Genomic DNA, 72,089 nt, shown 5'->3' with positions numbered 1-72,089 from the left:
GGTTAAGAGCATTGTGCCAGTAACCGAAAGGTTGCTGGTTCTAATCCCCGAGCCGACTAGGTGAAAAATCTGTCGATGTGCCCTTGAGCAAGGCACTTAACCCTAATTGCTCCTGTAAGTCGCTCTGGATAAGAACGTCGGCTAAATGACTAAAATGTAATGTGTTGTTTGTGTGTTGAGGGGGTTGAGGAGGGGATGGAATGCAGAGGGGGGGATAGGGGTCACATGGGTTACACCACACAGGAAGTTCATCTCTGTGTCGCGCTGAGTAAAGTCCCCAGTTCTATAGCTAGAAAAGAGAGCAGCGCTAAACCAACCTGTAACCTCTTCTCGTAAGTCAGATGGGGACATCTTTCGATATGAATTATGCTTGATCAAACAACTTGCATTGTTACAAAACAACTTGTTACTGAACCAAACTCAAGGGTTTAATCATTCGATATGTCCCCATTAGTCTGCACAGAGCAGAGTTTTGCATGTTTCAGTTCGACTAAGGAACCCACAGCCAGACAGACACAAAGCCCCCCCCCCCCTGTGGCTTTGTGTCTGTCTGGCTGTGGGTTCCTTAGTCGAACTGAAACATGCAAAACTCTGCTCTGTGCAGACTAATGGGGACATATCGAATGATTAAACCCTTGAGTTTGGTTCAGTAACAAGTTGTTTTGTAACAATGCAAGTTGTTTGATCAGGCATAATTCATGCCCTTACATTACTGTGTAGTACAGTAGAAATAATAATGTTAGGGTTTCACTAACAAGTTGTAAAGTGTTTATGACAGGGATATTCCAAATTATATTTTCAAAGATGTAATGAACCACTTGCTTTGTTCACTGTGACATAATCAATCGTCTTTCTTGGAGAGATCAACTCTTCACAAAGTGTGGGAGATAGATAGATACTCAGTAAGGAGATAGATACCCAGTAAGGAGATAGATACCCAGTAAGGAGATCGATACCCAGTAAGGAGATAGATAGATAGATAGATAGATAGATAGATAGATAGATAGATAGATAGATAGATAGATAGATAGATAGATAGATACAGTGAGGGAAAAAAGTATTTCCCACTGATTATGTACGTTTGCCCACTGACAAAGACATGATCAGTCTATAATTTTAATGGTAGATTTATTTGAACAGTGAGAGACAGAATAACAACAAAAAAATCCTGAAAAACGCATGTCAAAAATGTTATCAATTGATTTGCATTTTAATGAGGGAAATAAGTATTTGACCCCTCTGCAAAACATGACTTAGTACTTGGTGGCAAAACCCTTGTTGGCAATCACAGAGGTCAGGCGTTTCTTGTAGTTGGCCACCAGGTTTGCAGACATCTCAGGAGGGATTTTGTCCCACTACTCTTTGCAGATCTTCTCCAAGTCATTAAGGTTTCGAGGCTGATGTTTGGCAACTCGAACCTTCAGCTCCCTCCACAGATTTTCTATGGGATTAAGGTCTGGAGACTGGCTAGGCCACTCCAGGACCTTAATGTGCTTCTTCTTGAGCCACTCCTTTGTTGCCTTGGCCGTGAGTTTTGGGTCATTGTCATGCTAGAATACCCATCCACGACCCATTTTCAATGCCCTGGCTGAGGGAAGGAGGTTCTCACCCAAGATTTGACGGTACATGGCCCCGTCCATCATCCCTTTGATGCGGTGAAGTTGTCCTGTCCCCTTAGCAGAAAAACACCCCCAAAGCATAATGTTTCCACCTACATATTTGACGGTGGGGATGGTGTTCTTGGGGTCATAGGCAGCATTCCTCCTCCTCCAAACACGGCGAGTTGAGTTGATACCAAAGAGCTCGATTTTGGTCTCATCTGACCACAACACTTTCACCCAGTTCTCCCCTGAATCATTCAGATGTTCATTGGCAAACTTCAGACGGGCCTGTATATGTGCTTTCTTGAGCAGGGGGACCTTGCGGGCGCTGCAGGATTTCAGTCCTTGACGGCGTAGTGTGTTACCAATTGTTTTCTTGGTGACTATGGTCCCAGCTGCCTTGAGATCATTGACAAGATCCTCCCGTGTAGTTCTGGGCTGATTCCTCACCGTTCTCATGATCATTGCAACTCCACGTGGTGAGATCTTGCATGGACAGTTATTTTGTATTTTGTGTTTGTTATAACTGTTGTCACCTTCTCACCAAGCTGCTTGGCGATGGTCTTGTAGCCCATTCCAGCCTTGTGTGGGTCTACAATCTTGTCCCTGACATCCTTGGAGAGCTCTTTGGTCTTGGCCATGGTGGAGAGTTTGGAATCTGATTGATTGATTGCTTCTGTGGACAGGTGTCTTTTATACAGGTAACAAGCTGAGATTAGGAGCACTCCCTTTAAGAGTGTGCTCCTAATCTCAGCTCGTTACCTGTATAAAAGACACCTGGGAGCCAGAAATCTTTCTGATTGAGAGGGGGGGTCTAATACTTAATTCCCTCATTAAAATGCAAATCAATTTATAACATTTTTGACATGCGTTTTTCTGGATTTTTTTGTTGTTATTCTGTCTCTCACTGTTCAGATAAACCTACCATTAAAATTATAGACAGATCATTTCTTTGTCAGTGGGCAAACGTACAAAATCAGCAGGGGATCAAATACTTTTTTCCCTCACTGTAGGTAGGCAGCCAGCCAGCCAGCCTGCCTGCCTGCCTGTTAGGAGATAGATAGATAGCATGTTTGGAGATAAACTCAGCAAAAAAAGAAACGTCCTCTCACTGTCAACTGCATTTATTTTCAGCAAACTTAACATGTGTAAATATTCGTATGAACATAACAAGATTCAACAACTGAGGCATAAACTGAACAAGTTCCACAGACATGTGACTAACAGAAATTGACTACTGTGTTCCTGAACAAAGGGGGGGTCAAAATCAAAAGTAACAGTCAGTATCTGTGCAGTGCATCTCCTCGTCATGGACTGCACCAGATTTGCCAGTTCTTGCTGTGAGATGTTACCTCACTCTTCCACCAAGGTACCTGCAAGTTCCCGGACATTTGTGGGGGGAATGGCCCTAGCCCTCACCCTCCGATCCAACAGGTCCCAGACGTGCTCAATGGGATTGAGATCCGGGCTCTTCACTGGCCATGGCAGAACACTGACATTCCTGTCTTGGAGGAAATCACGCACAGAATGAGCAGTATGGCTGGTGGCATTGTCATGCTGGAGGGTAATGTCAGGATGAGCCTGCAGGAAGGGTACCACATGAGGGAGGAGGATGTCTTCCCTGTAACACACAGCGTTGAGATTGCCTGCAATGACAACAAGCTCAGTCCGATGATGCTGTCACACACCGCCCCAGACCATGACGGACCCTCCACCTCCAAATCGATCCCGCTCCAGAGTACAGGCCTCGGTGTAACTCTCATTCCTTCGACGATAAACGCGAATCCGATCATCACCCCTGGTGAGACAAAACCGCGACTCGTCAGTGAAGAGCACTTTTTGCCAGTCCTGTCTGGTCCAGCGACGGTGGGTTTGTGCCCATAGGTGACGTTGTTGCCGGTGATGTCTGGTGAGGACCTGCCTTACAACAGGCCTACAAGCCCTCAGTCCAGCCTCTCTCAGCCTATTGCGGACAGTCTGAGCACTGATGGAGGGATTGTGCGTTCCTGGTGTAACTCGGGCAGTTGTTGTTGCCATTCTGTACCTGTCCCGCAGGTGTGATGTTCGGATGTACCGATCCTGTGCAGGTGTTGTTACACATGGTCTGCCACTGCGAGGACGATCAGCTGTCCGTCCTGTCTCCCTGTAGCGCTGTCTTAGGCGTCTCACAGTACGGACATTGCAATTTATTGCCCTGGCCACATCTGCGGTCCTCATGCCTCCTTGCAGCATGCCTAAGGCACGTTTACGCAGATGAGCAGGGACCCTGGGCATCTTTCTTTTGGTGTTTTTCAGCATCAGTAGAAAGGCCTCTTTAGTGTCCTAAGTTTTCATAACTTTGACCTTAATTGCCTACCGTCTGTAAGCTGTTAGTGTCTTAACGACCGTTCCACAGGTGCGTGTTCATTAATTGTTTATGGTTAATTGAACAAGCATGGGAAACAGTGTTTAAACCCTTTACAATGAAGATCTGTGAAGTTATTTGGAATTTTACGAATTATCTTTGAAAGACAGGGTCCTGAAAAAGTAACGTTTCTTTTTTTGCTGAGTTTTAGATAGCATTTTAGGAGATAGATATCATTTTAGGAGATAGATAGCCTGTTAGGAGATGGATGGATGGATGGATGGATAGATAGCATGTTGGTGGCGCCGACGAAGATAGTGGCCTTGCTCTTAGGAAACTTTGCAGTATTTTGTTTTTTTTATGTATTATCTTTTACATTATTAGCTCAGAAAGTGTTTTGTATCATTACATAAACCCGGGAAAAACTATTGGATATCAGAGCGGCGGTAACTACGACCAGTAATACGACTCGAAGCAGATCCTTTGTTTGCTCTCCCCTGGGCAATTGAGCTGATTCCAGCGGCTGACCCAAAACATCGCCGGCGGAGGAGAGGCACTCGGAGCGGCCTGCTGGTTCGACTTAGTAGGTGCGCACACCACCCACCGCTTCCAAGTATACTACTCGCTAATATTCAGTCTCTGGTTAACAAGGTCGATGAGCTCCGGGCAAGGATTTCTTTCCAGAGAGACATCAAGGCCTGTAACATACTTTGTTTCACGGAAACATGGCTCTCTGGGGATATTCTGTTGAAATCGGTCCAGCCAGATGGGTTCTCAGTTCATCGCGCAGACAGGAATAAATATAATATAGAGACAAAGTGGAGTCGCAATTCAACGGCTCAGACACGAGACGTATGTAACAGGGTCTACAGACAATCACGGACTACAAAAGCATGCGCAGACCAGCTGGCTGGTGTGTTTACATTTAAATTTTTTACATTTTAGTCATTTAGCAGACGCTCTTATCCAGTGCGACTTACAGTTAGTGAGTGCATACATTTTCATACTGGCCCCCCGTGGGAATCGAACCCACAACCCTGGCGTTGCAAGCGCCATACTCTACCAACTGAGCTACACGGACATATTCAATCTCTCCCTTTCCCAGTCTACTGTTTCCACATGCTTCAAGATGGCCACCATTGTTCCTGTACCAAAGAAAGCAAAGGTAACTGAACTAAATGACTATCGCCCCATAGCACTCACCTCTGTCATCATGAAGTGCTTTGAGAGACTAGTCAAGGATCATATCACCTCTACCTTACCTGTCACCCTAGACCCACTTCAATTTGCTTACCGCCCCAATAGATCCACAGACGATGCAATCGCCATCACAGTGCACACTGCCCTATCCCATCTGGACGAGGAATACCTATGTAAGAATGCTGTTCATTGACTATAGCTCAGTATTCAACACCATAGTACCCTCCAAGCTTATCATTAAGCTTGAGGCCCTGGGTCTGAATCCCACCCTGTGCAACTGGGTCCTGGACTTCCTGACGGGCCGCCCCCAGGTGGTGAAGGTAGGAAACAACATCTCCACTTCGCTGATCCTCAACACAGGGGCCTCACAAGGGTGCGTGCTCAGCCCCCTCCTTTACTCCCTGTTCACCCATGACTGCGTGGCCAAGCTCGCCTCCAACTCAATCATCAAGTTTGCAGACGACACAACAGTAGTAGGCTTGATTACCAACAATGACGAGACCGCCTACAGGGAGGAGGTGAGGGCTCTGGGAGTGTGGTGCCAGGAAAATAACCTCTCACTCAACGTCAACAAAACAAAGGAGATGATTGTGGACTTCAGGAAACAGCAGAGGGTGCACCCCCCTATCCACATCGACGGGACCGCAGTGGAGAAGGTGGAAAGCTTCAAGTTCCTTGGCATACACATCACTGACAAACTGAAATGGAACACCCACGCAGACAGTGTGGCGAAGAAGGCGCAACAGAGCCTCTTCAACCTCAGGAGGCTGAAGAAATTTGGCTTGGCACCTAAAACCCTCACAAACTTTTGCAGATGCACAATTGAGAGCATCCTGTCAGGCTGTATCACCGCCTGGTACGGCAACTGCACCGCCCGCAACCGCAGGGCTCTCCAGAGGGTGGTGCGGTCTGCCGAACGCATTACCGGGGGCAAACTACCCGCCCTCCAAGACACCTACATCACCAGATGTCAAAGGAAGGCCAAAAAGATCATCAAGGACATCAACCACCGAGCCACTGCCTGTTCACCCCACTATCATCCAGAAGGCGAGGTCAGTACAGGTGCATCAAAGCTGAGACCAAGAAAATGAAAAACAGCTTCTATCTCAAGGCCATCAGACTGTTAAATAGCCATCACTAGCACATTAGAGGCTGCTGCTGCCTATTGAAATCACTGGCCACTTTAAGAAAAGGAACACTAGTCACTTTAATAATGTTTACATATCTTGCACTACTCATCTCATATGTACAGTTGAAGTCGGACGTTTACATACACCTTAGCCAAATACATTTAAACTCAGTTTTTCACAATTCCTGACATTTAATCAGAGTACAAATTCCCTGTCTTAGTCGGTTAGGATCACCACTTTATTTTAAGAATGTGAAATGCCAGAATAATAGTAGAGAGAATGATTTCTTTCAGCTTTTATTTATTTCATCACATTCCCAGTGGGTCAGAAGTTTACATACACTAAATTAGTATTTTGTAGCATTGCCTTTAAATTGTTTAACTTGGGTCAAACGTTTCGGGTAGCCTTCCACAAGCTTCCCACAATAAGTTGGGTGAATTTTGGCCCATTCCTCCTGACAGAGCTGGTGTAACTGAGTCAGGTTTGTAGGCCTCCTTGCTCGCACACGCCTTTTCAGTTCTGCCCACAAATCTTCTATAGGATTGAGGTCAGGGCTTTGTGATGGCCACTCCAATACCTTGACTTTGTTGTCCTTAAGCCATTTTGCCACAACTTTGGAAGTATGCTTGGGGTCATTGTCCATTTGGAAGACCCATTTGCGACCAAGCTTTAACTTCCTGACTGATGTCTTGAGATGTTGCTTCAATATATCCACATAATTTTCCTTCCTCATGATGCCATCTATTTTGTGAAGTGCACCAGTCCCTCCTGCAGCAAAGCACCCCCACAGCATGATGCTGCCACCCCCGTGCTTCACAGTTGGGATGGTGTTCTTCGGCTTGCAAGCAACCCCCTTTTTCCTCCAAACATAACGATGGTCAATATGGCCATACAGTTCTATTTTTGTTTCATCAGACCAGAGGACATTTCTACAAAAAGTATGATCTTTGTCCCCATGTGCAGTTGCAAACCGTAGTCTGGCTTTTTTATGGCGGTTTTGGAGCAGTGGCATCTTCCTTGCTGAGCGGCTGTTCAGGTTATGTCGATATAGGACTCGTTTTACTGTGGATATAGATACTGTTGTACCTGTTTCCTCCAGCATCTTCACAAGGTCCTTTGCTGTTGTTCTGGGATTGATTTGCCAAAGTACATTCATCTCTAGGAGACAGAACACGTCTCCTTCCTGAGCGGTATGATGGCTGCGTGGTCCCATGGTGTTTATACTTGTGTATTATTGTTTGTACAGATGAACACTGTACCTTCAGGCCTTTGGAAATTGCTCCCAAGGATGAACCCAGAAAAAATTCTGAGGTCTTGGCTGATTTCTTTTGATTTTCCAATGATGTCAAGCAAAGAGGCACTGAGTTTGAAGGTAGGCCTTGGAATAAATCCACAGGTACACCTCCAATTGACTCAAATTATGTCAATTAGCCTATCAGAAGCTTCTAAACCCATGACACCATTTTCTGGAATTTTCCAAGCTGTTTAAAGGCACAGTCAACTTAGTGTATGTAAACTTCTGACCCACTGGAATTGTGATACAGTGAATTATAAGTGAAATAATCTGTCTGTAAACAATTGTTGGAAAAATTACTTGTGTCATGCACAAAGTATAGTTTGTTAACAAAACATTTGTGGAGTGGTTGAAAAACGAGTTTTAATGACTCCAACCTAAGTTTATGTAAACTTCCAACTTCAACTGTATATGCTGTATTCTATTCTATAATATTCTACTGTATCTTAGTCCATGCCGCTCTGTCATTGCTTGTTCATGAATGTATATATTCTTATAAAATTATAAATTCCATTCCTTACTAGATTTGTGTGTATTTGGGTATATGTTGTGAAATTGTTAGATATTACTGCACTGTCGGAGCTAGAAGCACAAGCATTTCGCTACACCCGCAATAACATCTGCTAAACACGTGTATGTGACAAATAAAATGTGATGATTATTAAGATAGATAGCATGTTAGGAGATAGATAGATAGCCTGTTAGGAGATAGCTAGATGGATGGATGGATGGATAGCATGGATGGATGGATGGATGGATGGATGGATGGATGGATGGATGGATGGATGGATGGATGGATGGATGGATAGCATGTTAGGAGATAGATAGATAGCATGTTAGGAGATATATAGATAGATAGCCTGTTGATAGATAGATAGATAGCCTGTAGATAGATAGATAGATAGATAGATAGATAGATAGATAGAGAGAGAGAGAGAGAGAGAGAGAGAGAGAGGAGAGAGAGAGAGAGAGAGAGAGAGAGAGAGAGAGAGAGAGAGAGAGAGAGAGAGAGAGAGAGAGAGAGAGAGAGAGAGAGAGAGAGAGAGAGAGAGAGAGAGAGAGAGAGAGAGAGAGAGAGAGAGAGAGAGAGAGAGAGAGAGAGAGAGAGAGAGAGAGAGAGAGAGAGAGAGAGAGATAGATAGATAGATAGATGGAGAGATGGATAGATAGATAGAGAGAGAGAGAGATCCAAGCCCTGTAAACACACCTCTCTAGCCTGTGGCTCTGTGCTCCTTGAGAAGCTGGCTCTGGCTAGCTGAGAGAGAGAAAGCCCTGACCTGGCTCTGGCTGGCTGAGAGAGAGAGAGAAAGCCCTGACCTGGCTCTGGCTGGCTGAGAGAGAGAGAGAAAGCCCTGACCTGGCTCAGGCTGCTTACAATAACAAGGCCTTGAGGCACTGTGACATCACACCACCACTCTAGCTGTACAGTCAGTTGCCATGCAGGGAAAAGCTCAAAATTCAATGTTGAAATACTCCCTCAACCCAGTCACCAGAACTACTGCTGATGGCTGCACAGTGCACACACACCAGGCAATGTACCCCTTTTTGCTTAGTCTGAGGAGTTTGGAGTGGGCTGGGTGACCACTTGCCCTAGTTTGACAGGAGATGCCTTTCTCCGGCTAGAGACGGAGATTAGCTGCTGTTATTACTGCATCTGTATGTTGTCTTTAAAGAGAACCTTCAGCTGCTCTCAGACAGTCTCATCCTTCACACTGTTTGACACAGTGTGAGTTTCTGAGTGATAGTCTGAAACAGCGCCCTGGCCATTACGTCACCAGTCAGCCTCTCTTCCTGAGTCATCATTTGTTTAATTTGGCTACGGTCCCGGGCGGCATCATGGGGCCGGGACAGGGAGAGGGAGAGGGACAGGGGTCCAGTCTAGCCTCACCTCCCTCTCTCTCCTGCCCCCTTCATCTGTCTAGAACTCCATCCCCTGCTAATCCCAGGCTAATGCCTACTAATGCTACTGTGCACCGCAACACTCTCTCTCTCTGTCTCTGTCTCTCTCTCTCTCTGTCTCTCGCTCTCTCTGTCTCGCTCTCTCTCTCTCTGCCCAGCACCGTGCCCCAACACATTGCCACCATGGTGACACACACACACTGATGTAACACACACAAAGCACAGAGTTAGCTGTGAAAATGATACTTTCCGATAACTGAGAACTTAATTATCACTGTAGTTCTCACGCATTGCAATCAACTCCGCCCAATGGAACACAGACACACACGCATTGCACACACATGAGCAAGCACACACACACCCATACCACACAAAAAGGTGAACATTTCATGTCCATTGTCCTGAGAATGCAGCTCTAAAAGCCTCTCCTCTCTTCCCCCTCTCCTCTCCGCCCCCTCTCCTCTCCTCTCCTCTGATCTCCTCTCCTTCTCCTCTACTCCCCCTCTCCTCTCCTCTGCTCTCCTCTCCTCCCCTCTCCTCTCCGCCCCCTCTGATCTCCTCTCCTTCTCCTCTACTCCCCCTCTCCTCTCCTCTGCTCTCCTCTTCTTCCCCTCTCCTCCCCTCTCCTCTGCTCTCTTCTCCTCCCCCTCTCCTCCCCCTCTCCCCTCCTCTCCTACCCCTCTCCTCTGTTCTCCTCTCCTACCCCTCTCCTCTGTTCTTCTCTCCCACCCCTCTCCTCTCCTCTGCTCTCCTCTCCTCCCCCTCTCCTCTCCGCCACCTCTCCTCTCCTCTGATCTCCTCTCCTCTCCTCCTCCCCCTCTCCTCTCCTCCCCATCGTCTCTCCTCTCCCTCTCCTCCCCTCTCCTATCCTCTCCTTCTCCTCTCCTCCCCCTCTCTTCTCCCTCTCCTCTCCTCTGCTCTCCTCTCCCTCTCCTCTCCTCCCCCTCTCCCCGCCCTCTCCTCTCCTACCCCTCTCCTCTGCTCTCCTCCCCCTCTCCTCTCCCTCTCCTCTCCTCTGCTCTCCTCTCCCTCTCCTCCCCCTCTCCCCGCCCTCTCCTCTCCTCTCCCTCTCCTACCCCTCTCCTCTGCTCTCCTCCCCCTCTCCTCTCCTCTGCTCTCGTCCTCCTCTCCTTGGTGATTGCGCTGGGTGAAACACAGCGGAGGGAGTGGTGTGTGTTGTGACAGAAAGTAATCTCCTGATGAGCGTGAATTACCAGTCGGGCTTGCATCTGCTCGCACCGGCAAAACCTAATCAGGGAAAACAAACGATTAACGGTGTGCTTTTTCAATCAACTTTGTTGAGTTTGATAGAGAGAGAGAGAGACAGAGTGAGGGATGGATGGGGGCAGGGAAGATAATTAGAGTGTAAAAATAACTTGCTCATTGTTCTTCTGGGCCCACCTCCTTGTAGAGATGAGCACACGGCTATCATTTGAAGGATCCCTTTGGCGGCAGCGTGGAAGACGTATGGAAGTGAAGGAGAGATTTGTAAAATCATTGGCTGTGGCTGGCTTTGATGCCACAGATAAGATCTAGGACTCAATTCAATTGAATCCACATTGCAATATTTTTCCCGTTGTCACATAAAATCACATCATGTTTTTGGGTGCTGTACAAAAACTGTACTACCATCTACACTCCCTTCACAGGTAGATGCTTCTTCTGAATGTCAAAAATGTAATGTTGAATGTACAGTTCATGATATCATCATCCAAGGTGTTTTCAAGGTGTAATAAAAACAAGGCCAGCATTGAAAAAGCTTTATTTGGTTAAGTTGACTGTGCGTGTGACTATTTGACAGACTGTATGTCATTTCCTGTCTCTGCAGCCATCCCTTCCTGTCCTGTACACCCTGTCCAGCCAGGCCACCCACGAAGCTGTCCACCTCCTGTGCAGGATGCTTGTGTTCGATCCGGTGAGTTGTGTGTGTGTGTGTGTGTGTGTGTGTGTGTGTGTGTGTGTGTGTGTGTGCGTGTGCGCCTGACTGCCTGTTGGGAAACAGATCATTATACTCCACAGTAATAGGATGCAATTTCTGCCTAACCAAAGAAAATAAACAAAAATAATCTCCTCATTACAAGTAATGGTTCAATGGCTAAATGGCCTGCAGATTGGACACCATATGCAGAGATGTAAAATAATACTCTACTCAAGAGTTTTGGCTCCTACTTACAGACTGAAGAAGCTTTTTGGCTTTCTGTCTGAATAACATATCTTATTTTCCTAAAACGTATGAGTATACCTTATGGTACAGAGACAGTTTTAGCATCACTTCTGTACAGTACATTCAACTACAATACACATTGGCAGGATATGAATTCAACATCCTAGGGTGTCGATTCTGAACAAAGGGAACATGGGGAAGGTGGTGGTAACCCTAGACACTATTGTCACTGACTGTAATCAACAATCCAGCTTTGGATTGAATGACGTTGGCTTCAATGGCAGGCTTTCACCTCTGGCCAGTGGCCAATCCAGGGTGATGGACAGCCGTGGTGTAAGACTGTTCCCCCAGTGCATATGTCTCTAAGTCCAACCCCTAAAGGGCACTGCCTTGACCCTACTGCCCTGCAACAACATCCTCCTTTCATGAGTTAGGTTGACACGTTGACGCTTATTCACTGTCTTATGCAACAAAGGGAGGTTGATTAACTTTGCCGTCTTCTCTCCCCCGACCCTCACCTTTACTTATTCATGCACTTAGGAGATGATTAAAACCAAACAATATTGCAGGCTTGTTCTACATCCATGGGCCTGTGTGTGTGACTGTGTGTGTGTGTGTGTGTGTGTGTGTGAGACTGTGTGTGTGTGAGACTGTGTGTGTGACTGCACGTGTGTTCGTGTGCAGAAACCCTACTAGCAGCTAGCGTTGACAGAACACACACAGTGGTGTTTATTGTCATCTCCTGACTGCCTGGGGAAATAAGATGAACGTTGTAATGATTCTGAAGCTCTGTCACTAACGGATTAGTAGGAATCTGACACATGGTAATGATGGGGGCCACAAACATTGAGTTATCGAGGCCTACTGAATACAGGGTTGTCTCATTGAGATCTGTAATGTGGAAATAAGTAGACCTTTCTTTTCGGTGGTCTTTATCCAGACTAGAGGGCTTCTCCCCCTTCGTTTCAGAGGCTGGCTCCTGTCAGTGGGATATTGATGACTAGTCAGTTGGTTATTCAGTTGAGGCTGATTTGATTTGATTCCAAGGTCTAGTTTTAATGTGGGGTGTCCTCAAAAGAGAGAATGTGTAGTAGACTGCTGTTAATGAGAGACAGCAAACGCTTTATCAAACAGACCATTTGATTTGGAGGGATTTCATAGTCCTGTATGTATTCCATCAGTGTGTGTAGTCTGTGTACATCAGTGTGTGTAAATCAGTGTGTGTTTGGCCCTCCCCAAGTCGAAGCGGATCTCAGCGAAGGATGCCCTGGCCCACCCCTACCTGGACGAGGGCCGACTGAGGTACCACACCTGCATGTGTAAGTGCTGCTACACCACCTCCTCTGGCCGCGTCTACACCAGCGACTTCGAGCCCGTCACCACCCCCAAGTTCGACGACGGCTTTGAGAAGAATCTGACCTCTGTTAGACAGGTCAAAGGTGGGTCTGTCCACCAACCAGCAGAGGGCAGATTTTTGCTGTGGGAATTAGCCCTTTCAAGTTTTTTTATTTGATCCTCTGTCTTAGGCCTATCTATCTCATCCATTTTTATCCCCTTCATGCTACCGGGTTATGTTTTTCCACTGGATTTGCAAAGAGAGCCTGCTTTTGCTAACGCTAATGGGTTCAATGGGTGATACATAGACATTCATCCATTGCTTACATGGTGAAAGTCTTATCCCAACTTAACCTCATACCACAATTATTGTGAAACAGGCAGCTTTACAGACGCCTGAGGTCCTAATTGAATCCAATCAGCCCTGAGACCATGTGCAGATCATGCCTCTGTGTGTTAAGGCGTTCAGAAGAGTTTGTGCATATATTATGACAACATTTTGTGAAGTTTTTCTTCGTTTTGGACTTCGGTATGTTTTTTTCCCGGCTGTTCGGACACACAAAATTTTTTCTCGAGGCAAGCCGAAGTGTGTAGCCGAAGTCTACACCCCTTTGTCGGTGATTGGTCAACAGTAGGGATTCTTCAATAAAGTCTTTGTTGTCATACAATGAGAGACGACTTGTTTTGATGCACGTTTTTTCATTGAGAAATACTGCACCAAACATCTTAGTTAGATGTAAAATTGCGCGACTAAACTCTCCTCTGCAAAAACGTCAAAATTAATGAAAGATTTCTTGAGTTATCTTAGATTAATTCTGACTATTTTGTGGAAGTGTATACTGGCTACAGCGTCTCAAAATAGACAAACAGTACTATTGCCTATTTCTTCTCGTTTTTCAAGCGAAGGTCTTTTAAGGGAGTATGCGAGCACACTCGTTCGGTTCGCTTGGCCGAGTTCGGCTAGGCGCCAATCAAACTGAAGCTTGCTGACGCCTTTAGTCACATCCCTAGAAGCACTTCCTCTCGTTTAGACATTTGTTCTCTCTCTCTCCCTCCCTCCCTCCTCTCTCTCTCTGCGGGGAGACCCAGATCAGTGGTGGCCTGTTCTGTCAGCAGGTATTAGTGAGGATGTCTTCTAAAAGCAGGCTTACTCTGGTGGAGGGTCAAAATAAACCTGGCCTTCCTCCCTCCTCCTTCTCTCTCCCTTTCCTCTTCGGTACTTATTTCAACTATCTACCTGGTCCTAAGTGGTAGCTACACAACAAAGCTTGTTTTAATGAATCCCAATGAAGCATAATAAATCAGTAGATCATTGTAATGCAACCACCATTTTACCACGGGATTTCTAAATACATACCAGATTGTTCTAAGTGAAGATCCACACTTCGAAATAGATCTTTACCTAATTTCAAACAAGCAGTACATACTGTACTGTATAACACAATAAGTCAACACCGGTTAAAAAGCTTACTGTGAAACTCGGTTTAACTCTAAAGAGTGTGTTAGGTTTGTCTCCCTGAGTCTGACTCTGTCTTCCACAGAGATCATTCACCAGTTCATCCTGGAGCAGCAGAAGGGGAACAGAGTGCCGCTCTGCATCAACCCCCAGTCAGCCGCTTTCAAAAGCTTTATCAGGTAAGACTAGAGGCCTCTGCCGGGGGATACCACCGGATTCTTCATTGTTTGGATTTTTGGAATTGAGCTAGTTTGAAAGGTAACCACTTCTTAGAAGCTTGATAGCTTGTTAGATGACATTGACCCTACTTGACCTGGTCCTGTGAGCATGTCAGCTTACCTTTCCTCAGCTTACCTTCCCTTACCTAATCTACCTGCCACACCTTGATACCTGTGTTCTTCTGTGTCACAACGAGAACAGTAACAGTCCATTCCATTGGCCAGCTTTCCTCATTGGCAGCCAATAAAAGTATATTTTTCCTTGCAGTTTGTTATTACCCGGCCTAAAACATCTGATTAGTGAGTTTCGCTCCTGCCTCCAGCCAGCCAGCCAGCCAGCCAGCCAGCCAGCCAACATTCTGAAAGTTATTGTGAAGCATTAGTTAATTGCTTTTTCTGCATGTCCTCTGCAATAGATGCATGCTGCTAACTAAACAGAAAGTGGTGGTGCGGCAGTGCAAGTGAATGACCATATCTTTCCATCTCTCCCTGTCCCGTCATCTATCTGTGTCTATTGTTCTTTCTTTCACTCGTCTCCCTCGCTCTCTCTCTCCCGTCTCTCCCTGACAGTTCCACTGTGGCCCAGCCCTCTGAGATGCCCCCGTCCCCCCTGGTGTGGGAATAGCTGCTGTCTGGGCCACGCCCCCCGCCCATGGCCCGCGCTGGACTACTGAGGACAAGAAGAAAAAAAAAACAACCTGCGTAGCATTTCACTGGAGTCTAGGACTAGCAATGTCCACTGTATGTGTACTGTAATACTAACTATGAAGTTTTAAAATGAACCCAACCAACCACTGCTGACTGGGTTATGGAGGGACTTTTAGAGTGTGCTATGTATGCAAGTGTATACCCACACTGCTCTGTAGATGCAAACCCACTAATGGATGCACACACGCATGTGCATACAAACATTGTGCAGAGGTGATATAAGGGCCACCCTCGTGGGCTTGAAAATGTGTGTAAAGCCAGGGATGAGACAGAGGCATTAGGCTACAGAGAGTCCTCGTAGTCTCTGCCTGCAGTCCCAGAGGGCAACGCACAGCTCCCGTCCACTTCCATACATGCATAGTCATCACTTATTTATTAATGGAGGGAGACGAGGTCCGGAAAGGGTGTTATTTTTATGTATAGCACAAGATTTAAGACAGTACCTACTCACGCTAGCTAACCCCCTCCCCACCGCCTCCCTGATAAATCATAGCGTTCAATTAGAGATAATGCTTTTTATTTATTTGTGGTGTACTGTTAAACAGTATAGTCAGAGGGTTTCATCGTTCTTTTGTTGTTAAATTTGTTTTCCTGCTCTATTGCTGTTTGTTTTATGCCTGCTGTCCCCCGGGTTAGAAGTCAGTATTTGTGAAGAGATGTGTGCTCTGCATGCCACTTGGTTGCGATACGTATGGCGAGAACCCCTCACACCCCACACGGCACACACACTCGCACACCTAACCCAAATATGGGCATGTGGAAGTATGGCACTGTGTCAGTATTAACTGGGTAAAATGAGTTAACCCTGGAATGTGGTTGCTTCAAATAATCGACTATTAGTGGGAAAGAAGCGCCACTGAGAGCTGAAGTACAGTAGCATGCCAGGGGACAGAGAGACAGTAGTTTAGGCTACATATTGATATTGTGGTATTCAGCACAGGTTTTGTGCTACAGTAACAAGAAGGCCATGTTGGGGTGCTACTTGGTCGTTGCATTTTCTCTCTGGAGACTGAATTCAAGTAATCTGCTGTTAAACGTACTGTACCATATGAACAGGCATGTTAAGAGTATAAGGGATACAGACATTCACTGGTTCCCCTACCATGTCTGCTGAATCTATAGTCCTACCGTACACTGTATGTCCATGTTCTGTCAATACATACCTAGTTACAATCAGCCAAACCAAAATAATAAAATTATTCTAAAGCGAAACCAAGATTTACAACAAAAAAAAGATGTTTGATGATACGAGGGGATGTTGCCATTCCTTGAAGACATTAATTTATTCTGTAGGGTTCCAACGAGGGGTGTGTGCGTGTTGCTTATACGTGTGTCCTGTCACGTGCGAATGAGTATGTTTAACTAACTACAGTGAGTTGCTTTGGTGAGGGGGTGTCACCTTATCAAAGGAATGGTGTCAAACAGATACATTAGGTCTACTTTAAGCCTCAATCCCCATAGCGATGTTTCATGTCACCCACACCTGCACCTACGCCAATAAAATAAACTCTCAGAAGAAAACAATTTAATATATTTTTTGATTATTCTTTTTTATTTCTTTCAGTCAACATTCTATGGCATGCTTTCTCATGATCCACAGAATATGATATGTAAATACGTGAAAAAAACAAAGATTTAAAACAAAATCTACAATGGAGGAAAAGACAGAAATGAAAACTCAGAACAATACTGCTGTATAGAAGGTGTATGAGCCTGCAGATTTTTAGGGATGTGCATTTTATTTTATTTTTGAGACTTGCTTATAAATGTATATATTTTCTTTTGTCTTTTTTATGTTTTCCCCTGTACTAGAGTGTGTAGAAGACAAAAATTATCCAAAACAAATGATTCAGAAAACAAATGAAAAAACACATAACCAATTATGTTAATTGTGTCTTGTGTGTACTGCAGAGCTGTGGATATATTGAAGTAGAAGGCTTTTTTCTTACTATTATTATACTATTATTATTATATTATTATTATAATAAATTATTTTACCTTAGAGAAACACTTTACTATTGTGTGTATATGTATATAAAGGAATCACAATGTTGGTCTCTACCTCTTGAGCTCAATTACTTGGTTTGTCTACCTCCACAAGTTTAGCACTTCATGTGGAGAAATAAAAATAAAACTTGAATGTCCCTTCCAGCTTTTATATTGAAATAAAAAACCTGCAAGTTTAATTCTTCACTCATTTGAAAAACGATTTCAAATTTGCCAGAGGTGGGATCCATCCTATCATGTCATTGTATTAAAAGACCCTATCAATAGCCAAGCAATTACAGACTGTTAGTTGACGTTGAGTCATATATTTGATAGGCTATGACCCCCCTCTCCTCCCCCCCTTGTCTCCATGTGTAATATGTGTGTGAAGATGGTAGTATCTTTTCTTCAAGAGATTTTGTGTTGAAATGAAGTACAAAAACCCACTGATGCTAATTTTAAATGTCTACAAAAAATAATGTTAGACAAAAATATGGTGTTTGCTGTGAGAGAGACTAACTTGAACTCTGCAACTGATATTGGGCTAAATTTGGATAGGTACTACTTGTGCTGTCACACATTTTTATAAGACATTTGAAGTTTATACTCAGAGGTAATGTAATTTGAATACAATTTACAATAAATATATCTATAAAGCTCTGCTTACAAGGACCTTAAAGCCAATGTGAAGTTGAGACCGGAATTGACTCCTTGGATGTGCTCACGTGTGTGTTGGGAAAAATGTCCGGTTTCTAACAGTATAGATTTGAGGTACAGTGGTGAAACTCATTAAATGTGACATTTAAAGAACGTCAGTGCTGTGGCTTTTATTCTTCTTCCTGCTTCAGTATAGACCTAGACTGTTGCATACAGTATGTAGATCATGTATTATACATTGTGTCTGATTTCATCCTGGTTGATTGTGTGATCCTGTGTGGCTCAGTTGGTAGAGCGTGGCGCTTGCAACGCCAGGGTTGTGGGTTCGACTTACTACTTACTGTAAGTTGCTCTGGATAAGAGCATCTGCTAAATGACTAAAATGTAAAATTGTGTGATTATTTCATGACTTTTACTGCCACCCACTGGAGGACATTAGCTTTAACAGTCTAAGCATTTCCAAAACTTGTGAGCAGGTGATATACAATCAAATCACATTGCTTTCACATTGGATGTTCCACTGAGGGCACGTGTATATCAATATAGACAGAATCTCAATTATTGTCCTTATAAAAGGTGCTCTATGCAACAAGTCCAACTACAACAGCCCTTAATGTCTATGATATGTCTGTATCAGTAAATGAATACAATTCCTTGAGTTAAATAAAGAATGTTGAACATTGTTTGAAGCTATAGTTGCTTATTCATTGAGTAGGTCTGGAGGACACAAGACCATTATATAATTTCTATATCTCAAATGTTGAACCCTCCCTAAAGGGGCAAATAAATCCACAGGTAGGAGATTTTTAAATTCTAGGCTATGATATGGTCAAACCAGCTTCAGTTGGTCAAATTGGTTTTTCCAACAGGGTTGGAGAGAGAAAGGTAATGGAATGTAAGACTTGATGAGTGAGTGTTAGGAAAGTATTCAGACCCCTTCACTTTTTCCACATTATTCTAAAATTGATTAAAAATAAAAACATGTCTGATCAGTCTACACACAATACCCCATAATGACAAAGCGAAAACAGGTTTTTAGAATTTTTGCGAATGTATTAAAAACAAAAACAGAAATACGTTATTTACATAAGTATTCAGACCCTTTTCTATGAGACTCGAAATTGAGCACAGGTGCATCCTGTTTCCATTGATCATCCTTGAGATGTTTATACAACTTGATTGGAGTCACCTGTGGTAAATTCAATTGATTGGACATGATTTGGAAAGGCTATATAAGGACCCTCAGTTGACAGTGCATGTCAGAGCAAAAGCCATGAGTTCGAAGGAATTGTCCGTAGAGCTCCGAGACAGGATTGTGTCGAGGCACAGATCTGGGGAAGGGTACCAAACCATTTCTGCAGCATTGAAGGTCCCCAAGAACTGAGTGGCTTCATCATTCTTAAATGGAAGAAGTTTGAAACCACCAAGACTCTTCCTAGAGCTGGCCGCTCGGCCAAACTGAGCAATCGGGGGAGAAGGGCCTTGGTCAGGGAGGTGACCAAGAACCCGATGGTCACTCTGACAGAGCTCCAGAGTTCCTCTGTGGAGATGGGAGAACCTTCCAGAAGGACAACCATCTCTGCAGCACACCACCAATCAGACCTTTATGGTAGAGTGGCCAGACGGAAGACACTCCTCAGTATAAGGCACATGACAGCCCGCTTGGAGTTTGCCAAAAGGCACCTAAAGACTCTCAGACCAGGAGAAACAAGATTCTCTGGTCTGATGAAACCAAGATTAAACTCTTTGGCCTGAATGCCAAGCGTCACGACTGGAGGAAACCAGGCACCTCTCATTACCTGGCCAATACCATCCATGGTGGTGGCAGCATCATGCTGTAGGGATGTTTTTCAGCGGCAGAGACTAGTCAGGATCGAGGGGAAATGAACGGAGCAAAGTACAGAGATATCCTTGATGAAAACCTGCTCCAGAGAGCTCAGGACCTCAGACTGGGGCGAAGGTTCACCTTCCAACAGAACAACGACCCTAATCACACAGCCAAGACAACGCAGGAGTGGCTTCGGGACAAGTCTCTGAATGTCCTTGAGTGGCCCAGCCAGAGCCCAGACTTGAACCCTATCGAACATCTCTGGAGCGACCTGAAAATAGCTGTGCAGCGACGCTCCCCATCCAACCTGACAGAGCTTGAGAGGATCTGCAGAGAAGAATGGAAGAAACTCCCCAAATACAGGTGTGCCAAGCTTGTAGCGTCACACCCAAGAAGACTCGAGGCTGTAATCGCTGCCAAAGGTGCTTCAACAAAGTACTGAGTAAAGGGTCTGAATACTTATTTAAATGTGATTTTAAAATATATATATATATTTGAAAAATGTCTACAAACCTGTTTTTGCTTTGTCATTATGGGGTATTGTGTGTTGATTGATGAGGGAGAAAAAACTAACAATTTAATCCACTTTAGAATAAGGCTGTAACAGAATGTGGAAAAAGTGAAGGGGTCTGAATACTTTATTTATTATAAAGGTGACATTTTATGGTGAAAATTATCTTCCCCAAACTCGAAACTCACACGCCGCCAATGTATGCCAGTTAGGCGTGACACCAGAAGGGGACTGGCCACCCCTCAGAGCCTGGTTCCTCTCTAGGTTTCTTCCTAGGTTTCTGCCTTTCGTGCTTCTACATCTGCATTGCTTGCTGTTTGGGGTTTTAGGCTGGGTTTCTGTATAGCACTTTGTGACATCTGATGATGTAAAAAGGGCTTTATAAATACATTTGATTGATTGATTGATACACCGGTTGTAAAGCAGATTAATGTGCTTAATTTTAAGAAGTCATTTGGCCACTTTAGTTGTGATACAAACCTTATCAAAACATATAGGCCTATGGGCTAGGCTACATGAGGTGTGTGACTATGATTTGAAGTCGCAAAAAAAAGTCATGAGCTGTTTCTTGCCTTACTGCACATGCAGGTCATCATTCACAAGTGAGGATACATAATTCACAAGTAATAATATTGTCACCCATCTGACTATTCTTGATGTAATCTTGTCTTTACATATACTAAATAATAAATGTGTGAAATTAGTTTTGATTTAGAATGGACCATTATTGTGCACCTGTCTTGAAACAGGGGCAGGGGAAAAAGATACGTCATCTATGCACTTAAATAGCGAATGGAAGACGCTTTTCACGTGGTTCATTTTCATGCCGGCCAGGTAGGCTATACTCCTGTTGTAAAGAGAAGCAATGAGCTTACTATTAGGAAAGTTGAGAAATAAATATAGTAGGCCTAGCCTATAGAAAGCTGATGGGATCCTCTTTTTTAATAGAGGCCATCAAAACTCTGTTTTCTCATGCAATTGCATAGCCTATATAAATGTTGGGTAACATGAGCTCATGGGCTCTCATTAAGTGTTTTGATTAGATTTTCGATTACATTTGCATTGATGTCCGAGTGATTAGAGGGACAATAGAGTGCTGAGTACCAGGCAGTTAACAAGTTTGGTAGGCTACTAATGACCATCATCAGCATCAGAGCACAGTTTTGGAGAAGACTAGTTACCGTGACTAACGGTCGTGTGGAATTTGACTGCGGTCATGACTCCTAACCACTTTGCGCTCTGAGCTAGCCTAATAGGGGCCAGTATCCAAATGTCAATTCGGGCACACGCCTATTGGCTGAACCCAGGCTGTGATATACAGCTGAGAAGGGGAGAAATCACCCTAATGGGACTGTGGGGAAAGTCACGTGCACAGGCATGGCCTTTCTGACAGCCCTCCCTGGATTTCTTATGGAAATCCACACATCGGAAAATACCTCAATGGGGGGGCTCAGTCCATAAGCGCTAAATCCTATCCGGTAGGAGAGGAAGGGCAAAGGGCCAGAGCAGTGAAGGGACCAGACCGGGTTAAATCCAGTCCTTGTGTGTATCTGGCCGAACTAGAGGGGCAGCTGATAGTCAGTGTCATTTTAGAGATCCATGGGGGCCAGGAGGGTGCCTGCTCTGGTGCAAGTAAGGGGTTCACCCGTGAGGAGAGTGCACAAGGACACAGAAGCAGTCTTGGGCTGCCCCATGGAACACCACAGGTGTGGTGAAGGACCCTCTGACTCAGCTGGTGCAGGGCTGCTGGGGCACCGTCCATTGGTGCTGAGTACGACACCAAAGGCTGGCCACTGCTGGAGGTGGTGGCTCGCCTACTGCGGCAGAGGATGGTGGCATGACAGCCACAACTTTTATTGGCAGCACACTGGCTGCTTCGGCTGAAGTTGATGACTCCGTCACCATTGCTGAAAGCGATGACTCCCATGGTGGAGCAGGTGGGAGTCAGAGAAGGGCAGACTGTATGATTCAAAATAAAGGTTAGGGACGTAGCCAATGGGTGGGGTACATGTCAATAAGCAATTTGGGATTATAAAATCCCATTATATTCGTGTTCGGCCCCCACGGCGGATTGTTCCTAGACTCAAGTGTTTAAACACACTTGGGGACGGGGATATGAGACCGGGCGGGACTGAACATCCAGATGGGGGGTAAAGAGAAACAAAGACATCACCAATTATCAATTGGAGATAGTAGTAATGTGATTGACTTAAGTTCAGAAGCACAGGAGAGAATTCTGAACCTTACAGCCCCTGTAACCGATGGGTGGTGGGCGTTTATTTTTTTATTTTTTTATTTTACCTTTATTTAACCAGGTAAGCCAGTTGAGAACAAGTTCTCATTTACAACTGCGACCTGGCCAAGATAAAGCAAAGCAGTGCGATAAAAACAACAACACAGAGTTACATATGGGGTAAAAAAAAAAACATAAAGTCAAAATATACAACAGAAAATATATATACAGTGTGTGCAAATGTAGCAAGTTATGGAGGTAAGGCAATAAATAGGCTATAGTGCAAAATAATTACAATTAGTATTAACACTGGAATGATAGATGTGCAAGAGATTATGTGCAAATAGAGATACTGGGGTGCAAATGAGCAAAATAAATAACATGGGGATGAGGTAGTTGGGTGGGCTAATTTCAGATGGCCTGTGTACAGGTGCAGTGATCGGTAAGATGCTCTGACAACTGATGCTTAAAGTTAGTGAGGGAGATAAGAGCCTCCAGCTTCAGAGATTTTTGCAATTCGTTCCAGTCATTGGCAGCAGAGAACTGGAAGGAATGGCGGCCAAAGGAGGTGTTGGCTTTGGGGATGACCTGGTGGGCGTGTGCCAGTAAAGGCAGTATAAGGCAGAGAATACCAAAAGGGTGGCCAGATACGTGCGCCCTGGTTCTACTGATTCAGCTAGTTAGAATTAGTCACCAGGAACCAAGGAAAGGGTTAAACAGACGTAGGAGGAGTTTTAACAAGAAGGAGAATAGCCCTATTTAGATGGATGCGATTGGGATACCAAGGGGGGGTATCGGATGGATACCAAGCTATGAAAGAATTAGGGGAAGTATTTACTACCACGTTCTTTTGGTGGGTGACAATAAACAAAATTGTGGATTGGATTAATTATATCTATTACGACCAACAACGATTTATTGGCCAGACTAGGGATGCAGTAAAAGGGATCTCTGAACAATTATCCGCCATCTCACTCATGACTTAGGAAAAGAGGTTGGCTCTAGATCAGGCAGAAAGGGCCAGTGTCTATAGAATGATGAGCCATTGTTGCACATTTTATCCCTAACACCACCACACCGGATGGGACGGTCACCTGTCACGATCGCTGAAGGAGGACCAAGGCGCAGCGTGGAAGGTGAACATACTTATTTATTAAATGATACACGAACAAAACAACAAATCGATACGTGACGTCCAAAGGTGCAAAACACAAACCTACACAGGAACAAGATCCCACACAAAACAATGCCAAACGGCTACCTAAGTATGGCTCCCAATCAGAGACAACGAGCTACAGCCGTCTCCGATTGGGAGCCACCCTGGCCAACATAGAAATACAAAAACTAGAACATACAAAGAAAACTCACACTCTGGCTCAACATACAAGTGTCCCCAGAGCCAGGGCGTGACATCACCAGAGCTCTTGCAGAATTAACTGCTCTAAGTGAAGAATGGGCTGAAAACTCAGGAGTTAGTACATCTTGGACAGGGTGGTTTGATACCATGTTTGGTAAATGGAAAACCATAGCAGCCACCATGTTAGGGGCAGTCAGCGTTTGTATGGGTATTCTTGTATTATGTGGTTGTTGTTTTGTTCCCTGTGTCCGAGGATTGGTGAGTAAGGCGTTGGTGAATGCAGTATCTCACCAAATGATGAGAGATGGACCGACTCCGGACTCTGACCAGGAGAGTGGGAAATACGATCCTCCAGGCTTGGGGGATAACGAGGACTTTGACCCTGAAAGACCGCAATTGGATGAAATGTTTATTGGTTCTGACGTATGAAGGTCATAGGGAAAATCTTAAAAAGAAGATCTATGATTGGAAGTAGATAAATATAACTAATCTCTGAGATTAATCATGTTTGTAAATACATTTATCCTGAATGTGAAAACATTTAGTCAAAGGGGTGGATTGATAGATTAATTTGTATTTTAAGGATTTCACCCCAAATACAGTATAAATGTGTGAACGGTGTTAGAGTTATAATGTAGTGTCAACCCACTAACAGGGGGGGGGGGGGGGGTTAGAAACTGCTGAGAAAACATTCCAGGGTGAATGGGACTGAGAAACTGTTTAAAAGCCTCCTAAAGATGGGCGGAGCAAAGTGCCTTTGTGTGTCAAGGGGTATAAAAGCTGTATATGTATTTTTTGGCGGCAGAGCTCTCCATGATTAAACATACAGATCATTCTTGCTGGTTGTGGACCTTCGTTTAATTCATGATTAAACCAGAGCCTTACACCCTCTGGGAATTATTCAAAGCATTAAGTTTGATTAATTAGAGATAGAAATTCTCGTGACAACATCACTCCGCTTTTTTAAACCACTCGTCCTTGATGGTCAGTATGTCGGGTCGCTTCTCTTCTCTTTTACTTCTTAACAATGTTAAGGGCATAGCGTAATTGGTGGTGGATCTTGACATATCAAGACCATTGCCGAGACTATGATGCAGCTCAAGTCACCCCTATTCCCAAAAACCGCCAACCCTCTCCTGTCCTCAGTCTTTCTGCTTGGTATTACCCCATACTCACACCCTGAGAACACACTACAGTGATGATAGGTCGGGGTAGGAGATCTTCGTTAACAGAGGTGATCCCCAGACCCTATTGGTACAGTTCTTCTCTCTAACTCTGCATGTGTTCAGTGGTGCTTGTATGTGTTCTTACCTTTTTGCAGTGGGTAACATGGACCCAGGTTGCTCTTTCTGCTATTCTAATGGCAAAGGCAGTGACCAATATAACCTGATAGGGCCCTTCCCAACAGGCCTGCTTCCAGTCTTTCTTCTTTAGGGACTGGATGCTCACCAGTCACCTGGTTAGATAGAGTGGGTCACCTTCTCCTTTAGTTCACCTGTGGGGCACAAATCCTCTGACATACCGGTGTGGTTAATAACTACCTTCTCACGTTTTCTGCTAGGGTGCTCTTCATTTCTATTTCTGCCTGCTCCGGTCCTCCTAACTCGGGCATTCTATATGGTCTACCAAATCCCTTCTCCAATGGCAATAACCCTTCTTCATCTGGAGTTCTCCTGATCGTCATTAATACTATCGGTAGACCTTGTACCCCATTTCTTCCTGCTCTCCTGTGTGTTTTCCTTAACCCCTCTCTAATCATACCGTTCACATAAGTATTCTCTTTCTAGACCATATCTAAAAAAAAAAAAATTTTAAGTATTTTGTCCTCTCCTTCGTATATTTCTTATTTAATCCTACCACTACCCTCTTCCCCCCTCTTGACACTTGGTTCTGCTCATGTGTCAATATTACCACCTACCTAAACAATCACTTAGGTAATATTGGTAATTTATCATCCAATTGCCATCCCTTATTTATTTTTGAGACTGTCCCTTGCTTCTTTATTGCTCATCCCATATGGCGGCTAAATTCGACTTTCATTTAGTTCAGAATCAATAGTAATCCAATCAATCCCTTATCTTGTAAAAACACTCATGTTTAGTTCAAACTCTGTTCTACCCCGGCTCTCGACCTGAAGACTGATGGTTGGACATGACAGGTCCATACTTAAATCTTTCAAACCTAACACAAACCCCCCTTCATGCTGTAATCAATCAAGAAGATAGCAAAGGAGAGACAAAGGTTTTAGCCTGAACTCTGCTCAACCCTGGCAGCTTTTTCCTCTTTGTTTGAGGAGAGAAGCAAAAGGCTCCCTTCTGCTTTCATTCACTGATAACGTAGGACAGCCATAGGACGTAAGTAAGAGAGCAATTCGACCCTAGGTCACCTTTCACTTCACCCACATACTGAAATAACCGAACTAAGCCTTCCGCCTAGCAACAAAGAATTAAAAAAGTCTATGTTCGTGATTAACCCAGTTATATCTAATAGTCCACTAAAAAAACTCCCTCATCACCATGTTTCTTCTAAATATTTCTGGACAGCTAGTCCCTATCCTAAATTCTCCTATCCAGCTTCCTATTATTACTAAGTAATAGCTGTTTCGCATTAGATTGTGCCTTCCTCTGATTACTGCAGCTCATTGCATTAATTTAGTTTCAAATACCAACTTGTTGTTTATTAAAGCATAATAAAATTTAAAATGAAATGACAACATTTGATAATATCTAAACTTACTTCTATCCCGTAAAAGTAATCCAAGATTAGTACAATTGACTAGCAACAGGTATCCCTCATTCAGGGAAAGCTCTCTCCCTCTTCTGTTATTTTATGGTTCAAATCCTATTATTACCTAATTAGAATCTTCTTCACACTTTTCACAGCACTATAAATTACCCTCAACTTGATAAAATAAACCATCCCAAAGTCCTCCTCTCATGCCCCCAGAACCACCAGTGTGGATGACCAATCAACACCAGAAAGTCAAAACAGAGCCCAGAGGCCATTGAAATCACCCAACAAACCGTTCCATCCCACAGCATAGTAAACACCAAGTCCTCATGACATCCACTCCCACAAGAAATCATGCACACTCCAAACTCAGTCAAAAACTGAAAAACTCCATTAAATTCACTGTGTGTGCTCCTTTAAGACCCATCACCTATGAACTGTTGAAAACCCCCTAAATTCAACATAACAACCCCCTTTATAAACATCATACTAGGTGTGATGTTTTTTATTTGAAACACCCAATTGAAAAACAAGAACCAAAAATAGCCAGGCCCCACTTAATTTGGTAGCTCACTTTTACGACCTAAATACTGCCTAACTTCACTACTGCTCCCCCTAGCCCTGGGCAACATTCCAATGAGATAAGCTAATCTCTTTCTCCTGGTTATACATTTTGTTGACCTTCAATTACCATCAGTAATCTAAAGATGGTAAGTGCACACAAAACATGATACAGATATCCCCAGTCCTAACTCATCAATAATCGTTTGTATCAATCTAATTCCTCATAACTAATCCATAAAACCACTCAAAATTCCTCGAGTATACAATGATTTAATTGATTACCCTAAATCTGCTACATGTGATCTCATCTCAAATGATCCATTATCAATTATTTGATCAACCCCCTAGGAAAATCTGTCTCCCCTTCTATTGTTCCTGTCGCCCCTGTAAATGTCATATTTCATTCATTAGCCAATACAATCACATACTCCATGTAAGTAAGACATTATATTTTATCCCAGGCATCCCCTTAACATAATGCTATAGGAGACTTCCATCAATCCTGGAAGACACTATATAATACCACGTTTCATTAAGTTCACTACACCTTCTAATATAAACCTATAACTCCTTTCTATTAATTTAATCATCGCAACCTGTGGCATTGATGTTTTTAAAATATAAACCTATTGTTTAATAACTTCATACTTTTAACCAATGTTTATTCAATCCATCATCCTAATAGTCACAACTATATCCCATTGTTCAGCGTACCATAAACAGATTATCGTTTTAGAAATCACCAATTATTTTCATACACCACTGGTGTTACCCAACCTATACAATAAAGTAATAACCATTAGACTTTGTCAAAGAAATGCTTTTCATTCAACTATTAAAACTTCTGCTCGATCTAGTCAAGCAAGTACAACTCTTTTACCCGGGAACTAGAACCATAAATTATTTTCCTTTGTCCTCAACTTAAATTATTTTCACAGCTCTATCGCAATTTCAGTTCGCTATTCAATTTCTTTAACTGTTCTCTCTGATTAGGCCCAAATTAATAAAACAAATACTTGCTATCGTTGATAAGCATACATTTAATTATATTCCTATCATTTGAACTATGTACTGTCTCTCACCCCTTCCCCCCCTTGCTCCTTCCTACACAAAGGGGGAGGCGCGGGGACCTGCCCTAATCATCTTCCTTCTTAGGAAATAATGTCATTCGTACTTGTAACATATTTTCATAGACCTTTCTAGAATACTTCTAAAGCTATCTAATTCAACTTTTCACATTTCTCAATCCACGTAGTAATCTAGGTCCATAGCCCCAATGCGAAAGCTTTACCCACTGTCACTACCTGGGTTAGAACCAGGGACCCTCTACAAACATTGCCAGTCACTCTACAAAATCTGCGATTCCTTCAAAGCAACTACTTCCAGTTCATAGAGCAAGTGACGTCACCAAATGAAAACCGCACTAGCTCTCACCTCATTCAGCAACACAAAAACTCTCTCTCCCTGCACCTATTCCCGTTGAATAAGTGAGTCTTTCTATTTAACCCAAACCACTCTATAAATCTTCCATTCAACATCACCAAACCAAATACTCAGTAGTATCCGGTTACCACCCATACCAGCCATTGAATTCACTCATACATACAGATTTCACCTTATGCCATTGAAATGCCCAATAAACCATAATAGTTCAATGTAACCCTCTATTGGCTCTCTACTATATTATACATTACTTGTATAACCACATTAGTTATGGTCCGATTACCCATTAAACCTTATCACATGATCAAACAACGGCACAACCTTAAACTCATATGGGGCAGCAGGTAGCTTAGTGACCAAGAGCGCCGTGCCAGCAACCGAGAGGTTGCCGGTTCCAATCCCCGAGCCGACCCGGTGAAAAATCTGTCGATGTGCCCCCGAGCAAGGCACCCAACCCCAATTGCTCCTGCAAGTCGCTCTGGACAAGAGCGTCCGCTAAATGACTGCAAATGTAAATATTCTCTACTTTCTCACCCATGACGTACGTCTACGTTTGGGTGAGAAAGTTCATACGTATATATCGTTAGAAATGTATAGGTACCTCTCAAATAATTGCTTCGTGGTGTTTTTAGCCAATTCTTAATCGACACAAATCACTTCTTCAAACATTTTACCCGTGGAACCAAAAAATAGACTGTAATTTCCCGGACACTGCCCTTTCCTTTATCTCTGCAGTCACGATGGTTATGACCTGTTTTGTTACAGTATTTACACGGCGCCTCACACTCTCTGGCAAAATTCTCTAGTCTTTCCTGACTCTCCAAAAGCCATACTCTCGCTGTGTCTAGCCCCTCCCCTCGCTGTTTCTTCAAATCCGTCTCGCAATTTACATGCATCTCCCTAATCATAGCCTCTAATATCTCTACATCGAGATGCCCAATAAATCCATACCTCTTCTCCCAAATGGATCCATAAAACATATTTCTTTCATCCCCCGTTAATTCTCGGACCTCTTTAGATTATTTATTTCCCATGGTAGAAAAATAAGAAATCCCCCCGTTTAGTAATAATTCAATCAATAATTATTTTATTTGGGACTTATTATTTGGTGCGACTTTTGAGCAAATGTTAAGGATCTGCTTTTGTAATCAACCATTTAAATTATTCAACCCGTAACCCAGAGTTTTTTAAGATTCCAGTTTCATGAAACGGATGGGACAACCATTTTTTTTCTCACGCGACCTATTTTAGTCCCTTCCTTGAAACAATTATCACGTATTTCGATGGATCATTAGGTCTCACACTATACAACCTTATACGATTTTTTGCTAACACTATCCGTAACCCAGAGGTCATAAATGGTCTAGTTTGATGAAATAGACAGAGTTAGAGCAAATCCCCAGTTGTTTATGACTCTTGACTTGTTTAATGTATCTATCTCACACGATGATAATTATCTCCCTTCCTGTTTATATTGTAAACACTGTACCCCGTACAATCTCAATATTAACTAGTTTATTTTGGTAATGGCCATTTACCTTGAGTCATTTCAGACCCCCTTCCTTCCTTTTAATTCTCTCATGAGATTTTGGTAACTATTCTCTGCCCTTCACAATAATTACTATTCTTATACAAGTTCAAATAATATCACCAAAATCCATGAATAAAAATTACTGACCTTCTCCTTGCAGTTGGGATTTAAATGCTTTTTCAGATCTCGTCAACGTCTTTATTGTTCATAAGGTTCATCACCGGCCTGTTTATAACCTTAACGTCAAAGGCCAGGTCTATTCTATACGGATGCTATCATCCGCCCGTGCACGTTTTTTTTGGTGTCCTCAGAACGATAAAGACGTATTTTGAGATCCAGCTCGAAGGACCATTTGTCAGGAGAATTTCTCTCTAATTAATCAAACTTAATGCTTTGAATAATTCCCAGAGGGTGTAAGGCTCTGGTTTAATCATTAATTAAACGAAGGTCCACAACCAGCAAGAATGATCTGTATGTTTAATCATGGAGAGCTCTGCCGCCAAAAAATACATATACAGCTTTTATACCCCTTGACACACAAAGGCACTTTGCTCCGCCCATCTTTAGGAGGCTTTTAAACAGTTTCTCAGTCCCATTCACCCTGGAATGTTTTCTCAGCAGTTTCTAACTCCCCCCCCCCCCCCCTGTTAGTGGGTTGACACTACATTATAACTCTAACACCGTTCACACATTTATACTGTATTTGGGGTGAAATCCTTTAGTCATTATTCTTAAAATACTAATTAATCTATCAGATGTAAACTCATTACGTAGAAAGTTGTTGTCCTGACTAAAGTATTGGGTTATCCTAACGTGCATGTAGCATTTACTTTTCCTGAACTCAACTATTTTATCTGAATACTGTAACTGTATATTTTAATTGTACAGCCCGACGACGTCTGACGTCATGTGCGTCAACAACGTTCTGCACTGTGGTGCGTCTCAAAATATCTTGACAAAGATGGCTGCTCGATTCAAGCAAGGGAATTTCAAATACCGTTAAGGATTTTCGTAGTATGTTTTGTTTACCCCATATGTAACTCTGTGTTGTTGTTTTTATCGCACTGCTTTGCTTTATCTTGGCCAGGTCGCAGTTGTAAATGAGAACTTGTTCTCAACTGGCTTACCTGGTTAAATAAAGGTGAAAAAAAAAGATGAAAAAAAAAAGAACAAACGTCTGGTGGAGAGTTTTGAAGTAAGGAGGTAATTAACAGTTTTGTCAACGACTGTATATTCAAACAGGTTTTAGTGTGTGGCTGGAGCTAAACAGTCCCGTTTTTTAGCTCCAGTATTGGCAACATCAAACCGAAACAGGTTAGCATTGGACAGTTAACGTTCGCATGTTGATTGAGTTCTATTTTCGTTTTTGTTATTAGTGAGTTCTATGGAGATATCGTGCAATTCAGTTTAGCTAACGTTACATGCTGACTAGACCAGGCATGCGCGTGTGATTTTGTCCACCCACACCAGACACGATCAGGACACGCAGGTTGAAATATCAAAACGAACTCTGAACCAACTATATTAATTTGGGGACAAGTCGGAAACCATTAAACATTTATGGCAATTTAGCTAGCTAGCTTGCTGTTGCTAGCTAATTTGTCCTGGGATATAAATATTGGGTTGTTATTTTACCTGAAATGCACAAGGTCCTCTACTCCGACAATTAATCCACAGATAAAAGGGTCAACTGAGTTTGTTTCTAGTAATCTCTCCTCCTTCAAACTTCTTCTTTGGACTTTATATGGCGGTTGACAACCAACTTTAAGGTGCATTACCACCACCAACTGGACTGGAGTGTGGACCTCAGTTCATCTTTCAATCACCCAAGTGGGTATATGCTCGTAAAAACCAATGAGGAGCAGGACTTGCAGCGCATCAAGCGTCACAAATAGAACTGAACTAAGTTATATTTTAGCGCCTGGCTACGCAGACGCTCGTTAACGCGCTCGAGCAGTGTGAATGCAATGATTGAATAACATGTATGTGTACATTTATTTTGCAACGCTCGCGCACGTAACGTGAGCGGTGTGGTCAGCATGCTAGTCTAGGAATACTGAAAGTATTCCAACAAATCTGTGCGATATTTGACTTGGTAACCCCACTAGCTAGTTTGCTAAATTAACGTACATCATGCTTGCTAAATAGATGCATGCAAAGCATTGATACATAGCATGTGGGCTAGCTAACATTAGCCATCAAGCGAACTCCTGTTGATTAAGTTACCATTGAGTGCTCTATTTTCTGATTTAGATGCATTTGTTGCATCGACCTGTGGCTTCATCAGATTATTTTTATTTTGTATTATTCAGTGAAGAGGTTTTGGTTAAATGGTAATGTACTTCTAGGGCTTTTTTTAAAGTATACATTAGCTAAGTTCCAGTATCCAGTGAGATATTTTGAATGCAATCTCAAATGTCTGGTCTGGCTCTTGATTATATCTTAGTTGAAGTTTCAAAAGCCTACTTTTTTCTTCCTCCCTTAGGCTCAAGCTGAGAATGATGAGCAGCAGTACTTAATTAATGCCAGTACTTAAAGGCATGTCTCAATGCAATCCCTGAATATCTGTCCTGTTGTGCCATAAGATAAGGAATTAGCCTAAACTGGAGTGTATTTAGATAAATCTAAGTGATTTAAGAAATAAACACCATTTTAGTTTGACTTTCAGATTTTTCATTCAATGGAGTGGAAATGTAAGTTGTGTGCTGCCTCCTTTGATATCAGAGCTAAATTACTTAAACACTACCGTTTGAAACACTACTGTTTGTCTAGTGGACATTGAGGAGCTTCCTGAGAAAGCTGTCCATCCACGACCCATTTTTAATGCCATGGCTGAGGGAAGGAGGTTCTCACCCAAGGTTTGACGGTACATGGCCCCGTCCATCGTCCCTTTGATGCGGTGAAGTTGTCCTGACCCCTTAGCAGAAAAACACCCCCAAAACATAATGTTTCCACCTCCATGTTTGACGGTGGGGATGGTGTTCTTGGGGTCATAGGCAGCATTCCTCCTCCTCCAAACACGACGAGTTGAGTTGATGCCAAAGAGCTCCATTTTGGTCTCATCTGACCACAACACTTTCACCCAGTTCTCCTCTGAATCATTCAGATGTTCATTGGCAAACTTCAGACGGGCCTGTATATGTTCTTTCTTGAGCAGGGGGACCTTGCGGACGCTGCAGGATTTCAGTCCTTCACGGCGTAGTGTGTTACCAATTGTTTTCTTGGTGACTATGGTCCCAGCTGCCTTGAGATCATTGACAAGATCCTCCCGTGTAGTTCTGGGCTGGTTCCTCACCGTTCTCATGATCATTGCAACTCCACAAGGTGAGATCTTGCATGGAGTCCCAGGCCGAGGGAGATTTACAGTTATTTTGTGTTTCTTCTCACCAAGCTGCTTGGCGATGGTCTTGTAGCCCATTCCAGCCTTGTAGGTCTACAATCTTGTCCCTGACATCCTTGGAGAGCTCTTTGGTTTTGGCCATGGTGGAGAGTTTGGAATCTGATTGATTGATTGCTTCTGTGGACAGGTGTCTTTTATACAGGTAACAAACTGAGATTAGGAGCACTCCTAATCTCAGCTCGTTACCTGTATAAAAGACACCTGGGAGCAAGAAATCTTTCTGATTGAGAGGGGGTCAAATACTTATTTCCCTCATTAAAATGCAAATCAATTTATAACATTTTTGACATGCGTTTTTCTGGATTTTTTTGTTGTTATTCTGCCTCTCACTGTTCAAATAAACCTACCATTAAAATTATAGACTGATCATTTCTTTGTCAGTGGGCAAACTTACAAAATCAGCAGGGGATCAAATACTTTTTTCCCTCACTGTAGCTACTGTTGTATCAATGTTTTGACCATGACAGTTTACAATCCAGGGTTACTCCAAGCAGTTTAGTCACCTCAACTTGCTCAATTTACACATTATTTATTACAAGATTTAGTTGAGGTTTAGGGTTTAGTGAATGATTTGTCCCAAATACAATGCTTTTAGTTTTAAAAATATTTAGGACTAATTATTTCTTTGCCACCCACTCTGAAACTGACTGCAGCTCTTTGTGTTGCAACCATTTCAGTCACTGTAGTAGCTGACGTGTATAGTGTTGAGTCATCCGCATACATAGACACACTCGCTTTACTCAAAGCCAGTGGCATGTCGTTAGTAAAGATTGAAAAAAGTAAGGGGCCTAGACAGCTGTCCTGGGGAATTCCTGATTCTACCTGGATTATGTGGGAGAGGCTTCCATTAAAGAACACCCTCTGTGTTCTGTTAGACAGGTAACTCTTTATCCACAATATAGCAGGGGGTGTAAAGCCATAACACATGTGTTTTTCCAGCAGCAGACTATGATCGATAATGTCAAAAGCCGCACTGAAGTCTAACAAAACAGCCCCAACAATCTTTTTATTATCAATTTCTCTCAGCCAATCGTCAGTCATTTGTGTAAGTGATGTGCTTGATGAACGTCCTTCCCTATAAGCATGCTGAAAGTCTGTTGTCAATTTGTTTACTGTAAAATAGCATTGTATCTGGTCAAACACCATTTTCTCCAAGAGTTTACTAAGGGTTGGTAACAGGCTGATTGGTCGGGTATTTGAGCCAGTAAAGGGGGCTTTACTATTCTTAGGTAGCGGAATGACTTTTGCTTCCCTCCAGGTCTGGGGGCACACACTTTCTAGTAGGCTTAAGTTGAAAATATGGCAAATAGGAGTGGCAATATCGTCCGCTATTATCCTCAGTAGTTTTCCATCCAAGTTGTCAGACCCCGGTGGCTTGTCATTGTTGATAGACAACAATATTTTGAAAGTGTTGTGGTCAGATGAGACCAAAATCGAGCTCTTTGGCATCAACTCAACTCACCGTGTTTGGAGGAGGAGGAATGCTGCCTATGACCCCAAGAACACCATCCCCACCGTCAAACATGGAGGTGGAAACATTATGCTTTGGGGGTGTTTTTCTGCTAAGGGGACAGGACAACTTCACCGCATCAAAGGGACGATGGACAGGGCCATGTACCGTCAAATCTTGGGTGAGAACCTCCTTCCCTCAGCCAGGGCATTGAAAATCGGTCGTGGATGGGTATTCCTGCATGACAATGACCCAAAACACACTGCCAAGGCAACAAAGGAGTGGCTCAAGAAGAAGCACATTAAGGTCCTGGAGTGGCCTAGCCAGTCTCCAGACCTTAATCCCATAGAAAATCTGTGGAGGGAGCTGAAGGTTCGAGTTGCCAAACGTCAGCCTCGAAACCTTAATGACTTGGAGAAGATCTGCAAAGAGGAGTGGGACAAAATCCCTCCTGAGATGTGTGCAAACCTGGTGGCCAACTACAAGAAATGTCTGACCTCTGTGATTGCCAACAATGGTTTTGCCACCAAGTACTAAGTCATGTTTTGCAGAGGGGTCAAATACTTATTTCCCTCATTAAAATGCAAATCAATTTATAACATTTTTGACATGCGTTTTTCAGGATTTTGTTGTTGTTATTCTGTCACTCACTGTTCAAATAAACCTACCATTAAAATTATAGACTGATCATGTCTTTGTCAGTGGGCAAACGTACAAAATCAGCAGGGGATCAAATTCTTTTTTCCCTCACTGTATATAGTAGCTATAGCCACCAGGATCCACCCAGCTATTTAAATAACATGCATTCAAACAGGCTCGTTTGAAATGATGCATTTTTAAAAGTTGCTGTTACTTTTGTCCTGTGTTCTTAAAGATCTGTATCCAGCTTGGATGGAAACCTCAGTACGGCCTCTTCGATGTGTTGCCACTAGTCCTGCAGGTCAACGGGGAGGACCCAGACCTTTATGAAATCCCTCCACACCTGATCCTGGAGGTTCCCATGGAACACCCTCAGTGAGTGACTTTAGCCACGTTTCTATTGGATGGTTATGTAAACACACTTTTGAGAACAAGTACAAGGTCAAGCCTGCAGAGAGTTATCATAGCTATTCCACTATGTACAACGACTTTCATTGGTTACGATACTGCTACAAAAGTGGTATCCAGTTATGTTATGACACATGTATGCAAATCCGTTTGATTCCATACTAGATTTGCCATTGATTGGATTCATAAGAGACATAGTATTCAGATCATCAGGCCTCTATAGCCATGGGGATGTTTTTAAGTAGTAGTTATCTAATTAAATCAATGTGTTATGTGGCTGCCTGGGTAAATTCAAACCCTTGCGCCCAGTCGCTCAAGAGCTTGAACTATAAAATAGGTTTTAAAATCAGCCGTCTGGAGCTCTTGAGGAACGGAGCTGAATGGGAGAGAGTGAAGAGCTCTATAGAACTTATCTACGCGGCAAGGCACAGCGATTCTGGTACGGAAAGGAATTCCCTTTCTACATAAAACCACTATTGTGGATAAAGAGGGTCGTTATGTGATCGTAATAGGAGAGATCCATTCTACTTCTGTAACTCTACTAAATATCTATGGGCCAAACATTGATAACCCCTCTTTTTTCAAAAGAGTCCTTGCCCTGATTCCAGATATCTCCCATACTAATCTGGTCATTGGAGGGGACCTTAACTGTGTACTAGACCAATATTTGGATAGATCCTCTACCCGGCGAACCCCTACCTCCCATTCAAGTGAATTCTTGAATACCTACATAAAAAATTCTAACTTATTTGATATATGGAGGATCTCTAATCCTACGGGTAGGGAATACTCCTTTTACTCTCATGTTCACAATGTATATACTCGAATTGACTACTTTTTGGTTGATGCTAAACTACTCCCCTATACCTGTAATGTGAGATATCATGATATTATAATCTCTGACCACAGTCCACTCACCTTCTCCCTGAGATTGGGTGACATCGTACCAAACGAGAGGGTCTGGAGGTTGAATCCTCAGCTCCTCACAGAACCAACATTCTGTGAACATCTTAAAGACCAAATTACATTTTTCTTTGATACCAACGACAACACAGAGACTTCCCCAGCATTATTATGGGAAACGCTGAAGGCTTATTTGAGAGGCTGTATCATCTCCTTTCAGACTGCCAGGAGTAGGCAAAACAGAAAACAATTGGTAGAACTGGAGGGACAAATTCACTTACTGGATAGGGAGAATGCTAGACATCCATCTATGGAGAAACATAAACAAATTATGTCTTTAAAATTTAAATACAATCAGATCCTCTCGGCTAAAATTGCTAAATCTTTTCTCTATGCCAAGCAAAAATATTTTGAGTTTGGTGACAAACCACACAAATTACTCGCCAGACAACTTCGAAAAAACGTGAGTGACCGAATGATTCACAAAGTTAAATCTGCATCTGGGGAATTACTCTCCTCCCCCAAAGACATCAATGACAGATTCCGTCAGTTTTATGAGACTCTATATACATCTAAAGCGGATCCTAACCCCTTAATTATGCAAAACTTTTTGGAGGACTGTAATCTTCCTGCCCTGAACCAGGAAGACTCTAACTTCCTGAATAAGGAAATATCTCTTGAAGAAATTAGAGAAACAATTAAATCTCTAAAGAGTGGCAAGACCCCGGGCCCAGATGGATACCCTGGTGAATTCTATAAAACATTCAGCAACATGCTATCTCCCTACCTGCACAAAATGTTGGTTCGGGCCAATGAGGATGGAGCTCTCCCATCTACTTTGGATGAGGCGTTTATTACAGTTATACATAAGAAGGGTAAAGATCCGGAAGAGGTAGGGTCATACAGACCAATATCCCTCCTTAATACAGACCAAAAGATTTTAGCAAAAACTCTGGCTAACAGGCTTAGCACTTTAATTGGCAAATTGGTCCATTCGGACCAGACCGGCTTTATCCCTAATAGAAACTCATTCTTCAATCTCAGGCGCCTCTTCAACATTATGTATTCTCAGAGGTTACCTAACGTGGACCTTGCCGTTATATCTCTTGACGCCGAAAAGGCCTTTGACCAAGTTGAGTGGCCCTATCTATTCAAGGTCCTACAGAAATTTAATATTGGAGATGGGTTCATAAATTGGATCCAGCTTTTATATAGGAACCCCTGTGCGAGAATACTCACTAACCAATCAATGTCGCCCCGATTTAACCTTTATAGAGGGACAAGGCAGGGTTGTGCGCTGTCGCCTATGCTCTTCGCCCTAATTATTGAACCTCTCGCTCAAGCGATCAGATCTCATTCAGCAATACACGGCTATAATACTAAAGATACTCTAAATAAGATTTCCCTATACGCAGATGATATTCTCCTCTATGTAACAGAACCCCAAGCTAGTATTCCAGCTATTCTTGAGGTGATTAATTTGTTTGGTACCTTCTCGGGATACAGAATAAATTGGAACAAGAGTGAATTAATGCCCATACGGTTGCAAAACACCTCCTGGCTAGAACATCTTCCAGTTAAGTTATCTTCAGAAAAATTTATCTACCTTGGAATTGTAGTTACCAAACAATACTCCTTACTAATTAAAGAGAATTTCCCTTCTCTGATGCAAAATCTCAAGGCAAACATACAGTTTTGGAGAACTCTCCCAATTTCTCTGCTCGGAAGAATTAATGCCATTAAAATGGTCTTCCTCCCACAACTGCTCTACCTATACCAGAACATCCCAGTATTCATACCTAAATCATTTCATAAACAACTGGACTCTATTATCAATCCTTTCATCTGGGATTATAAAACACACAGGATAGGTAAAAAACACCTATGTAAATCCAAGATGGAAGGAGGATTGTCTCTCCCAAATTTTATATTCTACTATTGGGCCGCTAACCTCCGCGCTGTTACGTTTTTGCTGGATGACGCAACCCCGCCACCCAGCTGGCTTAGCATGGAGCGGGAGGAGTGTCACCCCTTCTCTATTGGTGCCGTGATTTTGTCACCTGTTAATCTGGAGATGTCACTTTACCATAACAATCCTATTATACATAGCACAGTCCGAATCTGGAAGCAAATTAAAGTCCACTTTGAGCTTAGACCAATATCATTCATGCTCCCTGTTGCCAGGAATCCCTCCTTTGCCCCCTCTAACCTTGATAACACCTTTGAGCGATGGGGAGAGTTGGGGATAAGTACCATAGGGGATTTATATATAGGAGGGACCTTTGCTTCCTTTGAAGCGCTGAGGGAAACTTATAACCTTCCCAGAAGTAACATTTTCAGATACCTACAAATTAGAGACTATGTTAGAAAACACCTCCCAACATTTGAGAATGCTAAACCTTCCATGTTTGACGGATGCATAAAAATATGCCCCACCTCAGACAAACTGATATCTCGTCTATATGACGCTTTTCAATCTGTTAGCGCACCCTCTACAGATGCCATTAAGGCAAAATGGGAGGAAGAACTAGGGACTGATATTTCGGTGGCAGACTGGGAGGATAGCTTGGAGTATATCCACACCTGCTCCATTAACTCCAGACATCGTCTCATACAATTTAAGGTATTACACAGATTACACTATTCCAAAACTAAACTGCATAGGATATTTCCTGATACATCCCCAATGTGTGATAAATGTCAGGCTGAGCAGGGTACACTACTCCACTGCTTTGCCCTATGCTCTAGTCTGTATGGTTATTGGTGTGGAATATTTGGGGTCCTCTCTGAAGTTCTGGAGACTTCAATAGACCCAGACCCGCTTCTGATAATCCTGGGAGTGTCCGACTCCCTAAACGGATTAACCAACTCCCAAAAACAACTCATCTCTTACAGTCTCATCTCGGCAAAAAAATTTATATTGTTGTTTTGGAAAAGGAGGGAAGCGCCCTCTACCAAATTATGGCTCAGTGAAGTGGCAAAAACTGTACACTTAGAAAGAATTAGATATATTCTGAACAATAAATTATCAACATTTGATCAAATCTGGCAGCCTTTCCTCTCTTACCTGGACCAGTCGGTGCTGTGAATTTGTACTTTTTAACGCACTCTCAATTGTCATATTTATATATACCTTTGGGCAGCGTGTGCTGGCCCCGACACTCGAGCAGTCGGGAGGGGAATAGGGTGGAATAGGGGGGGGGGGGGGGGGGGGGGGGGGGATAAAGGGGGGTATAAGTGGGGGGGTTACATCTACCCTTTTTCTTTCTACCTGTCCCTGTTCTGTATGTCGTGTTTTGTAATATTTGTTTTGTGTCCAGAACTCTGGGTCTTGTTGTTCATGTCTGTTCTCTTATGTTTAGATAAGAACTGTACACATGTCTTTCATACCTATACACCATTCTTGTGTGTGTTCAATAAAAAATATTTGAACAGAACTTATCTACGCGGCACATTCCTTTATCCAAATAGTTTCCCAAAGCCAGGTCTAGGAGTGCCCAATGACCTGTACCATTTTCTTTTATTTAAATGTCTAACCACTCCAAAGTGGTCCTTCATTCGTTTCACTGGACACAATACTGAGTTGAGTCAAGTGTTTCAAGCATCTTTGGCAGAGTGAGCACGACAACTGTGTGTGTGTGTAACTCATTGTGTATGAAAAGGGTGTCACATTGAGGACTGAATGATTCACTACAGAAACTACATTTTACATTTTAGTCATTTAGCAGACGCTCTTATCCAGAGCGACTTACAGTAAGTGAGTGCATAATTTATTTTATTTTATTTGTTATTTTATTTTTTCATACTACACACATGTATCCTAGTGGTGGTGTTTTTGGGCATGCTCTTTTATATATTATTAGCAGATATATTGTGTTGATCTTTCATCATTAGGTATAAGTGGTTCCAAGACCTTGGACTGAAGTGGTATGCTGTGCCTGCGGTGTCCAACATGCTGCTGGAGATTGGTGGAATTGAATTCACCGCCTGTCCCTTTAATGGCTGGTAAATGGGCACTGAGATTGGTGTGAGGGATTTCTGTGACTATCAGCGTTATAATGTCTTGGAGGTAAGGCTCACTTTCACAGGTACTCACCATGGCTACAGCATAGGGTTGTGCTCAGTAGGAGTAGCACATGTTTTGAAATGGAGGAGGTAACCTCATCTGGAATAACCAAAAAGCTCATTTTCTGTTTTAAAATGTTTTCTTGTTTCATACGTCTGCAACACAACCCTGGCTGACTTGATAATGATGCAATGATTGAGGATGTTTAGGCTTCCTGTCCATACAGGAAGTGGGTCACAGGATGGGCCTGCAGACACACAAGCTGTCCTCACTGTGGAAGGACCAGGCCTTGGTGACCATCAATGTTGCAGTCATATACAGTTTCCAGGTAACCTATGATTTTCATGTATACGGGGCCAATCCAAAGGCATGTTTTTCCCAGTAGAAATCCCAAGTTATGTTGTTGTTGCTGTTGTTGTTTTGTTACATCATTAGTTTTTTTAATACCTACAATTTTAAATAAGATACTTCCATCCCATAATATTTAGCCAGAGGATGCTACACTACAATGACAACTGTTCAGCCATCAACTGGAGTTTTCCTTGAGATAAATGTACTCCTTTTGTCTCATTACTGTACACTGCAGAAGAACAGGGTGACCATCACAGACCACCACTCTGCAGCCAAGTCCTTTATGAAGCACATGGAGACAGAGTTCCGGCTGCGCGGCGGCTGCCCTGCAGACTGGGCCTGGCTGGTTCCTCCCATGTCTGGCTCCCTCACCCCCGTCTTCCACCAGGAGATGGTCAACTACATCCTCTCTCCCTTCTTCTACTACCAGGTAGATTCTGAGACACCATCTTGTATCGCAGTGGTCTAAGGCACTGCATCGCAGTGCTAGCTGTGCCACTAGAGATCCTGGTTCGAGTCCAGGCTCTGTCGCAGCCGACCACGACTAGGAGACCCATGGGCGGTGCACAATTGGTCCAACGTCGTCCAAGGTAGGGGAGGGTTTGGCCGGCAGCGATGTGGGTTTGTTTCCCACGGGGGGACAGTATAATTTTTTTTTTTTTTTTTAAATAAACATGTATGCATTTACTAACTGTAAGTCGCTCTGGATAAGAGCGTCTGCTAAATGACAAAAATGTCAATGTATTGTGCATAGTATATAGGTTATGTCATTCATCTGGTTAAGCTCCACCTTACATAATTACAGGGCAGTTGCTATATGACCATCTGTGACTGTTGTTGTTGTTGTTGTTGTTGTTAGAAGCCTGATCCCTGGACTACCCATGTCTTGAGAAATGGGGAGAAGTGCCTGAGGAAGCAACAGATCAGCTTCAAAGCGGTGGCCAGGTAATGTTCCATGGACTATGACACCCATATCTGTAATGCTTTATGAACACATTCATGATGCGTTATAAATTATAATGCAGTCCTAATCATATTATTGACATAGCTATAAACATAATGGTTGAGGTTGTGCTAAACCATGCTCATAATGCATTACAAAGTATTATCATTAATGTCTGGTTCCCTCCTATAGGGCGGCGCTCTTTTCTTCAACCCTTATGAGCAGAGTGCTGGCGAACAGGGTGCGCTGCACTATCCTGTACGCTACTGAAACAGGGAAATCACAGACATTGGCCCAGAGACTGAACTCCATGCTAAACTGTGCCTTCAACTCCAGGGTAGGACATCCATCTCATCTCTATGAAGGCTGATAAGGGGCCTACTGCCTCAGGATAATATGCTTCAGGGCATTTGTGTGTGTTAAGCACTGTGAATCAATGTAAAACTCTAGTTTAATTGGAACCTAAATGTATGTGAGGACTACATTGAGCTAATTCAGAGTTCATTTACAGAATGAGCAATGGGGATTTAGCTAGCTAGTAGATGTGCTTGTACAATGTACAATCTGTTGATGTATTAAGTCACTACTGTCCTCAAAATACAGAATTTCCCAGAAAGTTTACAAAGTTAACTAAAGCTGCTCTGTATATCTTCAAAGTTGCTCTGTATGGAGGACTATAACTTCAGTGACATGGAACAGGAGATCCTTCTGATTGTGGTAACAAGCACCTTTGGGAATGGAGACTTCCCTGGAAATGGAGAGGTGTGTTTTTGTGTTTGTGTATTTTGAAGATATTAACAATAATATTTTCCCCCACAATTTTAAAATGTAATGTCTCAATATTCCCCACATGTTAATATTTATTTCTCTAGAGTTTCAAGAAGCAGCTTTTCTCCTTGCAGAATCTCAGGAACAAGTTAAGGTAAGTAGTATCTCAAGCATTTCTCTCTGCATTGCCCTCTCCGTACTGGGCTGTACATGTACATCAGTGGAGGCTGCTGAGGGGAGGGCGGCTCATAATAGTCATTTCATTTCATTTTCATTTTCGTCATTTAGCAGACGCTCTGATCCAGAGCGACTTACAAATTGGTGCATTCACCTTATGATAGCCAGTGGGACAACCACTTTCCAATATATATATATTTTTTATTTTCTTTTTTTTGGGGGGGGGGTGGGGTAAGGGGGGGTAGAAGGATTACTTTATCCTATCCCAGGTATTCCTTAACGAGGTGGGGTTTCAAGTGTCTCCAGAAGGTGGTGAGTGACTCCGCTGCCCTGGCGTCGTGAGGGAGCTTGTTCCACCATTGGGGTGCCAGAGCAGCGAACAGTTTTGACTGGGCTGAGCGGGAACTGTGCTTCCGCAGAGGTAGGGGGGCCAGCAGGCCAGAGGTGGATGAACGCAATGCCCTCGTTTGGGTGTAGGGACTGATCAGAGCCTGAAGGTACGGAGGTGCCGTTCCCCTCACAACTCCGTAGGCAAGCACCATGGTCTTGTAGCAGATGTGAGCTTCAACTGGAAGCCAGTGGAGTGTGCGGAGAAGCGGGGTGACGTGAGGGAACATGGGAAGGTTGAACACCAGACGGGCTGCGGCGTTCTGGATGAGTTGTAGGGGTTTAATGGCACAGGCAGGGAGCCCAGCCAAAAGCAAGTTGCAGTAATCCAGACGGGAGATGACAAGTGCCTGGATTAGGACCTGTGCCTCTTCCTGTGTAAGGCAGGGTCGTACTCTGCGAATGTTGTAGAGCATGAACCTACAGGATCGGTCAACCGCCTTGATGTTTGCGGAGAACGACAGGGTGTTGTCCAGGGTCACGCCAAGGCTCTTTGCACTCTGGGAGGAGGACACAACGGAGTTGTCAACCGTGATGGCGAGATCATGGAACGGGCAGTCCTTCCCCGGGAGGAAGAGCAGCTCCGTCTTGCCGAGGTTCAGCTTGAGGTGGTGATCCGTCATCCACACTGATATGTCTGCCAGACATGCAGAGATGCGATTCGCCACCTGGTTATCAGAAGGGGGAAAGGAGAAGATGAATTGTGTGTCGTCTGTGTAGCAATGATAGGAGAGGCCATGTGATGATATGACAGAGCCAAGTGACTTGGTGTATAGCGAGAATAGGAGAGGACCTAGAACTGAGCCCTGGGGGACACCAGTGGTGAGAGCACGTGGTGCGGAGACAGATTCTCGCAACGCCACCTGGTAGGAGCGACCTGTCAGGTAGTACGCAATCCAAGAGTGAGCCGCGCCGGAGATGCCCAACTCGGAGAGGGTGGAGAGGAGGATCTGATGGTTCACAGTATCAAAGGCAGCAGATAGGTCTAGAAGGATGAGAGCAGAGGAGAGAGAGTTAGCTTTAGCAGTACGGAGAGCCTCCATGACACAGAGAAGAGCAGTCTCAGTTGAATGACCAGTCTTGAAACCTGACTGGTTTGGATCAAGAAGGTCATTCTGAGAGAGATAGCAAGAGAGTTGGCTAAAGACGGTACGCTCAAGTGTTTTGGAGAGAAAAGAAAGAAGGGATACTGGTCTGTAGTTGTTGACATCAGAGGGATCGAGTGTAGGTTTTTTGAGAAGGGGTGCAACTCTCGCTCTCTTGAAGACGGAAGGGACATAGCCAGCGGTCAAGGATGAGTTGATGAGCGAGGTGAGGTAAGGGAGAAGGTCTCCGGAAATGGTCTGGAGAAGAGAGGAGGGGATAGGGTTAAGCGGGCAGGTTGTTGGGCGGCCGGCCGTCACAAGTCGCAAGATTTCATCTGGAGAGAGAGGGGAGAAAGAAGTCAATGTCACGAATACTGCCGAGGCTGCTCCTCCTCCTTGTTCGGGCAGGCTTCGGCGTTCGTCGTCCCCGGAGTACTAGCTGCCACCGTTTGATGTTTCGATGTTTGTTTGGTCATGTCTAGTTTAGTGCACCTGTTTCGTATTCTGTCCTGATTATGTCACCTATACGTTTCCCTGTGTTATGTTTTGGAGTTGTGTGTTATTGTCCGCATTGTCGTTTGTCTTTTTTCGGTATATGTTGTGCTTAGTGTAGTTTACGCGTTGCGCGTATTCTTTGCCTCCTGTGTGTTCGAGGCCATTTATTTTGGATTGTCTTTGAGTCTCAGTAAAGTCGTTTTGACTTATCCGCTGTGTCCTGCGCCTGACTTCACCACCACTTCCACAAATATACCGTGACAGTCAAAGCATAGGGTAGGGCAGTGTGAGCAGGACCAGCGGTGTCATTTGACTTAACAAACGAGGATTGGATGTCGTCAACCTTCTTTTCAAAATGGTTGACGAAGTCATCCACAGAGAGGGAGGAGGGGGGAGGGGGAGGAGGATTCAGCAGGGAGGAGAACGTGACAAAGAGCTTCCTAGGGTTAGAGGCAGATGCTTGGAATTTAGAGTGGTAGAAAGTGGCTTTAGCAGCAGAAACAGAGGAAGAAAATGTAGAGAGGAGGGAGTGAATAGATGCCAGGTCCGTAGGGAGTCTGGATTTCCATTTCCGCTCGGCTGCCCGGAGCCCTGTTCTGTGAGCTCGCAATGAGTCGTCAAGCCACGGAGCAGGAGAGGAGGACCGAGCCGACCGGGAGGATAGGGGACATAGAGAGTCAAAGGATGCAGAAAGGGAGGAAAGGAGGGTTGAGGAGGCAGAATCAGGAGATTGGAGGGAGAAGGATTGAGCAGAGGGAAGAGATGATATGATGGAAGAGGAGAGAGTAGCGGGAGAGAGAGAGCGAAGGTTGCGACAGCGCATTACCATCTGAGAAGGGGCAGAGTGAGTAGTGTTGGAGGAGAGCGAGAGAGAAAAGGATACAAAGTAGTGGTCGGAGACTTGGAGGGGTGTTGCAGTGAGATTAGTAAAAGAACAGCATCTAGTAAAGATGAGGTCAAGCGTATTTTCTGCCTTGTGAGTAGGGGGGGGGGGGGGGGGGGGGGTGAGAGGGTGAGGTCAAAAGAGGAGAGGAGTGGAAAGAAGAAGGCAGAGAGAAATGAGTCAAAGGTAGACGTAAGGAGGTTAAAGTCACCCAGAACTGTGAGGGGTGGGCCATCCTCAGGAAAGGAACTTATCAAGGCGTCAAGCTCATTGATGAACTCTCCAAGGGAACCTGGAGGGCGATAAATGATAAGGATGTTAAGCTTGAATGGGCTAGTGACTGTGACAGCATGGAATTCAAATGAGGAGATAGACAGATGGGTCAGGGGAGAAAGAGAGAATGTCCACTTGGGAGAGATGAGGATTCCTGTGCCACCACTCCGCTGACCAGATGCTCTCGGGGTATGCGAGAACACATGGTCAGACGAGGAGAGCGCAGTAGGAGTAGCAGTGTTTTCTGTGGTAATCCATGTTTCCGTCAGCGCCAAGAAGTCGAGGGACTGGAGGGTAGCATAGGCTGAGATTAACTCTGCCTTGTTGGCTGCAGAACGGCAGTTCCAGAGGCTGCCGGAGACCTGGAACTCCACGTGGGTCGTGCGTGCAGGGACCACCAGGTTAGAGTGGCAGCAGCCACGCGTGTGAGGCATTTGTATAGCCTGTGCGGAGAGGAGAGAACCGGAATAGACAGACGCATAGTTGACAGGCTACAGAAAATGGCTACAATAATGCAAAGGAGATCGGAATGAAATGAACTAAACATCTGGGAAAGCGAGAGAGCGGGGCCTCCCTCACTTACGTTTCACTGAAACACTCAAATATAACTCTCCCAACTTCCACTTTAGAAATTATAATTGTTGTAAACTACAGAGGTTCAATGTTTTCTAGGAATAGACTAACTTAGTTTATTCAGGAAGCTAACTTGGTACAGTATTCTTCCGTGAAAACCGTCCAGGGCACCGAATCCTATGACGCCATAGCCAACTAGCATGCCAGGCTCCAATAACACGGTTTAGCACCAATACTTGGTTACAACAAACCACCAGTGTGTTAACACGCCAAGCAGATCATTTGTGTCCGTGTCTAACATTGTGTAAAGTTTTGGGTTAGTTTTGACAGTTTGAATGAGTCCGTCGTCAACTTATTCAGCCAGTTAGTTAGCTAGAATAGTTAGCATACTAGCTAGACATTGCTCTCTGCCAACGAAAAAACCCCTCCTCCCACGGCACGAACACACAGAGAGAGCCAAGCTAACGTTAACTAGTCACCCATGTCCCGAATTCCCTTGAATGACTCTGGTTACCAGTATGTAAAAACGAAACACAAATGTAGGTTATAACTTACCCTTAGTAGCTACTGTTAGCCAGTTAAGTGCAAAGCTAGCCACTGAATCGATTCAGCCAGTTGGCTGGAACGGAGCGAATGGAATGGCATTAAACATATGGAAACCATGTGTTTGATGTATTTGATACCATTCCACTTATTCCGCTCCGGCCACTACCACAAGCCCGTCCTCCCCAATTAAGGTGCTACCAATCTCCTGTGATGTACATGTCTTTAAGATGTACTAATTTGTTGAAGTGGCAGCTTGACTACCGTCTCTGACACCTCTCTTTGGTTTTGAAACTTTTCTTATCTCCCCTCTCCTCCCCCAGGTACTGTGTGTTTGGACTGGGCTCGAGGATGTACCCACAGTTCTGTGTGTTCGTCCATGCCGTGGATGCCAATCTGGAGGAGCTGGGGGCAGAGCGGGTGATGCCCACTGGAGAGGGGGATGAACTGAATGGGCAGGAGGAGGCCTTCTCTGACTGGGCTCTCACCACTCTCAAAGTGGACGGACAACGGAGGATGGCTCTCTGGCTTAAAAGTGGATCTTAGCTATGTGTTGACGATCATGTTTGCAGTATATTTTATAGTATACATATTAACATACTCCTGGTATGTCTACTATATGCTCAAGTAACATTACAAAAAATACCTGTTATGATCTTTAATCTCATAAGCATTTGCATATCATTTTGATCTACATAGTGTATTTAATCATTGAGCCTAAGCACGCTTGCTCTGCTTCCAGGATGCCTATAAGGAGTTCAACATCCAGGGACAGCTGAGTCTGCAGCTCCCTGGGGCAGAGCGACTCTGCGAGGCCTGGGACCCCCTGAGATAGCACGTAGCGCTGGAGAGCTGCCCCCAGGACCACATCACAGGTACTACACCTGGGCCAGGGGATGAACATTTGACAAGGGACTGGTGTAGCACTATAAAGCATTATAAACAAATCTTGTATTTCAGTCAGCCAGTTGTACGTGATGATTTTCACTGTCCTCTCTTTCGCAGCACTTTCAGCCATTCACTCTAAAACTGTCTTCCCCATGAAACTGAAGAGGAGACAGAATCTATAGAGCCTCCATTCAAGGTTCAGTTATTGTCATCTGCCACAGTATTTTTTTTTTACCCACTAGCATGTTATTTTTGCAATACTTTCAATGTTATTGACAGGACTCAATGTTTTTGACAGGACTCAATGTTTTTTGACAGGACTCAATGTTTTTTGACAGGACACAATGTTTTTGACAGTGTTTAATTCAGCATTGTCATTCTTGTTTCTAGCCGGTCCACCATTCTGGTGGAGCTGGAGAGGGAGAGAAGTGCAGAGGTCATGAACTTTGCTCCAGGAGACTATGTTGGTGTTTTCCCAGGGAATCTACCTCAACTGGTGGCTGGCATCCTAAAGTTCCTTCCCCATACGCCCCCAACCAACCAGTGCCTACGACTGGAATACCGCTCTGACTCCTGCCTAGGTACAACACTATTCATTAATAATGGTGCTGATTGAGGTAACCACTGTAAAATCAGATTTTTTTTAGGAAGACATCGTCTTCGAAAAATGGCCACTGTTAAGATTACTCTGCATTTCTATTTCTCAACAGATGACGAGAAAAACTGGCATCCCAGCATGCCCTTTGTCTCAGGCACTCACCTACTTCCTGGATGTGACCACGCCCCCCTGTCAGAACCTCCTCCACAAGCTCTCTCAGCTGGCGAGACAGGAGGGGCACAGCCAGCGTCTGCTGACCTTGGCAAAGGTAACTCCTGTTTGTCTCAAGGACTAATGTAGTGTTCATTATTGTCTCTTGAAATAAAAAAGAGATATATCATGAAAGAAGAGCCTTTAACCTACCACCCTTTGGAATTATATAGAATTTAAGAAAATAATCATCCATACCTGTAGCACTATTTCATACATAGAACTCTGAAAGCCTATGCACTTTCCCAAAACATTATATAAACAGATATTTTGCTCGTTATTTAGCTTCTGTCTTAATTTTCCATCAGGAATCTCAGGAGTACATGACCTGGAAAACGTTCCGTGTTCCCACCTTACTGGAAGTCCTGGAGGAGTTCCTGTCTTTAGAACCCTCTGCACCCTTTCTCCTCAGCCAGCTGCCCCTGCTCAAGCCACGCCTCTCTCCATCAGCTCCTCCCCTCAGCTTCACCCCAATGAGCTACATCTCACTCTGATGGTGCTCAACTATTACACACAAGGTACCGGACATTAGATTTTACATTTTAGTCACTTAGCAAATACTCTTATCCAAGGTACAGGACAGGGCGACTCAACTTAGAAATGACAATACATCAGTTATCAAATGCTTTGAAAGGAATTTGAACTGCTATCTCTTGGCTGTGAAAGTAACTGTACTGTATTTTTCTGTACTGTTCAACCTCTAGATGGACAGGGTCCTCTTCACCACGGGGTCTGCAGCACCTGGCTGAATACCATTAAGAAAGGAGACCTTGTACCATGTTTCATCTACAGGTATAGAACGTACTGTAACATACGTATGTCAGTGGCTGATACTTTCTCCAATTGCACCAAATGATTGGTTGTAGCCTATCCCCAGTATAATTGATTGAGATTATTATTTCAAGTGAAGCTAACTGATTGTGTTATTGTTTACAGTTCAGGTGGGTTCCACCTCCCAGCAGAGCCCAGCACTCCAGTCATTCTGTTGGGGGCTGGCAGTGGCATCCCTCCCTTCCGAAGCTTCTGGCAACAACGGCTACATGACATGAAACACCCAGGTAGTGTGTGTGTGTCTGTGTGTCTGTGTGTCTGTCTATGTGTCTGTTGATACAAGATCTCTGACCTTAAGGGCTATGGTTTTGTCTTGGCAGGGTTCTCTGGAAGTCCTATGAGTCTTGTGTTTGGCTGCCAGAGTTCGGAGACAGACCCTTTATACAAAGAGGAGACACTGGAGATGAGAAGGCTAGGGGTCCTGAAGAGTGTTACATCCACATATTCCGCCAGCCAGGTCACCCAAAGGTACTGTTGCATTAAGTCATTTACAAACAAATCATGTACTGTGTGAGCACTTGAAAAGCTTGATTGAATCTGATTGGCTTAAGATTCAAGTGAAGGTTGAAGCTTAAAATTGTTCCTATCTCCTTGTACTGTGCCTCCTATTCCTAACCGTTGACCTCTGTGTGTGAGCAGGTCTATGTCCAGGATGTCCTGAGGGAGAGGATGGCAGGGGAGGTGCTGAGTGTGTTGCACCAGAAGGAGGGTCACCTCTACGTGTGTGTGGGGGGGGGGGGGGGGGGTGAACATGGCCCAGGGAGTTACTCTAGCAGTACAGGAGATTCTGAGCAGCCAGCTTGGCATCACCCTCACCAAGGCAGGAGAATACCTGGCCCAACTAAAGGTTGGTTCACCTTTCCTCTCAATCACTAATATGAAAACTAATGTGAATGCCATGATGCCTCTTAATCTAGTTACAATACTGTAGTAAGTGGACAGTGTTTTACAATGCTTGTATGGTTTGTATTTTTGTTTCTTTATTTGCAGATTCAGAAGAGGTACCATGAGGATATTTTTGGAGCCCAGTTTCAGAAGTGAGGTGATCGGGATGGAGAAAGATCTACACATAACATGCATTTGTCTCTCTGCTTGTGATGCCCTGTTTTTGTTTTTGTTGACAGATTAGGATTGTCACTTTGGAACATGTTTGTAGCTGTTGGTGGTCCCAAACAAACCAGATAGACATCATTTGGCACACTGTTTGAAAAAGTACCCAATTTCACAGTTTTCACTTTATTATTAAAGCACTGTAAGTATATTTCAAAGAGATGATTATAACATTTACATTCACACCATGATATTAAAGATAGATTATAGTTGCATAGGTGATACGTTTTTGTAGTGTTTGTACAATATATAATGGAATGTGGGATTGTTGAATCTGAATTATACATCATGGGAATATGCTTGTAATCCAAATGTGTTTTACATGTTGTGAATATTAATTTGAATAAAAATAATATTACATAATCATTGTAGTTTATGCCTTCTTGCAAGCCTCTGGTTCAGAGTATCAGTGACCGCAAGAAGGTCAAAGAAGAGAAAGTCTATCAGTGCTGCTGAGATTTGAGAAGTTTATGCCTGGGAAAGTACAGATAGATTTCCTTAGTTTCAATGTCAGAGAATTTGTCCCATCCCCATTGCAGTGTTTTAAATGCCAAAGAATGGGACATGTAGCTGTTCAATGTAAAGGAAGGAAAAGATATGCCAAGTGTGGAGGGAAACATGAATAAGGTGAATGTGGGAGAAATGTGAAGGTTAAGTGTTGTAATTGTGGGGGTAACATAGTGCAGCATTTGGTGGATGCCAGGTGCAGAGAGAGGCAAGAGTGGCTCAGAGAGATATATTTAGTCATGATGTATCATATGCAGAGGCTGTAAAACAGATTGGTGGAACTACAGTGTGGAATGATGGAGCTTCCATGGCTGCTCCTGTAGTAAGGGGACCTAATGTCAGGGCTGGAGTTTCTGGTAGAAGTTAGTAGGGATTTATTTGTTTTTTTATTTACTTTTCATGGTAGTATAGAATTGGGCAGATCATGATTGAGCGTACATTCCAGCACTGTAGGTGGCGGCATGCACTTAAACGATTGTTTGCGGACTGCCATGATATCATAGAAGAAGAAGAATATCAGTGACCGCAGCGCTTAAAATGTAGACGATCTGGAACGCGCCCTTAGTTTTTACAGCGCGCTTTCGGTGCAGTTTATCCCTGCAGAAATGACATGCGGAAGTGGTGGTCGTCCATGCTGGTGAAAAGAGCCTCTGTAGTTGGTGTTGCTAACTATGATCTTTGAGTTTACTGGATAATTACCTAGCTTCATTTTACACTCATAGTGTAGTTAAATTCAAGTCCATTATGGCTGGAAGTCGACTTGAAAAATTCGGAACAGTGTTCACGCGGTAGCCAGTTTAATTTCTGTCATTCAAGGTTACTGGAGGATACTATCTAGTTTTCTAGACCCTTTAGAGTTTGCTAGCTAACTAAGTTTAGCTAGATACAATTTTATTTGATGGTTGAGTGTCTTTTCAGCCAATGCTATCAAGGCTATGGTTCCGCATAATAGAAATGAATGCTAACGTTATCTAGATAGCGCTTTGCATGTGAAATTGAGAATGCATGGGATGCATTTGCTCCATTGTTTACATTTTTGCTGGTGGCTCACTGGTTTCATTTTCATTTTCAGAGATCTTATGCGTTCTGGAGTTGTCAAACAGTCTGACAAGCCCATTTGGTATGATGTATACAAGACCTTTCCACCCAAGAAAGACACACTTTATGTCAGACAGTGGCCAAGATCTATGGGAAGAAAGAAGATGCTGTGCCTGACATCTTCTACAGAGAGGATGAAATCAGAGCGTAAGCTAATTAAACGGTTTGCCTTAAAGTTTTTACTGCCATTCAAAAGCTGTTAGGATTGGAAATGTTGATCAGCACCGGTGTCTGTTCCAGGAAATTATATGAGGTGTATGGAACAGGGCCCAGAGCTTTTGATCTCTCCAAATCCAACTTTGTTTCAACATGCCAAAGGTATGGGCAAATCTTCACAATTAATCACATTGATCAAAGGTTCGTCAAGTTTTGGGATTCCACATGTCTGCAATGCTGGATACTAACTACTGCAGTTCTATAAAGTTTTTTTTATTTTCTCCTTTGTGTAGGTTTGTGGAGATGCACACAGAGTTAGAGAGCTGGGGAGAGCTGGAGAAACAGTACGCACTTCAGCACTCGGCGGCCCTGTTCTGTGAGCTTATGTGGCCTACCACTTCGCGGCTGAGCCGTTGTTTCTTCTAGACATTTCCACTTCACAATAACAGCACTTACAGTTGACTGGGGCAGCTGTAGCGGGGCAGACAAACTGACTTGTTGGAAAGGTGGCATCCTATGATGGTGTCACGTTGAAAGTCACTGTGCTCTTCAGTAAGGCCATTCTACTGCCAGTGTTTTTCTATGGAGATTGCATGGTTGTGTGCTCAATTTTATACAGCAATGGGGGTGGCTGAAATAGCTGAATCCACTAATTTGAAGGAGTGTCCACATACTTTTGTAAATATATATAGTGTGTATACTAATCACTTACAATCACAAGACCTTCTGTTTGTAACGGAATGGCTGCACTTTTGCCGGTTGACCTGCAGGTGGCGTCAGAGACCAGGGATCCAGTGTTGGGCATGAAGCTGACAGACATGCTGGCGGAACTGCAAACAGATGCAACTGGCGAAACACAGACACCAGGAGAAGAGACGCCAACACAAGCACCAGTGACTCCACAGTAGGCCTCTGCAACATGGCTTGAACCATGCTCTTCACCTAGATGGAACCCACATGAGGTTGGTGGCACCTTAATTGAGGAGGACGGGCTCGTGGTAATGGCTGGAGCGGAATTGGTGGAATGGTATCAAATACATGGTTTCCATGTGTTTGATGCCATTCCATTTGCTCCATTCCAGACATTATTATGAGCCGTCCTCCCCTCAGCAGCCTCAACTGATGGAACCAACCATCCACCTCCACTGACTAAAAAGGGGACTTTCAGTATCTGTCCAACACTAGGCTGATACTCCTCAGTCCAGACTTTCTGAACAATGTGGATCAACAAGAAATACTTCTTGTTCAGTTTTTCTGGGTGGGCCAGGTCAGCTTTCACGACCCTCCGTCTTGACCTAAGGTTTTTGAGCGGTAATGTGTAGGAGTCCAAGTTATTGTACATTTCTGGTCTGGAACCCTGTAAGACTGGTGTTATGCATAAGGCTGTAAATGTATATTCAGTGTGTGTAACATCTACTGTATGTCCTATTGAACTCTTGAGGATTCACTTGCAAGATGATGGTTACGTTGCAGTGTGCTTTCAGACTTTTGACAGTCCACCCCTGTTGATATGAGGTGACGTCGCTGTGATGATCGATTGGCACCGAGTGATCAGTAAAGTCATTATGTATTCTAGAATGTGGCCTCTTTTCCTCTGTTGCTCATCCTCCGGTATCTTTCAGTCACGCTGCAGAACACTCATGCAAGACAAGCAAGCTGTGCGTGAGAGTTGATATTGCATTCTCCATTTGCTGCTGTGACAGTGTAATTCGGCAGTGTCTGCCTGAGCTTCTGGAATGAAATGGAGATATTAATGCCATATTGCTTCACAGAGAAATACTACTGAGCACATAACCACATCAGCCGACTGGGGATGAGAAATTGTGAGTAAATAGGAAAGGATTGACATCAACACCTATCCCACTGAATTATTAATAATTAAACTCCACAAAACTATATTTAAATTAAGATTAGTGTCTACTGCCACAATTCAAATGAGCACCACACCAACATTGGATGTTGTTCTGAACATAATCTTGACATATCTGTATTTTTCCATATATATTTCAGATTCAATAACATCTCAAAGCATACCTGAATAACATACCAAGTAACCAGTTATTAGAACCTCTGCAGGTTATCTTTTCTCTTCTCTCTAATCAGGATAATTATCAGTCTTCCTGTTCTCACCGCTTGTAGAGACTTTGATCCACTATATGACCTAGCAGCCCTGCAGTTCAACTGCCATTTAAAAATACATCTAAGGAGGGCTTATATCTAGAGCCTTGGAGAAGCACTGGTCGGGGTTATTTGCTCTGGAAAAAACTAGCATCCATGAGCGTTTTCCAGGTACCACAGTTCCCCCCCCCCTCTCTTTCCTCCACCGTCTTTTCAAAGAGATGACCTTGGCGGCGTTTCTCATTATCAGCCGTCTTTCTGTTTATCGAAAGAGAACTGTCCATCTCACAGTCTATTCTGCGCTCGCATGGAGAGGAGAAATGATATCACCAGCGTAATGGAATGGGTGATTGTCTGCACACAGTCAAAGAGAAAGCAATTCTGTGGCGGATGGATGGCAAGACTGTCTGAGGGCCTAATGAACAGAAGGGAGGGATAGAATCAGGGAGAGATGTAGAGGAGGGATGGGAGGGAAAGAATCAGGGAAGGAGGGAGAGAGTTGGGTTGGGAATGAGAAGAACAATCCTTTTCTGTCTGCCGTATCCATAGGCTCAGAGGGGAGAAACGGACAGTCAGTGGGGTGTGTTGGCAAAACCTGTGGCTTGATGCAATCCTTAAAGATGTGATTTTTCACTGTTTTCCTTTATCTTATTTTAAGGGTTAAATAATATAGTTTCTGTAGAGGTGTGGGTGAGCATATAGCCTACAGGAATATTCTGACGTGCTTTCTGTATGTGTTGAATGGTTGAGTTTGTAAGTTCCAGGTGGAGAAATGTGGAGAGCAACCTTTGTTTTAAGACAGAATTAATACAATGAACATTACGAAGGAGGTCTTAAAAACTAGAGAAACACTGTCTGGCAGTAGATGGCTTCTTGGCAGCAGCCCCAAGATTTCTCAATATTTCCTTTCATAATGTATTTTCAGGCAGGTAAAAAAAAAAATATCTGCCAGACTCTGGATGCAAATGATTCCAATTGAGCATGGCCTGGAATTTTAGTGATCAAAATGCCATTCTCTTTGTCACTGGAGTTGAGCATGGATAACAGTTTACTGCTTCTGGCACAGATTTCTAAAGAAGCACCATTATTGGGCTGTGGAGGAGAGACTAGATGCCGTCAAAAGCATTTAAAGATTAATTCTGTAAGTGAAAAGTGTTTGGGCGAGAATTCTGCGTTAGGGCGGTGTTCTGTGTATATGTAACTACAAAACTATTGTTTACACCTGGCACCTGGTTGGTTGTCAAATGTGATCAGTGGTATAAAATAAAACTGAATTCATTAAATATGTAACAATGGATTTTCTCCTTGAAATGTTGGGTAGCCTAGGTTCTGTAGATCAGTAAAAATATATAATTTAATGTGTTTTAATTCTGGTTTGTAAGGGGCTGTAGAATTTATATAGTCACTGTACCATAGCCTATATACAATAGAACATTCAATAATCCATTCAATGGCTGTATTTCCATTTTTCCTTATTCATAAATGGGTCAAAATGAAATGTAAATTGAACTTTCTTTCTCTTCAATTCTTTCTCCCACTCTGTCTTTGTCTTCCTGCTCACTGGCAGTGCTCTCACAAAGATATCTCATCTCGTTGGCATTATACAGTCAGTGTCTGAAAGCAGCTTAATTGTTTTGCCTTTCTATTGCTTACAATAAAGCCTGGCTTGTCAGTCACTTTGAGGGATAACTGTATCACAATTTGCAAGGCAGTGGATGAGGGAGTTTAAATATATATTTTTAATGTCATGTTTAATTTTGACATTTGATATCCTGCATACCAAGTAGTCATTATGATGTCCTTGTCATACCATCCTTTTCCACCTTAAACAGCCTAGCCTAGGAAAAATCACTTACGCTTGGACTAAAGTTTGACCGTTTTTCACCTGATGTGTAGTTTTACCTGGAAGAGCTATTGATTTGGGCTGGGCAATTCTAAGACACTACAACAGTTCATTCTCATAATGCATTCATATGTTAATCTTGCATAGAAAGGGTATGTAAACATGTAACAATAGGCGTTCAAACAGCCAGAATTCAAATTGGCAATCCAATTTCAGTGGTCATCAAATTTAAATGGACTCATGGCAAGCCTAACTAACATACTTTGTTTCTGTTTGTGGACCGACTGTCTGACAGCTGTATGTACAGGAAAACACTCACACACTGACTGGAGTGTGTCGGCAGCTCACACTCACTTTTTCTAGGACCAATATTCAGAGACCTAAACTACGAATGTAGTTTGAAGAGTTAGCAGGTAACTTTGGGTAACTCTGTGTTCAATTTGGGATAACCGTTACCACGAAAGTGGCCTACGTTGTAGCCAGGTACATTTCTATGGCAACGAATCCTTCAGATCTAACCTGCTCTGGGACAGGTTAACTCAGGGATAACTACATTTATCCTGAATGAAGTGTCTGAGCCGCGAGGTGAGGACCAATTAGTCTAAATCAGATTCCCTCCTGTTCTCCTATCTTGTCCAATAAATACTAAAGAAAACAACTGTTCTTTAAAACATAAGTCCTTTATTCAAGTTAACCGGAGCCGTACAAGTATCGTGCATTGAGCTGTTTTCCCACTGCTGTGCGTCCCCTAAGTGGTTACATGGCCTCGGAAACAATATGCCACACTCTTGCAAAGGTTGCTTCATCATCCATTTCATTTGAGGAAGACAACTGATTGAATATTTTATTATTCAAATGTGTTTTGGGATGTTAAAATACTATCACATTACACATTTACTCCATGCACAGTAACATTTTAGTATTACTTAATACAATTATTTTATCAATGCTAGTGTGAAAAAATTGCCTATGCATTGATAACCACACCAAGTGTAACAGTGTTGCTTCCGTCCCTCTCCTCGCCCCTACCTGGGCTTGAACCAGGGACCCTCTGCACACCGACAACAGTCACCCTCAAAGCACCGTTACCTGTCGCTCCACAAAAGCTGAGGCATTTGCAGAGCAAGGGAAAGAACTACTTCAATGTCTCAGAGGGAGTGACGTCACCGATTGAAATGCTACTAGCGCGCGCCGCTAACTAGCTAGCCATTTCACACCGGTTACACAAGCACACCAAAGTAATAACATAAAGACGGCACGTTTAAAAGTCTTTCACACAATATCCTACTGAATTTGCAAGATAACTTTTATTTAATTTTGATTCCGGCACAAATTAAAATGTGATACTGATTTGCCCATGTGGATTGATGTTTTAGCATTTAGCACTAGTTCAGCGTTCCACTAGCCACGTGCAACATGCACGCGCAGCTACAAGCCTGCTAGAGTTAGCGGCAGGCTGACGACCGCCATCGTAGTACGGATGAAGCCTGAGCTGGAATGGGAAGCCAACTGAAGCTGGCTAGCTTTAGAAAACCCTGATTAGATCTAGCTTGCTTCGTAGTATACCCCTCTGGCTGTGTCGACTTCAATGATGAGATATTGATTGGCTGAGAAATGTCATTGTTGAATAATAACCCCGGGCTATGAGGATTTTGCCTACTGGAGAGAGAGAGCGAGAGAAAGAGCTTTCTTCTCAGCCACTGGGTGGCACCCCAATCATACAGAGTATTTCTCCCTTTTTGGGGTCTACCCACACACGCACTCATGCACACACATGCACATACACAAACCACACACAACACAGTTCAGTGAGTAATTGTCATCTGTGGCAAATTGAAGGGCAGATGCTTGTTCCAGCGTACTTCCTATTTAAATGATCTTGTCAATATTTTTTGCAAGGCCTTGGTTTTCCTCCCCCTACCAGTGACTGAGTTTGAATTTATTGAATATATAATGAATAGGAGAAAAATGAGGTACTTTGCAAGGGAGAAGGGTTCACAAAATGTCTAATGCCTCTCATTTGTGTATTTATAGCAGGCATTTTAAGACATCCTCCTTGGAAATACAGCTTTTTCTCAGTGTACTTCAGTCGCAACATCCTTTTGTAAGGTCATTTTCTCCAGTCATCCATCAACAGAAAGTTATATTTCTTTACCCAAGGCACCATAACTCCTCTGTCAGAGAGCATAGTAGGGGTGCTGAGGGTGCCCCGACACCCCCTGATAAATCAAGATTTAAAAAAATCAAATAGTAATAAACTAGGCCTTTATTACTCCTGTATAAGCAGAGTCAGCAGTGATTAAGGTTCAGGGCAGGGTACTGGGTGGAGGCCGGCTGGTGCTGACTGTTTAACAGTCTGATTGCCTGGAGATAGAAGCTGTTTCTCAGTCCCAGCTTTGATGCACCTGTACTGTCTCCACCTTCTAGATGGTGGTGGGGTGAACAGGCCGTGGCTTGGGTGGCTGAGGTCCTTGGTGATCTTCTTGGCCTTCCTGTGACACCGGGTGATGCGTTGGGCTGACGGCACCACCCTCTGGAGAGCCCTACGGTAGCAGACGGTGTAATTGCCATACCAGGCGGTGATACAGCCCGACAGGATGCTCTCAATGGTGCATCTGTAGAAATTCGTGAGGGTCTTGGGGGGCAAAGTTTAATTTCTTGAGCCTCCTGAGGTTGAAGAGGGTGAACATTGTCTTTGTGAAGGGACCATTTCAGGTTGTCAGTGATGTGCACACCAAGGAACTTGAAGCTTTTGACCCTCTCCACTGCGGCCCTGTCGATGTAGATGGGGGCGTGCTCTCTCTGCTGTCTCCTGTAGTCCACGATCAGCTCCTTCGTTTAGTTGACATTAAGTGAGAGGTTATTTTCCTGGCACTGAGTTTCCAAGGATAATGGAGACTGACACAGTCACTTAGCAGGGTAACGTTCTGTGTTTCATTTATTAGATTAGGTTACATTAGGCCAACTGGGTGGGCTTGGATGATAACCTTGTCACCCTGAACGGTTTGCTTGACCTGGCTATAAAACCTGCACCTGAATTGTATTGTTCTTTTTTTACAAACTATGCGATATGTAAAATAATTGAATTTAAAGACTTGTTTTTGCAATGTGTGGAGAGCATTCTCTCTCTTCCTTAGTGCTATTGCCCTGGCTCTATGACCACACATCATGTTGATTGAGTGCAACAACCATCTCCTACTTGGCAACTGGGAAGCGTTCATCTTTGACATGTCCAATATCACCCTTGTCCACATCAGTCTAGTTGTTCAAGCAAGCACTAATCCAATAGTGGAATGGATGGGGAGTAATAAATTGTACTGGATGTTTAATGCAATTAAATGAATGTGTATTTGTACCAGTGAAAAATGGGTGAAGTGGGTCGGAAAAACAAAACTCATAATGGCAGCTTTCTTTAATTCGACATGAGGGACATACTTAAATTAACTCTGTACCTGTGTGTGTCTGTCTGTGTTGGGGTGCATTTGTATATCTGTCTCTGTCCTCATGTTTAGACCCTTGTCTTACAATGAGAGTTAAGTTGCCGGTAGTGTGTGTGGTTGGCTAGCATCAGGGCTGAAGTCCGTCATCGCCGAGGCCCAGGTGCAGACGGAATTAGACAATAAGAGGCGTGAAAGTAGTAAATTCAGAGGAGCAGAACGGTCGCTCGGAGGGAGAGAGGGAGGGGGAGGAGGAGGGAGAGTGGGTTATATGAGAACGTTTTAAGGGGTTAGATTTGCGATGTCTTGCCCCCTCTAACCAAAACCCAGATAAAACGGGAGAGTGAACACATCAGCGAGTACCCATGACAACTGAAGAGGAACAAATGTCACGCTGTGCGCTGGATGACTGGCACCCGCCTGTTCCCTTCATCCCCCTCCACCGCCAGCTGTGGCAAATGCCACAGGATGTATTATGCAGATACAGTAGTCACACACACTCCAGCCCAGAGAGCTAGCCAGTCAAAGAGCTGAGAAGTTCAATTCAGAGCCTCAACTCTGTGGCTGGCTGTGGTGACGTTTTTGACCGGTGTCCATCTGTCTGGGTTATTGATATATTAAAAACACAATCTGGGATATTTCCATCTGCTCATTGATAAATACCTTAATGAGATTAATATACCTGTCTTACGTTAGACCTACAGTATATATTCACAACACCAGGATTAAGACTACATGTGTAACGGAGGTGCTTCATCTGTGGTTTGAACCAATTATCCATAGTTAGATGCATTTTGTCATTTGGGTGAAGTGTCCCTTTAAAAAGATGTTGAACGCTTATTCATATCATTCTGCAAGCATGCAGTGTCTGAAGACAAACAATGTGGACCGCTGGTCTGGTTCCTCTCCGTCTGTCTGGGTGGCGGCAGAGCGAGGCGCCCGGACGGTAAACGACATCACCATAATCAATGGCAGGTTGGCTCCATTGGGGGTTGGAGCCCTTTTCACAAACCCTGTTTGTCTTACTCCTTCGCAAGCAGCTCGGGCAGGCGGCTTGGAAGAAAGGCTGTTCTACCGTTTTACTGATCAGGGTATTGATTGGAACCTGCTTGTCTGTTTGTTTATTTATTTGTGCTGGGAGTCTAAGCGTGAGACCAAATCTCCATAACCCGAGGACAAGCTCCAAACAAATAAGGTCATGCTTCTTGTACCGCTGGTCTTAAAGTATAATCTCTTCGCAGTTCTTTCCCCGTGGCTTGTGCATCTTTTTCATTGGAGACCTTCATCAGAATTTTAAATGAGCGTTGTGCCATGTATACATTTAAAGATGCATTTTGCAGGATTTTCTTATTTGAAGATTAATATAAAAACTGTTCAACTCATGCAGTGGTGTTGGTAGGCTATGTCTCTCCTTATTCATGTCTGTCTGCAAGTACAATTGGCAGGCTGACTGTGTCCATGGCCGGGTAAAGGGTTAAAAGGTTTCCCGTCGGGGTCTGCCTCCTCACTGTTGACGTGTGTGATCCAGGTCAATGTAATTTGCTCTGCAGGCTAGTTCATTTCAGACGGCATTAAAATGCACAGGCTCGCTCTGGGCTCCGCCCCAGGCTGTTCCCTCGCCCCTGTCACCTACAGCTAACCTTTCGCATGATACAATTCAAAATAATTGGCCAGATAATTAATCCTTGTGAAATGGCATCATAATAAGCGTAAATTGCATACAACAGCTTAAGCTCGCTTTTTAAAATCTCATCCGAACTCATCATTAAGCTTTAAAAGGACCGGGCCTGGAGAGCTCTTGAGGCCCAGGCAACACATTAAAGTCCCTCATTTAGCCACGTCTCTCTCTGTGCTTACCTTCTGCCAAAGTGTTTATTTCTAAATAATGATGGAAAAAGGGCTATTGACAGAAGGAGCAGGCATGAGGTGGTGGAGAGAGAGCAGCTTGTGGTATATACTGTAGCACTATGCCTGGTGGTGGAGAGAGAGCAGCTTGTGGTATATACTGTAGCACTATGCCTGGTGGTGGAGAGAGAGCAGCTTGTGGTATATACTGTAGCACTATGCCTGGTGGTGGAGAGAGAGCAGCTTGTGGTATATACTGTAGCACTATGCCTGGTGGTGGAGAGAGAGCAGCTTGTGGTATATACTGTGGCACTATGCCTGGTGGTGGAGAGAGAGCAGCTTGTGGTATATACTGTGGCACTATGCCTGGTGGTGGAGAGAGAGCAGCTTGTGGTATATACTGTGGCACTATGCCTGGTGGTGGAGAGAGAACAGCTTGGGGTATATACTGTAGCACCATGCCTGGGGTTCTGAGACGCTCTCTAACCTGGGGTATCATCACACCCTGGAGGGCCAGAGCACCACGGTACACACACGTCTCCCCAAACCACATCATCGAGACCCTGGCATGCAGCCCCTTCCTGCCTGCCTATGATCGCTACTAATGAGTTCATCCTTTAACTGCCACCACATTTGTACACAGCGAACTTGGGGCAAAGAATAAGCAAGTAACCAGACTGTAGCAGCAAGAGCCTTTGACTGTAGCTCCAGCTTTACTGCAGGCTATAAGCAGGAGACATCGTGGAGGGAAGAATGGGAGCTGGCTGCTGTAATGAGTTAAGAAGCAGCACCAGAGAAGGACTGTTTTTAAGGGAAGTGTTACAGTATGTTGCTGCCAGACTCTATGTTGACATTTCTTTAACAATACACCACTGGTCTCTTTGTTCTCTTTGTCAGACGGTACTGTGTGCCAAGCCTTTTACAGAGACACATTTTAATGGAAGGCTTCGGGAAGTTATGTGTGCACATTTTCAGTTTGGATAACATCACATCCTCCCTTGTCAGGTAATTACTGTTTGTCCAGACCTGTAACTATTTCAAAGCCAAAAGCACAGTTTGTGTTCTATCTTGTTCTTGATAAATGGAGATAAAGGTTATACAGATCTTTACTGCTTTATTTCTCCATAACTAGCTCTCCCCTCATACACAACAACATAATCAACGTAACTCTATTCACACAGTCCCAACTAGCCCTTCCCCTCGCTCAAATGATGTAACATCTTTAACCAGAGTTAGTTTGCGTGGGCGGAAAGTTTAAATGGGGAATTGAATTGTGTTTGCAACAACATGCAGATTTCTGTGCAGCCATAGCTGCTGATTATGATTGGTGTGTTATTGCTCTCTAGAGCATAACAAATCGCCATTATGTTGTTTTGCTGAGACTAATTTAATTGGCACATTGTCACAAAATTAATTATCTGTCATTTATATTGATGCCATAAGCACAAGTAAAGAGTGCACCTGCTGCCTCTGGCACCGCAGCTAAATGTACACCCAGACCTGCTCCGGGTGTCAGCTAAAGGTACACCCAGACCTGCTCCGGGTCTCAGCTAAAAGTACACCCAGACCTGCTCCGGGTCTCAGCTAAAAGTACACCCAGACCTGCTCCGGGTCTCAGCTAAATGTACACCCAGACCTGCTCCGGGTCTCAGCTAAATGTACACCCAGACCTGCTCCGGGTGTCAGCTAAAGGTACACCCAGACCTGCTCCGGGTCTCAGCTAAAAGTACACCCAGACCTGCTCCGGGTCTCAGCTAAAAGTACACCCAGACCTGCTCCGGGTCTCAGCTAAATGTACACCCAGACCTGCTCCGGGTCTCAGCTAAAGGTACACCCAGACCTGCTCCGGGTCTCAGCTAAAGGTACACCCAGACCTGCTCCGGGTCTCAGCTAAAGGTACACCCAGACCTGCTCCGGGTCTCAGCTAAAGGTACACCCAGACCTGCTCCGGGTCTCCCACTCCTCTGACTGGGAAGGAGGAGAGGGATTTGATGTTACCACTGAGGGGCTCCTACAGGCACCTACTTCTCTCCACAAAGCTGCAGTGAAAAGCAGTAGCCAGCCAGGGCGCTCGTCCTGCTGAACGAGCCCTGTGTGTGTTTATTGTGTGTTTCCCCTCAGTGCCCCTAATGTAGTTGTGCCATGGGTGGTCAGACTGTGGTGAGAGACCCCTTCCTTCCCAGCAGATAAAGAGGCTAAAATGCTGGAATAGATTGTTTAAATGCCAGGGTCAGGTCTGCTTTTCTTCTACTGCTAGAAGGACTTGGCTCTGGCAGGTTCTTCATCGGGGCGGCAGGTAGCTTAGTGGTTAAAATCTGTCGATGTGCCCTTGAGCAAGGCACTTAACCCTGATTGCTCCTGTAAGTCGCTCTGGATAAGAGCGTCTGCTAAATGACTAAAATGTAAATGTGAATATACTGTATCCCCACCCTATGGGCCACAGCGGAGAGGGAGAGGAGCAGCTAGCCTCTCATTGTTTCTGAGATCAACTCCACAGCAGCGCTCATATGCATTTATTTTTCTTCAAACATTAGCAGTGCAGATTTGATAAATGCCTGCTAGTCTCCTTGTCGTAGTAACTTTAGCAAATGTAATTTCTGAGTGGCGGTAGAAAGGGGGGTATGTCTCTATTCTGGCTCTATCCATCTATTATATTATTATATATCTCTGTCCCTGCCGGCTCTACCTGTCATTGAAGATACTCCCCATGTGAAAATCAGTTGTATAGTGGACGGTAAACTCAAGTTAACTCAGATTAATCACATTTTATTTTGTGAATATTTGTTTTATACCTCTACATTCCTGGTGAATATACAGGGTTGGCCAGTGAGTACAGGGATGGTGTAGCAGTGGATGGCCAGTGGGTACAGGGGTGATAGTGTGTGGCCAATGGGATTTGAGAAAGGTGCCAATCTCTGGGACCGAGGCCAACCCATTAATATGATAACACCTTCACAGCTTGGGCTGGCCAGGCAATTTTTTGCCCCTGAGGAGCTGTCAATAACGGGCTTGGGTCTCCCAGTAAAGCCCACCGTTCCTCTCCACATGGCAGCAGAGAATACATCCTTCAACTTTCATTCCATATTAATGTTTGTCAAGAGTGATCCGACCAGCCGTCTCTGGTGGGGATTGGCCACTCTGAGGGGCCCAGTAATGAGAATCTTTAATATGGCCTGTCTCACTTGGCTGCAGATGAGATTGTTCCTGCTAAACTCCCACCTATGAGCTAAAATACTATTTATTTTTTAACATGCATGCTGGCCTGCCAGCGTCTCATTTCTTTTTTTCTCTTCTCTTCTACAGAGGAAGGGCAATAGTTATTTCTGCCCTTGTTGTGAAGCCATTGAATTGGGTAATAATAACCTTGGAGGGATGATACAGGAGTCTTCCATCGCCCGCTTGTCTATTCCTGAGAGGTAGCTAGCACTTTCAGGTCCACTCCTGAGTGTTCCCAAATACGGTGTTGGTTGGTGTACAGTTGGGGGCTCCAGCACAGCAATCATCTCATAAGTAATGAGACAGTGTTGTGCCGTAGTAATAATGGGAAGAAGATTTTTCGAAAGTTCTTTTTTCCCCCCATGAATAACATTAAAAATTGAAACCATCAGAAGGAAGACTGTGATAAAGCAGCCCTTAATAATTATAGTTTTAAATAAATAATGCGGCCTCGTCTGGATCCATTCTTTCTCTCTTTTTTTCCCCCCCTGTCTTCCTCTCTCTCATTCCCGCGTTCCATCCTTTCCTCCACGACTGATCAATTCCTCAAGGACATGAGAGGGAGATTTTCTGATGACACTGCTCCACTTTCTTTCCTCGGTGGGAGAGAGTTCTCTTCCCAATGACCTTTTCCTCTTTTGTCCTCGATGAACAGCATTGGGACAAAATTATTACCAAGTATTTAATTTATTTCACTTGAGCCTGCTAGGGGTCAAGATAGAATGGCAGTCTGACTGTTCGGATTAGATGATTGCAGCTTCCACCCCTGGACAGGACATAGAAATGGCTTCAACATTGTTATCCAACTGTAATGAGCCATGCACAAGCACACAAGTGAAGAGAGTGCAGTTTTATGAACATAATAAGGACTGGAAAAAGTGTAGAGATACAAAGTCTCTCCCCTATAGGAGACGTGGCAAACGTTTTTGTACATACACACAAACATTGCGTGAAATGTGTTGTACACCCGTTGTTCAACCAGAGTGTAAGGGCCGTATGTCCGTCTTCCTGTCTGTCTGATCAATTTCCTTTAATGGTCATGCTCCAGATTTACTATTTCCCCATAAAAGCTTATTGATGGAAACTGCTGTTTTGCCATGTGTTCATCTTTCTCTTTCCCCCTAACCCTGCCATGCTCCTTAAGGCGTTGGTGTTTCTGTTGAGATTTAAATCTTGAGATTTATTGTGAGATAAAGTTGCCAGGCCTTTGTGTGTTCATCACACAAAGCTGGGGCCCTAACTTAACAGCCTACAGAGCTTTGAAAAGTGTTGCCTTTAACTCGTGGAGGGCCAGAGCAGAGAGAAAAAGACCCATCACAGGCACAGAGAATAAAACCTAAAAACGGAATGAAAGAGAGCCCTCCCACCACCAGTAGCAGCCCTTTTTTTTTTTTTTTACTCCCCAGTCCTTTCTCCTTCTGATGGGTGCGGAGTCGAGGTTGTCAGTGATAATCTTATCTGGATGTGATGGGTAGCAGAGAGGGACAAAAGAGGCCAAGGCATGCTGGAGGTCTGATGGGCTGCTGATTGCAGAGCTGTCCAGTAGAAAGGAGGTTTCCATGGAGATGATGAATGACATGTGTCCTGGGCGATAGGCCGACCCATCAGGAGCCTGATGAATAGTAACATCTCAGTGAGACAGATGACAGACAGGCCCCAGATTTAAATGTTAACCTTCTACTGTATTCACTCTCCTTCTGCGAATATGGTTTGGTTTAGAAAATGGAAATGTTTAAGAGGTGAATTTTAAAGGATTAAAGCAAGATGAGTAAATACGGTGAGTTAGAAAATACAAATATAGATATAAATGAATATAGATACTATCCTGTATATACAAAGGAATTATCGAAGGCTGCGAGATTTTGGGGAATTTCCATGTTTTATTTTACAAGACGGGCATGTTCCATTTTATAAGAGCGCGATAACTAGTGCACCATTTGAAATAACACACGTACAGTTGAAGTCGGAAGTTTATATACACCTTAGCCAAATACATTTAAACTCAGTTTTTCACAATTCCTGACATTTAATCCTAGTAAAAAATTCCCTGTCTTAGGTCAGTTAGGATCACCACTTTATTTTAAGAATGTGAAATGTCAGAATAATAGTAGAGAGAATGATGATATATTTCAGCTTTTATTTCTTTCATCACATTCCCAGTGGGTCAGAAGTTTACATACACTCAATTAGTATTTGGTAGCATTACCTTTAAATTGTTTAACTTGGGTCAAACATTTCGGGTAGCCTTCCACAAGCTTCCCACAATAAGTTGGGTGAATTTTGGCCCATTCCTCTTGACAGAGCTGGTGTAACTGAGTCAGGTTTGTAGGCCTCCTTGCTCGCACACGCTTTTTCAGTTCTGCCCACAAATTTTCTATAGGATTGAGGTCAGGGCTTTGTGATGGCCACTCCAATACCTTGACTTTGTTGTCCATTTTGCCACAACTTTGGAAGTATGCTTGGGGTCATTGTCCATTTGGAAGACCATTTGCGACCAAGCTTTAACTTCCTGACTGATGTCTTGAGATGTTGCTTCAATATTTCCACATAATTTTCCTTCCTCATGCCATCTATTTTGTGAAGTGCACCAGTCCCTCCTGCAGCAAAGCACCCCCACAGCATGATGCTGCCACCCCCGTGCTTCACGGTTGGGATGGTGTTCTTCGGCTTGCAAGCCTTCCCCCTTTTTCCTCCAAACACAACGATGGTCATTATGGCCAAACAGTTCTATTTTTGTTTCATCAGACCAGAGGACATTTCTCCAAAAAGTACGATCTTTGTCCCCATGTGCAGTTGCAAACCGTAGTCTGGCTTTTTTATGGCGGTTTTGGAGCAGTGGCTTCTTCCTTGCTGAACGGCCTTTCAGGTTATGTCGATATAGGACTCGTTTTACTGTGGATATAGATACTTTTGTACCTGTTTCCTCTAGCATCTTCAGAAGGTCCTTTGCTGTTGTTCTGGGATTGATTTGCACTTTTCACACCAAAGTACGTTCATCTCTAGGAGACAGAACGCGTCTCCTTCCTGAGTGGTATGATGGCTGCATGGTCCCATGGTGTTTATACTTGCGTACTATTGTTTGTACAGATGAACGTGGTACCTTCAGACGTTTGGAAATTGCTCCCAAGGATGAACCAGACTTGTGGAGGTCTACAATGTTTTGTCTGAGGTCTTGGCTGATTTCTTTTGATTTTCCCATGATGTCAAGCAAAGAGGCAGTTTGAAGGTAGGCCTTGAAATACATCCACATGTACACCTCCAATTGACTCAAATTATGTCAATTAGCCTTTCAGAAGCTTCTAAAGCCATGACATCATTTTCTGGAATTTTCCAAGCTGTTTAAAGGCACAGTCAACTTAGTGTTTGTCAACTTCAGACCCACTAGAATTGTGATACAGTGAATTATAAGTTAAATAATCTGTCTGTAAACAATTGTTGGAAAAATTACTTGTGTCATGCACAAAGTAGATGTCCTAACCGACTTGCCAAAACTATAGTTTGTTAACAAGAAATTTGTGGAGTGGTTGAAAAATTAGTTTGAATGACTCCAACCTAAGTGTATGTAAACTTCCAACTTCAACTTTTAAGTGGCGCAAAGCTTAATATCCAATACTGCGTACACAGCCCTAAATCCCATTCCCAGGTTCACCCTCCTGGCCAGGAGAGCGAAGCAGACAAGCCAAGCCAGTGATACTGTATGTAGGCTACCACGGCTAATGTTTCACTAGTGTCTGACTATGATAAATGATCCCTGCAGAAAACCCTGTCACATCTGCAGCACAGGGCTTGAGAAAGCAGGTATTTTTTTTAGGAAAGGCTATTTTCCCCTTCCCACTGTCTTTAGAAGTCTTTATAGGCAATGAATCCCCAGACTAGGTGTGTAACTTGTTTTGATTTACCTAGCAGGGAGGCAGATTTATTTTCTCCTTTACAAGCTGTACTGTATTTAATTTAGGTGTATTTGAGGAAATTAGAATAATTCTCGTTACTGAGAAAGAAGTGTAGTGTTTATTTCTCTTTGATTGCAATCTTCAGAACACTTCAGGGGCTGAGCTCCACATTATGAAGGTGGTTTCATTGTGGTGGGTGGAGAGGTGGGTATATTGTGGTGGGTGGAGAGGTGGGTATATTGTGGTGGGTGGAGAGGTGGGTATATTGTGGTGGGTGGAGAGGTGGGTATATTGTGGTGGGTGGAGAGGTGGGTATATTGTGGTGGGTGGAGAGATGGCAGAGATAGTAAAACAAGCTCAATAAAGAGTTGTTCATTTGTTTGGTGAGGCCTAAAAAAAATGCAAAGTGGAGAAACAAGCAGTTGGGAGGTTAAATAATTACACTAGTTTTCACAGTCGAGTAGTTACAGTACACACACAGTTACATTCACAAGTGACACAACATACATTGTTGCATACTTCCCTTTTGTAGTCAGAACAATGGAAATAAGCTGTGCATTAGCAATATCAGAGGCTTTTCTCCCCTCAGGGCTGTCAGCTGTGTTAGGTGGCCCCCTCCTCTGGCCTCTCCACCTACACTGTGTAAGGCTGTAGCCCGCATCTCGTTCAGTCTTTTGTCTCAACGAGCCCTGCCTGCACCCGAATGTCCACCCTCCACCCCTCTGTCATAATTAATGCGCTGGTTGACACTCAGGAGCTGTGTACTGACTATGAGGCTGAATCACAGCTTATTGAGTATCTTCCAGACTGATCCATATTTAATGTTGTCTTTTAACAAGGTCGGGTTTAAAACAGAGGTCCTACCTCGCTCTCGCTCTCGCTCTCTCTCCAGACATGTCACCCATTGAGCATGTTTGGGATGCTCTGGATCAACGTGTACGACAGCATGTTCCAGATCCCGCCAATATCCAGCAACTTAGCACAGCCATTGAAGAGGAGTGGGACAACAGGCCACAATCAACAGCCTGATCAACTCTATGCGAAGGAGATGTGTCGTGCTGCATGAGGCAAATGGTGGTCACACCGGATACTGACTGGTTTTCTGATCCACACCCATACTTTTTTTTAAAGCTATCTGTGACCAACATATGCATATCTGTATTCCCAATCATGTGACATCCATAGATTAGGGCTTAATGAATTTATTTCAATTGACTGATTTCCTTATATGAACTGTAACTCAGTAAAAACGTTGAAATTGTTGCATGTTGTGTTTATATTTTTGTTCAGTGTATATGAAAGCGTTTTACACCCGTCAGGATGGCAGACCCCCTGGCTTGCTGCCTGTTGAAGGGTGTGTTTGGAGAGCAATCAGATTCATACAGGTGTTCTTGTTTACAGACAGGAGTCAAATACAAGTGCATTGCAACCATCTCTCTGGCTCGGTTGATGGAAGGATGTGTAGACGTATTTAATAATTGGAGCTGTCCTTTATGGAATTTCAGTTGAACAAAAAAACTCTGTTTGCAATGTGTTCAATATGTAATGCATATCAGTAGATGTGTTAGAACCACACCTCACTCAATATGCTAACATGAAAATATGCATGAGATTGTCCTTGATTCATATTGGTCAACAGTGCAGTTTGCACATGTCATACATGGAACGATGGAAGGCAGGCACCTTTTTGCAAAGATTCCCTCTGTCCATCCCGTGAATGAAAGAGTCAATTATTTTCTCACTTGCTCGCATTGATGAATTGATAAAAGATTAACCACCAGAGGAAATCGCGTTGACGCCACTGGAAGTACAGCTATGATAAACCGAGCTGTCGCTCCTCTCCTCCGATTGGGGATCTGCAGATATGACCATGCATCCCTCCCTTGCCTTTGTATTGGCCTGCATCTTCCATTAGAATGCAAAGTGGACACTGATCAAACTTTAATGCCGGGGGATGCTGTGTAGTCAAATTAATCTGCCTGCCTTGATGTCACATTGATCAGACATGTACACAATTAATCCATCTGTCAGACTGCCTGCTTCCTGCCCTCCTTACCTTGATCTTTCCCAGAAGCGGTCAATAGCCTCAGGGCCTGGATCTGATCATCAGGCTCCATATTTAATAATAAAGCCTTCCCAGCAGCATCCGGGCCCCAGCCCTGTCCCATTCATCTCCAGTGTAATCACCTGAGCGCTGGCCCTCTACCTACCCAGGCCTCTGACAAAATATCCAATCTGAGCCTCCATCGCCTACACCCTAATCTGCCCTGTATAAATAATAATGCATCTGTAAATGAAATGCGAAAGATTACATTTGGTCATATGAAGTGAGAACAAGGGCTGCTGAGGAGTGGGAAGCATTGCAGTGGGTGGCGGCGCCTGTGGGATCGAATAAATATCTGAAGGTTAATTTGTTTTGATACCTGAAGCAAAATCTTTCGAGCCCATCTTATTATGAGGTGCCATTTATGATGTCATTAGCGTGGGACGACGGAGACGTCAATAAGGTTGACGACGGTGATGCACATGAAAACAACACAACAGGAGGGAGGCAACAGGCGTGGATGAAAGCAAGTTTAGAGCTGCATGGGGGAGGATAGGTTAGTGCATTTCCCCATGAGGCTACCTCTGTATCATAAAACGATATCCTAAAAGCATTGATTCACTGGGTGTGGATATGGATGTACCCGAGATGTGTTAAATAACCAAAGGGCTTATTTAGCCTCCGCCCCGCAGTGTGTTGTCTGTCTGCATTCTCTGTGAGTGAGAGGCTGGTGACCAGTTTGCCCTCTTACTAGATTGGCTTTTA

The 72,089-nt window shown here is 43.7% G+C and overlaps 2 protein-coding genes and 1 pseudogene across 3 annotated transcripts in view; all 3 read left to right on the top strand.

Moving 5' to 3' along the window:
* LOC311101647 (serine/threonine-protein kinase NLK2-like) overlaps nt 1-15,349 on the top strand; it is a 93,920-nt gene extending 78,571 nt beyond the window's left edge. The window contains exons 8-11 of the mRNA XM_084142786.1: nt 11,297-11,383; nt 12,873-13,071; nt 14,509-14,602; nt 15,212-15,349. Coding sequence (XP_083998912.1) covers nt 11,297-11,383; nt 12,873-13,071; nt 14,509-14,602; nt 15,212-15,266 — 435 coding nt within the window. The 3' untranslated portion in view covers nt 15,267-15,349. The remainder of the gene's footprint in view (nt 1-11,296; nt 11,384-12,872; nt 13,072-14,508; nt 14,603-15,211) is intronic.
* Nucleotides 15,350-22,247: 6,898 nt separating this feature from the next.
* On the top strand, nt 22,248-51,101 carry LOC311101457 (nitric oxide synthase, inducible-like; annotated as a pseudogene). Its single transcript has 20 exons — nt 22,248-22,268; nt 35,914-36,053; nt 40,884-41,058; nt 41,282-41,383; nt 41,642-41,836; nt 42,269-42,351; nt 42,542-42,686; nt 43,007-43,111; nt 43,222-43,271; nt 47,857-48,031; nt 48,276-48,408; nt 48,539-48,617; nt 48,812-49,002; nt 49,132-49,287; nt 49,538-49,747; nt 49,934-50,021; nt 50,166-50,287; nt 50,381-50,528; nt 50,700-50,907; nt 51,051-51,101. The product of its transcript is annotated as a nitric oxide synthase, inducible-like (transcript).
* A 1,186-nt stretch (nt 51,102-52,287) lies between these two features.
* Nucleotides 52,288-53,872, top strand: LOC311101456 (uncharacterized protein; the record flags this gene model as incomplete). Its single annotated transcript, XM_084142615.1, has 5 exons — nt 52,288-52,314; nt 52,849-52,922; nt 53,016-53,093; nt 53,225-53,297; nt 53,702-53,872. The coding sequence occupies 5 exons, from the start codon at nt 52,288-52,290 to the stop codon at nt 53,837-53,839; spliced, it is 390 nt and encodes a 129-aa protein (XP_083998741.1). The 3' UTR covers nt 53,840-53,872.
* Between the last annotated feature and the right edge of the window lie 18,217 nt (nt 53,873-72,089).

Source organism: Coregonus lavaretus, assembly GCF_964263955.1.
Source record: "Coregonus lavaretus genome assembly, chromosome: 26".
In the NCBI taxonomy this organism is placed as follows: domain Eukaryota; kingdom Metazoa; phylum Chordata; class Actinopteri; order Salmoniformes; family Salmonidae; genus Coregonus; species Coregonus lavaretus.
This window is presented reverse-complemented; position numbering and strand designations above follow the sequence as displayed.